Source organism: Parasteatoda tepidariorum, chromosome 1, assembly GCF_982258835.1.
Source record: "Parasteatoda tepidariorum strain Cologne lab strain chromosome 1, Ptep-v5.0, whole genome shotgun sequence".
Classification (NCBI taxonomy): Eukaryota; Metazoa; Arthropoda; class Arachnida; order Araneae; family Theridiidae; genus Parasteatoda; species Parasteatoda tepidariorum.
In genome coordinates this window covers 136,742,836-136,814,924 of record NC_141755.1, presented here as the reverse complement: position 1 = coordinate 136,814,924, position 72,089 = coordinate 136,742,836, and the positions used below count along the sequence as shown (strand labels likewise).

The 72,089-nt window shown below is 30.7% G+C and overlaps 1 protein-coding gene and 1 long non-coding RNA gene across 2 annotated transcripts; one reads left to right on the top strand and one right to left on the bottom strand.

Moving 5' to 3' along the window:
* Positions 1–32,939: 32,939 nt before the first annotated feature.
* LOC147817062 (zinc metalloproteinase-disintegrin-like brevilysin H2b) lies at positions 32,940–42,607 on the top strand. The gene is made up of 4 exons (XM_087157736.1): positions 32,940–32,960; positions 40,543–40,709; positions 42,088–42,169; positions 42,353–42,607. Exons 1-4 carry the CDS (start codon positions 32,940–32,942, stop codon positions 42,488–42,490), a joined length of 408 nt encoding a protein of 135 aa, XP_087013862.1. The 3' UTR covers positions 42,491–42,607.
* A 6,837-nt stretch (positions 42,608–49,444) lies between these two features.
* LOC147817061 (uncharacterized) lies at positions 49,445–61,648 on the bottom strand. The gene is made up of 4 exons (XR_015430087.1): positions 59,801–61,648; positions 59,407–59,569; positions 55,650–58,527; positions 49,445–54,787 (listed from the first exon to the last, which is right to left on the bottom strand). It is a non-coding gene; the product is annotated as an uncharacterized LOC147817061 (long non-coding RNA).
* Between the last annotated feature and the right edge of the window lie 10,441 nt (positions 61,649–72,089).

The window sequence follows — 72,089 nt, the reverse complement described above, 5'->3', positions numbered from 1 at the left end:
AAAGCTCCCCAATCGGTGCTGGGGGGGGGGTAATTTTGAAGTTGACAGTTAGATCCGGTAGGAGTGTCTTCTAACGTTGAGCTGTCCTTGCATCAGAAAGGTTCTGGGTTCGAATCCCGAGCAAGGCATAGATGTTCTTTCCTTCTCTTTGAACTATCTGTTCTCACTGAGGGAGCGACGTCGGCCCACCTAATATGGTGCCCCTGAAAGAGAGACCAACTAAAATCGCCCTGTATATGCCTGAATTGACGGATGTTAGCACAGCTGGGCATTGGAAAAGGAAAAAAAAATGTTTTTTTTTCTTCCGGTAATTGAAACAAGTTTTGATTTATTCAAACCCACCTACACGATCGTGATCGATAGTGTGTTTGATTTCCCTTTATTCACTGAAATGCTATTTCGTTAATTCGAATCTGTTAACGTTTATCGTTTTTTTAATAAGATCTAAGAATATACAATTCTGAATCTTGAGAAAGTGTGATAATTCATAAGTAGTAAACATGATTAATGAAGTACTTTTTTCGATAATGATAGTAATAGGAAATCTAGTTCACACTCTATTGACACCCTAATGAGACATACTCTGGTAAACCGCATTACAAATGTTTGAAGAAGCATATAACTTTTGTATTAATTAAGGAAACAGCCGGCCGGATACTCGCCGTGTAGTAAATGGTGACTGGTGCACACTGAATATGTAGGGTCACAAAGTCCTCCATGCTCCCATAACAAACCGGTGCCTCTGGGTGTACTGAATTGGAGATGGATCGTTCTCTGTCTTAAGTCAAAATTATTACATTTTGACGAATCAATGGGTCTGCCGAATAAACGGGTGCGACGTATGGGTGTGGCAGAAGTCGAATTCTTAGCCATAGTTCTTACCATTAATTAGGGAAACGAAAACATTTTTTTAAGAGGTAGTAGTGACAGGGACAAAATTGCTGAAATCTTTTTTTTTAAAAATAGTATTTAACCAAAAACTATTTTAACGTAATAAAAAAGTTTTTTTGTTTTGTTTAAATGAACCTTTCGAAGACTGATTAATTATGAAATCTAAACAAATGTATTAAAATAAACTTACTTATAGAAGGTAGAAGTAATTAAGACGTATGAAAATATTTTTTCCCTTAAGCTAGTTTAGATGCAAACAAGTTGAGATTTTATTCTGAAAATTTACCAGATTTCCCAGTAATGTAAAAAAAAAGGAGTAATACTAGTTATTTATTCATATTTTATTCAAACAGTTGCCTTCTTAGTGACCAATTTAATTACACATTTATCATGAGTAACAACTAAGATAACTAAACTAAGGAACAGCTTATTCTGATTGAATGTGAAAATATATATAAAAACAAGCAAAAAATACTATAGTCTTAAAAGTAAAGTTAGTTTGATGACTTCATCGCTACAATCATGTTGTTGGACACGAAATTGAGGATCATTAATCAATATGGACTCTCTCCTTTAGCGCAGAACAGGCTGTTGAGTCATGTTCTACTTTTAAGGGAAAATATGGTGCACATTTTTAACAACTTAAACATTTAACAAAAAAAAACACACACACACACACATATTGAGCATTTGTTATAATATCGATGCCTGTTCGTGGGTTCAATCCCCGCTGGCCGAAGAATCCCCGTGTAGTAAATGGTGACTGATGCACGTTAAATCTGTGGAGTCGCAAAGTCCTCCATGTTCCCATAACAAATCAATGACTCTGGGGGTACTGATTCAGGAGTTTCCTTGTCTTCTGGATAAGTTCAAAATTACAAAGCTACGGAGTTGAACATTAGTAGTCGTCAACTCAAAATTGGGTTGGAATATTGGTTGAAATGTTGGGTTGGCATCAATATATATGGTATATACTATATTGATGCCTTTATGTTGTTTGAAAAATGTTTCTTGAAAGAAAAAATAATTCTGCAAAGTTAAGTAAGAATTAAGAAGATGCCACTTTGTCCAATTATAGATATAATCTAATTTACCATTATAACACCGTAAAAAATTTGGAATTAAATTACGATTAAAAGTACTGAACGTTTGGGTGCATTATATGTAAAACCATGCCCACTGTAAAATCAATTTTTGCCGTAAAATTTTATACCGTAATTTTTAAAGAAATATTTATACTATTTGTCAGATTTTTTTCCCTCTCTTTAATATTAATTTGCAATCCCTTATGGGCAACTACTTTTGTTTATTTCCTATTTAGAAAAATTTCTTCAAATATACAGGATATTTATAAAGTCCCGGACCCATTTTGATGTTCAATAACTCATAAAATAATAAAGATAGATCAAAATTAATAACATAACCCTTGTCAATGAACGTCCACGTGTTCCCCCTTCGTCGCACGGAGAATATCAAGTCGATAGTCAATTACAAGCCAGGTAGCGGCAAGCATGTCGGCATCCACCATTAAATCTGTGCTTTCTCTTGTGGTGTATGAATTCTCCTTAATATCCGCTCGAATAAAACATCACATAGAAAAGTACTACATAGAACAAACACGTCAAAAGTAAACATAACATTGCAATAGTTGCCAAAAACAAAAGAGAGAAAAATGCAATTATTAAGCAGACGATATTTAGAAAAGTACAGATATTTAGACTGGAAAATGAAATTATCTGAAATTAACCACATGCGCAGTCGATATTTACAAAAGTAAAGATACTCAAACCTGAAAAGGAAAATATATGAGTTATTCCATCAATAAATGCCATAAGTTTGTTTATATCTTCATTATTTTATGAGTTATTAAACATCAAAATGGGTCCGGGAATTTATAAACAACCTGTATATTAAAAAGGTAATTTCCAAATACCCTCTATTTAGAAGCTGTTAATAAATATTGAGTTAAATTATTATTTTAAATTGAAGTATAACATTGATTGATAATTATTTTTCATTTTTAAAATAAAACAAAAAAGAAACACTTGTTATCCTGAAATACACCTTCCCCTAAAACAATTATTGTTATTATTAACATTTTTGAAACCCTATTTACATACTTTCCTGCCCTTTTTAAATCCTATTTTTATATAATTTTTATTTTACGTTTAGAACCGTAAACAATAACACTATTAGAATCATTAAAAATGATTTTGAAAGCTTTTAAGCGAAAAAAATATATTACTTCGAAGCGTTGGTTTCGCCAAACTAATTAAAAGAAAGATTCTGTCATAAATAAGGACACCTGAAGGGAAAAAAATCCCATCTGTTAATTTTAAACAAGAGAAGGAAAAATAAAATAAATAAGAAAAAACTTCCTTCCCTCACCTTTTCACAAATTTAAAAGGTTGGCATGCAGCCAAAGAAGTATTAAACTATGAATTTGAAAACGATAACTTGATATTTAAACTCAAATTTTATTCAATCTTTTTTAGACGTTTTCAATTTTATTATTTCTTTCTTTTAGCCATACCGTGTTACAAAATCAATATAACTACTGTTCAAAGCTTAAAGAATAGATATTCCAATTTTGAAGAAAGATAGTACTTTCTTGGTAGAGAGAGATTTAAAAAAAGTCTGGATAAAAAAAGGCTTAAAAGATCATTCACTGCATTTGAAATTAAATATAATTTTTAGTACTTTTCAATCAGTGGGTCAAAAATGCTCTAAAACAGCCATGTTTGGAGAGAAAGGAAGAGGTAATATCAAATAAAACACCACACATTTTGGTTAAAATAAAAATATTTAAAACTATTTAATAGCTTTAAAATTATTTAATATATTTAAAATTATTTAATGTATTTGAAATTATTTAGCATATTTATACTTTTTTTTTTATCTCGTATAACAAAATAAAGGCTCATCTATATTCAGATCACAAATGTAATTTAAAAAAAACGCTTTAAAATTAAAGAGTAAAATTTTAGATGTGATCTATAACATGTATTTTGTTTCCGAACTGTTCTCCGAATTGTGAAATGGGATACTTTGTGACAAAGGGTATGGGGTGACAAAAAATTTTGAAAAAAAAGTGGAAATTAAAGTTATTCATTTATATATATATATGAGTCGTGGTGGCTCAACGGATAGTGCGCCGGTCACCTCCCGATGATGCGATCCGAATTCGAATCCTAACGATGACCCGTCGGAACGATTTCCACACCCGGCTCGAGCCGACAACTGTGCTGACGTAAAACATTCTCAGTGGTGGACTGATCATGGTTAAAAATCAACGTGCAGCCACGCAAGCTGAGGAATATTTTCGTGGTTTTCCTCTCCATGTAACGCAAATGCGGATTAGTTCCATCAAAAAGTCCTCCACAATAGCAAAATTTCTCCGCATACTTGATACAGAAGTTCCCTTGCCTTCTGGATTGTGTTCAAAATTACAAAACAACGGAGTTGAACATTGGTAGTTGTAAACTCCAATTTAGTTCGACTGTTCAACGACGATTATAAAATATGTATAAGTAAATAATAAATATCGGTTACTTTAAAGAAAAGTTTACATTTTTACTCATGGAGTCACATCTCTCCGGTTCTCAACCTTCTCCCTTCATATATGACAAGGCGTATTACTGTTTGTACGCCTAGGTCTATGAGTATCAGTACATATCCAAAAAGTGTCCTTCTCTTTTAAAAATCTTTTCCTCTTCAAGAACAACACCTTCCAGGCCAGAGATCGTTCACACGCATGGGAGTGGAGTCAGAATACTAACATTTCCCGCCGCGACGCTTTCATCTTGTTCAATTTTCTACCGTGGTCGCAAGGACGCATATAGGGGATATCTTTATATCTATGCCTGGTAATATGAATGAAACCAAAAAATAATAACAAGCCTATCCCTATTTCAGAAAAAAGAAAGGGGGGATGGTTAAACTATACAGAATAGTCATAAAATATACCTTTAATATACTTTACCAGGCCGGGATAGCCTGGTTGGTAGGGCACTGGGTTAATGTCCAAGTGATCGTGTGTTCGATCCCTGCCTGCCGAAGACTCCCCGTGTATGGTGACTGATGCATGTTAAATCTGTGGAGTCGCAAAGTCCTCCATTTTCCCATAACAAATCAATACCTCTGGGGGTACTGAATTGGAGATTGATCGTTCTCTGGTTCAGGTCAAAATTACGATCTGTGAATGAATGTATGTGTGTATGGTTCCGTCCTATAAACGTGTTGTGTGTGGCTGAATTCTTGGCATGGATGGCTCCACTACAAAACAAGGAGAGTCGCTTGGTGGACCAATCTGGGTTGCTGATATTTCAAGTGGCATTAGAAACAACCATAACAACAGTTTATAAAAGCAACGTGAAAGAAATTAAAATTAAAAACTTGGCAAGCCCAGAATGAAAAATTAAAATCGAAAGGCACGGAATTTAAATCTGAAAAGAATTAACAAATAAATTTACTCTTTATTCTTATATCTGGTATGAAAAAGTTTAAATTATCATATTCAACTTGAAATGAAATTAAATTTTAAGTAACGTGCATGTTTACAAATTCGAAGCGTAGAGATTTAAATTGAATCTCTAATTTAGCAAACAAATAATAACATCGAAAAAAAGGAGAGAAAATGAGAGTTTGAAATCAAATTATAAGAGCGATACAGGAAAGGTATGTGCGATAGTAGAAGACAGAGAATGAAACGAGGAATTAAATATATTGGTTTATGTAAAGATTAACATCCAACTACTCATTAAAATATTTCTTTTTTTAAATGAGCATCAAGCATTATCTCTGATTCAGGTCAAAAATTAAGATCTGTGGATGAATGAATGGATGTATGAATGGGTCCACCCTATAAACGGGTGTGACGTATGGGTGTGGCAGAAGTCGAATTCTTGGTCATATATGGCGCAACTGGAAAACAAGAACAATCGCTCCCGCTGTGCCTTCATGGCATGCGTCAACAACACAACAACATATATATATATATATATATATATATATATATATATATATATATATATATATATATATATATATATATATATATATATATTAATACATAATTTAAAAGCGCTCATACCAAAGCATTTAAGCCTCTTTCAACAGGTATAAATAATAATAAAAAAAGTTGTTTTTTTTTTTTGCATTCATCTTATGTTTAATTAGTGGACTGTTGTACAATGCATCGGTATCCTTATGGTGCCCTCCCGGATTATGCTTTACTATCACCTGAAAACGAGCTAAAGCTCAACGCTATAGCATAGCATTCCGAGGTGCGTAATTTGAAATCTTCATGCGAAAGAAATCCCTTTGGAGATTCCTTGAAGATATGACAAGATTAAGAGGCGATTAAAAACATTTTACGCGTGCTCTCTATTGTTTTAAAGATAGACGCAGAAAAAAAAGCGAGTGCTTTGAGGTGAATTAATTCCATTTTTTTAAGCTGCATAGAATATGCAAGAAAAGTACACCTGAACAGTTGGTGTGGAGGGCGAATCTAAGATGTTGCAAATTTCGAAAAAGAATTTTCAAAAGTTTTTACATCTCACTGGATTGTATGGAATCAAAAGTTAAACCCTCATACATCTATTAGGTTTTTCTTATCGTAATTAATTTTTATGTTTTTCAAATAAAATGTTCTATATCTACAGAAAAAAATACCTAATTTATATGCTTGAAAAGTTCTTCCCATTTGTTTTAATATCAATAACTCCTATTAGAAATATAAACAAATACAACTTCCAAATATAAATAAGGAAGTGTTTTTTCTTTCTTTTTTAATCTGCCAGAATTTATTATTGAATTTTAGTTTCATTTGACTTTCTAACAGATTGTAATCGATGCTGAGAAATCAGCTTTTTGTTGTGTTTAAATGTTAACGATTATGAAATCGTATTATATAGTTAACAAAAAAAATGATGTAATCTTTATTTATATATTGTCGTGCTTTCAAAATATTTATCCAATTAAATTTTGAAAGTAAAACATTTTTTTACAATGTTTAAATCGCCAAGAAGATTGTTTTAATTAAATTTAAAACTACCTTCTACGTCGTGCCTTTGAAAGCTTTTCCCCAGAATTGTAAATTATTTATTATTTTTAATTATTATTTTTCGACCATTATTTTTTTATTCACTAACTCACTAACTTGATTTTATTATGATTGCCAAATAGTAATTTAAATTTTAGGAGTTTGTTATGCACGCTATTGTTCTTTGTTTATTAGAGGGTTTTACACAACAGTCACCCTTAATATTTTTTCTTCTAAAGGCAGGCACTGAACTTTTACGTCCTTCGAATGTGAAGTTGCCGGAAGTATTACTCATTTAACTTCACCCAGTGGGTACCTGTGAACCTAAGTCACGGAGACGATCAACATGCCACACTGTCACAGATACCCGTTTATAGGGTGGGCCACATTCACACAATAGAGAACAACACACACAGATAAACATTCATGTCCTGAGCTGGATTCGAACCCGCAGTCAGGCACGCTAACCGCTCAACCATCTGGCCGGCCCTTTGATATATTTATGCCCTGTTTGTCGAAAATGAAGTTAAATATAAATGAGAGGTCTCAAAATCATATTAAATCGGGTAAATAAAAACGTTATCAAAATTATGCAAACGTTCATGATGAAGGAGGATTGAAAAACATCTAAATTAATTAAAAATCATTGTCTAATGAAAGTTGGAAGTGTATACTATAATAATCACCTTTCAAAAGTTTTCTGTTTTCTTCGAATTACCTAATAAGTTTCGTTGCTTTGAGTCCTGCGTTCCACAATAGTGATTCGACTACAATAGTCGATTTCAAAAACTTTTTTTAGTTTAAATTTTACTTCGAATTTTAAACATTATGCATATTATTTTTTATCCATTTTTTACCCATTTTATCCAAGATTTCTTAAACATTATTTTTTACTCTTTGTGTCAGGCACCACATCTTCTAAAACCAGGATTTATGATCATTCACAGCAGCATAAAAAAGAAATTGAATAAAATATAAATGCTAACTGCAAGGCAAAACTGAGCATTTTTATCTAGAAAATTGCGAAAACAACGTAAGCAAATTTTTAAAATTTGCTATCCCATTGCCGGGGTAAATGAAAAATTAAATTCTCAATTCAGATCATACATCAACTGCAGAGTTTTTAAAAAAGCGAAGAGTAAATGATAATCTCACATTTTTCAATAATGATTTGTCATACTTTGATAAAGTTTTTTATTTATTTATTCATTTTTTCTTTACTGGATTAATTTTTTCTTTATTGGATTATTGATTTTCTGCTTTTAAAGTTGTTTACTGGGTTTCTTTAATTCTGAAAAAAAGATAAAGAAAATGATGGTGGAACATTTTTTATTGAATCAACTATTTTAGATTGTGCACGATTTTAATTATTGATAATAATAAAGTTAATTTAGTGTTAAGTAAGGTTAAATAAATGGAAGGTAAACAAAATATCAGTTAGAGTTTTTGATTGATCAGAATTCAAAAAGTAATAAGAGATAAAAAGAAACACTATTTTGTGCGTTGGAAATTTTCGTAATTAAAATTTCGTTGGATTGTCTGAATTCCATGATTTTTTTTAAGAAAAGAAAAAAAGATCTAAATCAAAAGTAAAAATAGCAAAACGTAGGCACATCAACCTATCTCTAGTCAAAATACATTGATTAGAGTGTGCATTTTTGAATCCAACAGCTTTCAAAGGAAAACATAATTTGACCTCCTGGCCATAATTTATTTTAAATGAAAGTTGGAATCATAATCTTTAAAGTTTTCTTTTTACTGCTTATTTTTAAAGTGAAGAATTCTGAAAAAGAAAAATACAATACCTACATTGAATAAAATAAATTGTTTGAGTGTAACATTAATTTTAAAGTATTCAATAAAAAGACTTACTACCAATTACTCAAAACAGTGTAAATATAAGATTAACTTAATGTATAGTATGTGTAAATATAAGATTAACTTAAATTTATATTTTTATTTATGTAGCTATAGGTACGATTTACGTAAAGAAAATGTTAAATTTCATATTTCTAAAAAAAGACAAAAAGCAAAATAATTTAAAATTAAAAGTTTAAAAACGCTTACATATTAAAAACGGGTCAGTATTTCTGTAAGACAATTCATTTCTTCAATGTTAACAACTTTTTTGCTCTATGTTACGGCTTTCGAAATATCGTAACACGCTCAGTTTTCCATCTATGTAACTTAATTGCGCCAAGTTGCCAATAGGTTTGTTTTCATGATAATTTCAAATTACTTTACCCCGGCAGATAGTCGTTCCCTTTCCCCGTATAATTGGGAATACCATGGCTTCATATCACCTCCAACGATAATACTCGCTATAAATTCTGTCCCATGTCAACAAAATCATCAACACACGCAAATTCCATCAGGCAAAACTCCTCAGAAAGTATTACCATCCTGTAAATCAGTCTATCCTGCAACATTGTGTAAAGCTTTGGCGGGTTGTTTGGTTAGACACAAAAATTCCAAGGGCTTAAATCACATATATTTATTACCTGTTCTTGATCATTATATTAAATGTAATAGTAACATATATACAGAAGAAAGCAATGCTTAAAACCGAAAAAAAGAAAAAGCTACATTAAATGTTGCTGAAAAGAATTTTTTTAACTAGTGTCCTATCATATTTGCTTCAATTGCGATTATAACGAAACCTGTGGAGACTATATTAAGTCGCAAAGACAGAAAAAAAAACATTTTTTTGAAAAGAGCTTACACCTATCTCACACCTAGCCTTTTCACTAGGTATTAATATCAAAGTACTCTCTTTCAAACAAATGAATATAAAAAATTAGTCAGTTGTCCGCCAAATGACCCCCTAAAATGCAGCAATTGATGATAATAAGTAAATAAAAGAAAACAATGCATGAAACAGTAAATGTCAGTCCTTTAAACATGGCTATACAACAAAAAATTATCCCAGCTATCCAGAATAATTTACAGAATCTCAGATTTAAGCGACAACAGCAGGAGGAGAATTGAAGGAGGAGACTATTTTTAAAAAATGCTTTATACATATTTCTCAGCATATGTATATATTTTTCGTAATTTTGACACCTCTCCTTTGATCTGGTATTAGCATCAAAGTTGTCATTTGAACCCAATAATTATAAAAAATTACTAAAGTGTCCACCAAATTATCCCCTTATAACCAGCTATTAATAATAATTTGAATGCAAATGAGAGGAATGCCACCAGGCGAAGTAGAAGATAGTATACTTTAAATGTATACTATACAGAAATTGTTTTTCTCCTCATATCGTATTTTAGACCATCATCGATCCTAGCGACACCTGTGCTAATTATTGTAAATCGAGTGACATATATAGAATAAAATATTTTTAAAAAATGCTTTATACATATTTCTCAGCATATGTATATATTTTTCGAAATTTTGACACCTCTCCTTTGATCTGGTATTAGTATCAAAGTTGTCATTTGAACCCAAAAATTATAAAAAATTACTAAAGTGTCCACCAAATTATCCCCTTATAACCGGCTATTAATAATAATTTGAATGCAAATGAGAGGAATGCCACCAGGCGAAGTAGAAGATAGTATACTTTAAATGTATACTATACAGAAATTGTTTTTCTCCTCATATCGTATTTTAGACCATCATCGATCCTAGCGACACCTGTGCTAATTATTGTAAATCGAGTGACATGGATAGAATGAAATATTTTTAAAAAATGCTTTGTACTGAGTTCTTAGCATAGGAATATATTTTTCAAATTTCGACACCTCTCCTTTGATTTGGTATTAGCATCAAAGTTGTCATTTGAACCCAATAATTATAAAAAATTACTAAAGAGTCCACCAAATTATCCCCTTATAACCAGCTATTAATAATAATTTGAATGCAAATGAGAGGAATGCCACCAGGCGAAGTAGAAGATAGTATACTTTAAATGTATACTATATAGAAATTGTTTTTCTCCTCATATCGTATTTTAGACCATCATCGATCCTAGCGACACCTGTGCTAATTATTGAAAATCGAGTGACATGGATAGAATGAAATATTTTTAAAAAATGCTTTATACAGATTTCTCATTATATGTATATATTTTTCGAAACTTTGACACCTCTCCTTTGATCTGGTATTAGTATCAAGGTTGTCATTTCAACCCAAAAATTATAAAAAATTACTAAAGTGTCCACCAAATTATCCCCTTAAAACCAGCTATTAATAATATTTAGAAAGCAATGGAGAGAAATGCCTATAAGTGAAGTAGACAATAGTATACATTAATTGTAGGCCAAACAGAATTTTTTTTCTTTCTTATATCATAACTTACACCATCATCGAGCTTAGCGACACCTGTGCTAACTATTTTAAATCGAGTAACATGGACAGAATAAAATAGTTTTAAAAAATGCTTTATACAGATTTCTCAGCATATGTATATATTTTTCGAAATTGTGACACCTCTCCTTTGATCTGGTATTAGTATCAAGGTTGTCATTTGAATCCAAAAATTATAAAAAATTACTAAAGTGTCCACCAAATTATCCCTTTATAACCGGCTATTAATAATAATTTGAATGCAATTGAGAGGAATGCCTGCAGTCGAAGTAGACGATAGTATACCTTAAATGTATACTATACAGAAATTGTTTTTCTCCTCATATCGTATTTTAGACCATCATCGATCCTAGCGACACCTGTGCTAACTATTATAAATCGAGTGACATGGACAGAATAAAATATTTTTAAAAAATGCTTTATACAGATTTCTCAGCATATGTATACATTTTTCGAAATTTTGACACCTCTCCTTTGATCTGGTATTAGTATCAAGGTTGTCATTTGAACCCAAAAATTATAAAAAATTACTAAAGTGTCCATGAAATTATCCCCTTATAATTGGCTATTAATAATAATTTGAATGCAATGGAGAGGAATGCCTGCGGTTGAAGTAGACGATAGTATACCTTAAATGTATACTATATAGAAATTGTTTTTCTCTTCATATCGTAACTTAGACCATCATCGATCCTAGCGACACCTGTGCTAATTATTGTAAATCGAGTGACATATATAGAATAAAATATTTTTAAAAAATGCTTTATACATATTTCTCAGCATATGTATATATTTTTCGTAATTTTGACACCTCTCCTTTGATCTGGTATTAGTATCAAAGTTGTCATTTGAACCCAAAAATTATAAAAAATTACTAAAGTGTCCACCAAATTATCCCCTTATAACCGGCTATTAATAATAATTTGAATGCAATTGAGAGGAATGCCTGCAGTCGAAGTAGACGATAGTATACCTTCAATGTATACTATACAGAAATTGTTTTTCTCCTCATATCGTATTTTAGACCATCATCGATCCTAGCGACACCTGTGCTAATTATTGTAAATCGAGTGACATATATAGAATAAAATATTTTTAAAAAATGCTTTATACATATTTCTCAGCATATGTATGTATTTTTCGAAACTTTGACACCTCTCCTTTGATCTGGTATTAGTATCAAGGTTGTCATTTCAACCCAAAAATTATAAAAAATTACTAAAGTGTCCACCAAATTATCCCCTTAAAACCAGCTATTAATAATATTTAGAAAGCAATGGAGAGAAATGCCTATAAGTGAAGTAGTCAATAGTATACATTAATTGTAGGCCAAACAGAATTTTTTTTCTTTCTTATATCGTAACTTACACCATCATCGAGCTTAGCGACACCTGTGCTAACTATTTTAAATCGAGTAACATGGACAGAATAAAATAGTTTTAAAAAATGCTTTATACAGATTTCTCAGCATATGTATATATTTTTCGAAATTGCGACACCTCTCCTTTGATCTGGTATTAGTATCAAGGTTGTCATTTGAATCCAAAAATTATAAAAAATTACTAAAGTGTCCACCAAATTATCCCTTTATAACCGGCTATTAATAATAATTTGAATGCAATTGAGAGGAATGCCTGCAGTCGAAGTAGACGATAGTATACCTTAAATGTATACTATACAGAAATTGTTTTTCTCCTCATATCGTATTTTAGACCATCATCGATCCTAGCGACACCTGTGCTAACTATTATAAATCGAGTGACATGGACAGAATAAAATATTTTTAAAAAATGCTTTATACAGATTTCTCAGCATATGTATACATTTTTCGAAATTTTGACACCTCTCCTTTGATCTGGTATTAGTATCAAGGTTGTCATTTGAACCCAAAAATTATAAAAAATTACTAAAGTGTCCATGAAATTATCCCCTTATAATTGGCTATTAATAATAATTTGAATGCAATGGAGAGGAATGCCTGCGGTTGAAGTAGACGATAGTATACCTTAAATGTATACTATATAGAAATTGTTTTTCTCTTCATATCGTAACTTAGACCATCATCGATCCTAGCGACACCTGTGCTAATTATTGTAAATCGAGTGACATATATAGAATAAAATATTTTTAAAAAATGCTTTATACATATTTCTCAGCATATGTATATATTTTTCGTAATTTTGACACCTCTCCTTTGATCTGGTATTAGTATCAAAGTTGTCATTTGAACCCAAAAATTATAAAAAATTACTAAAGTGTCCACCAAATTATCCCCTTATAACCGGCTATTAATAATAATTTGAATGCAATTGAGAGGAATGCCTGCAGTCGAAGTAGACGATAGTATACCTTAAATGTATACTGTACAGAAATTGTTTTTCTCCTCATATCGTATTTTAGACCATCATCGATCCTAGCGACACCTGTGCTAATTATTGTAAATCGAGTGACATATATAGAATGAAATATTTGAAAAAAATGCTTTATACAGAGTTCTTAGCATAGGAATATATTTTTCGAAATTTTGACACCTCTCCTTTGATCTGGTATTAGCATCAAAGTTGTCATTTGAACCCAATAATTATAAAAAATTACTAAAGTGTCCACCAAATTATCCCCTTATAACCAGCTATTAATAATAATTTGAATGCAAATGAGAGGAATGCCACCAGGCGAAGTAGAAGATAGTATACTTTAAATGTATACTATATAGAAATTGTTTTTCTCCTCATATCGTATTTTAGACCATCATCGATCCTAGCGACACCTGTGCTAATTATTGAAAATCGAGTGACATGGATAGAATGAAATATTTTTAAAAAATGCTTTATACAGATTTCTCATTATATGTATATATTTTTCGAAACTTTGACACCTCTCCTTTGATCTGGTATTAGTATCAAGGTTGTCATTTCAACCCAAAAATTATAAAAAATTACTAAAGTGTCCACCAAATTATCCCCTTAAAACCAGCTATTAATAATATTTAGAAAGCAATGGAGAGAAATGCCTATAAGTGAAGTAGACAATAGTATACATTAATTGTAGGCCAAACAGAATTTTTTTTCTTTCTTATATCATAACTTACACCATCATCGAGCTTAGCGACACCTGTGCTAACTATTTTAAATCGAGTAACATGGACAGAATAAAATAGTTTTAAAAAATGCTTTATACAGATTTCTCAGCATATGTATATATTTTTCGAAATTGTGACACCTCTCCTTTGATCTGGTATTAGTATCAAGGTTGTCATTTGAATCCAAAAATTATAAAAAATTACTAAAGTGTCCACCAAATTATCCCTTTATAACCGGCTATTAATAATAATTTGAATGCAATTGAGAGGAATGCCTGCAGTAGAAGTAGACGATAGTATACCTTAAATGTATACTATACAGAAATTGTTTTTCTCCTCATATCGTATTTTAGACCATCATCGATCCTAGCGACACCTGTGCTAACTATTATAAATCGAGTGACATGGACAGAATAAAATATTTTTAAAAAATGCTTTATACAGATTTCTCAGCATATGTATACATTTTTCGAAATTTTGACACCTCTCCTTTGATCTGGTATTAGTATCAAGGTTGTCATTTGAACCCAAAAATTATAAAAAATTACTAAAGTGTCCATGAAATTATCCCCTTATAATTGGCTATTAATAATAATTTGAATGCAATGGAGAGGAATGCCTGCGGTTGAAGTAGACGATAGTATACCTTAAATGTATACTATATAGAAATTGTTTTTCTCTTCATATCGTAACTTAGACCATCATCGATCCTAGCGACACCTGTGCTAATTATTGTAAATCGAGTGACATATATAGAATAAAATATTTTTAAAAAATGCTTTATACATATTTCTCAGCATATGTATATATTTTTCGTAATTTTGACACCTCTCCTTTGATCTGGTATTAGTATCAAAGTTGTCATTTGAACCCAAAAATTATAAAAAATTACTAAAGTGTCCACCAAATTATCCCCTTATAACCGGCTATTAATAATAATTTGAATGCAATTGAGAGGAATGCCTGCAGTCGAAGTAGACGATAGTATACCTTCAATGTATACTATACAGAAATTGTTTTTCTCCTCATATCGTATTTTAGACCATCATCGATCCTAGCGACACCTGTGCTAATTATTGTAAATCGAGTGACATATATAGAATAAAATATTTTTAAAAAATGCTTTATACATATTTCTCAGCATATGTATGTATTTTTCGAAACTTTGACACCTCTCCTTTGATCTGGTATTAGTATCAAGGTTGTCATTTCAACCCAAAAATTATAAAAAATTACTAAAGTGTCCACCAAATTATCCCCTTAAAACCAGCTATTAATAATATTTAGAAAGCAATGGAGAGAAATGCCTATAAGTGAAGTAGACAATAGTATACATTAATTGTAGGCCAAACAGAATTTTTTTTCTTTCTTATATCGTAACTTACACCATCATCGAGCTTAGCGACACCTGTGCTAACTATTTTAAATCGAGTAACATGGACAGAATAAAATAGTTTTAAAAAATGCTTTATACAGATTTCTCAGCATATGTATATATTTTTCGAAATTGCGACACCTCTCCTTTGATCTGGTATTAGTATCAAGGTTGTCATTTGAATCCAAAAATTATAAAAAATTACTAAAGTGTCCACCAAATTATCCCTTTATAACCGGCTATTAATAATAATTTGAATGCAATTGAGAGGAATGCCTGCAGTCGAAGTAGACGATAGTATACCTTAAATGTATACTATACAGAAATTGTTTTTCTCCTCATATCGTATTTTAGACCATCATCGATCCTAGCGACACCTGTGCTAACTATTATAAATCGAGTGACATGGACAGAATAAAATATTTTTAAAAAATGCTTTATACAGATTTCTCAGCATATGTATACATTTTTCGAAATTTTGACACCTCTCCTTTGATCTGGTATTAGTATCAAGGTTGTCATTTGAACCCAAAAATTATAAAAAATTACTAAAGTGTCCATGAAATTATCCCCTTATAATTGGCTATTAATAATAATTTGAATGCAATGGAGAGGAATGCCTGCGGTTGAAGTAGACGATAGTATACCTTAAATGTATACTATATAGAAATTGTTTTTCTCTTCATATCGTAACTTAGACCATCATCGATCCTAGCGACACCTGTGCTAATTATTGTAAATCGAGTGACATATATAGAATAAAATATTTTTAAAAAATGCTTTATACATATTTCTCAGCATATGTATATATTTTTCGTAATTTTGACACCTCTCCTTTGATCTGGTATTAGTATCAAAGTTGTCATTTGAACCCAAAAATTATAAAAAATTACTAAAGTGTCCACCAAATTATCCCCTTATAACCGGCTATTAATAATAATTTGAATGCAATTGAGAGGAATGCCTGCAGTCGAAGTAGACGATAGTATACCTTCAATGTATACTATACAGAAATTGTTTTTCTCCTCATATCGTATTTTAGACCATCATCGATCCTAGCGACACCTGTGCTAATTATTGTAAATCGAGTGACATATATAGAATAAAATATTTTTAAAAAATGCTTTATACATATTTCTCAGCATATGTATATATTTTTCGAAATTTTGACACCTCTCCTTTGATCTGGTATTAGTATCAAAGTTGTCATTTGAACCCAAAAATTATAAAAAATTACTAAAGTGTCCACCAAATTATCCCCTTGTAACCGGCTATTAATAATAATTTGAATGCAATTGAGAGGAATGCCTGCAGTCGAAGTAGACGATAGTATACCTTCAATGTATACTATACAGAAATTGTTTTTCTCCTCATATCGTATTTTAGACCATCATCGATCCTAGCGACACCTGTGTCAACTATTATAAATCGAGTGACATGGACAGAATAAAATAGTTTTAAAAAATGCTTTATACAGATTTCTCAGCATATGTATATATTTTTCGAAATTTTGACACCTCTCCTTTGATCTGGTATTAGCATCAAAGTTGTCATTTGAACCCAATAATTATAAAAAATTACTAAAGTGTCCACCAAATTATCCCCTTATAACCAGCTATTAATAATAATTTGAATGCAAATGAGAGGAATGCCACCAGGCGAAGTAGAAGATAGTATACTTTAAATGTATACTATATAGAAATTGTTTTTCTCCTCATATCGTATTTTAGACCATCATCGATCCTAGCGACACCTGTGCTAATTATTGAAAATCGAGTGACATGGATAGAATGAAATATTTTTAAAAAATGCTTTATACAGATTTCTCATTATATGTATATATTTTTCGAAACTTTGACACCTCTCCTTTGATCTGGTATTAGTATCAAGGTTGTCATTTCAACCCAAAAATTATAAAAAATTACTAAAGTGTCCACCAAATTATCCCCTTAAAACCAGCTATTAATAATATTTAGAAAGCAATGGAGAGAAATGCCTATAAGTGAAGTAGACAATAGTATACATTAATTGTAGGCCAAACAGAATTTTTTTTCTTTCTTATATCATAACTTACACCATCATCGAGCTTAGCGACACCTGTGCTAACTATTTTAAATCGTATAACATGGACAGAATAAAATAGTTTTAAAAAATGCTTTATACAGATTTCTCAGCATATGTATATATTTTTCGAAATTGTGACACCTCTCCTTTGATCTGGTATTAGTATCAAGGTTGTCATTTGAATCCAAAAATTATAAAAAATTACTAAAGTGTCCACCAAATTATCCCTTTATAACCGGCTATTAATAATAATTTGAATGCAATTGAGAGGAATGCCTGCAGTCGAAGTAGACGATAGTATACCTTAAATGTATACTATACAGAAATTGTTTTTCTCCTCATATCGTATTTTAGACCATCATCGATCCTAGCGACACCTGTGCTAACTATTATAAATCGAGTGACATGGACAGAATAAAATATTTTTAAAAAATGCTTTATACAGATTTCTCAGCATATGTATACATTTTTCGAAATTTTGACACCTCTCCTTTGATCTGGTATTAGTATCAAGGTTGTCATTTGAACCCAAAAATTATAAAAAATTACTAAAGTGTCCATGAAATTATCCCCTTATAATTGGCTATTAATAATAATTTGAATGCAATGGAGAGGAATGCCTGCGGTTGAAGTAGACGATAGTATACCTTAAATGTATACTATATAGAAATTGTTTTTCTCTTCATATCGTAACTTAGACCATCATCGATCCTAGCGACACCTGTGCTAATTATTGTAAATCGAGTGACATATATAGAATAAAATATTTTTAAAAAATGCTTTATACATATTTCTCAGCATATGTATATATTTTTCGTAATTTTGACACCTCTCCTTTGATCTGGTATTAGTATCAAAGTTGTCATTTGAACCCAAAAATTATAAAAAATTACTAAAGTGTCCACCAAATTATCCCCTTATAACCGGCTATTAATAATAATTTGAATGCAATTGAGAGGAATGCCTGCAGTCGAAGTAGACGATAGTATACCTTCAATGTATACTATACAGAAATTGTTTTTCTCCTCATATCGTATTTTAGACCATCATCGATCCTAGCGACACCTGTGCTAATTATTGTAAATCGAGTGACATATATAGAATAAAATATTTTTAAAAAATGCTTTATACATATTTCTCAGCATATGTATGTATTTTTCGAAACTTTGACACCTCTCCTTTGATCTGGTATTAGTATCAAGGTTGTCATTTCAACCCAAAAATTATAAAAAATTACTAAAGTGTCCACCAAATTATCCCCTTAAAACCAGCTATTAATAATATTTAGAAAGCAATGGAGAGAAATGCCTATAAGTGAAGTAGACAATAGTATACATTAATTGTAGGCCAAACAGAATTTTTTTTCTTTCTTATATCGTAACTTACACCATCATCGAGCTTAGCGACACCTGTGCTAACTATTTTAAATCGAGTAACATGGACAGAATAAAATAGTTTTAAAAAATGCTTTATACAGATTTCTCAGCATATGTATATATTTTTCGAAATTGCGACACCTCTCCTTTGATCTGGTATTAGTATCAAGGTTGTCATTTGAATCCAAAAATTATAAAAAATTACTAAAGTGTCCACCAAATTATCCCTTTATAACCGGCTATTAATAATAATTTGAATGCAATTGAGAGGAATGCCTGCAGTCGAAGTAGACGATAGTATACCTTAAATGTATACTATACAGAAATTGTTTTTCTCCTCATATCGTATTTTAGACCATCATCGATCCTAGCGACACCTGTGCTAACTATTATAAATCGAGTGACATGGACAGAATAAAATATTTTTAAAAAATGCTTTATACAGATTTCTCAGCATATGTATACATTTTTCGAAATTTTGACACCTCTCCTTTGATCTGGTATTAGTATCAAGGTTGTCATTTGAACCCAAAAATTATAAAAAATTACTAAAGTGTCCATGAAATTATCCCCTTATAATTGGCTATTAATAATAATTTGAATGCAATGGAGAGGAATGCCTGCGGTTGAAGTAGACGATAGTATACCTTAAATGTATACTATATAGAAATTGTTTTTCTCTTCATATCGTAACTTAGACCATCATCGATCCTAGCGACACCTGTGCTAATTATTGTAAATCGAGTGACATATATAGAATAAAATATTTTTAAAAAATGCTTTATACATATTTCTCAGCATATGTATATATTTTTCGTAATTTTGACACCTCTCCTTTGATCTGGTATTAGTATCAAAGTTGTCATTTGAACCTAAAAATTATAAAAAATTACTAAAGTGTCCACCAAATTATCCCCTTATAACCGGCTATTAATAATAATTTGAATGCAATTGAGAGGAATGCCTGCAGTCGAAGTAGACGATAGTATACCTTCAATGTATACTATACAGAAATTGTTTTTCTCCTCATATCGTATTTTAGACCATCATCGATCCTAGCGACACCTGTGCTAATTATTGTAAATCGAGTGACATATATAGAATAAAATATTTTTAAAAAATGCTTTATACATATTTCTCAGCATATGTATATATTTTTCGAAATTTTGACACCTCTCCTTTGATCTGGTATTAGTATCAAAGTTGTCATTTGAACCCAAAAATTATAAAAAATTACTAAAGTGTCCACCAAATTATCCCCTTGTAACCGGCTATTAATAATAATTTGAATGCAATTGAGAGGAATGCCTGCAGTCGAAGTAGACGATAGTATACCTTCAATGTATACTATACAGAAATTGTTTTTCTCCTCATATCGTATTTTAGACCATCATCGATCCTAGCGACACCTGTGTCAACTATTATAAATCGAGTGACATGGACAGAATAAAATAGTTTTAAAAAATGCTTTATACAGATTTCTCAGCATATGTATATATTTTTCGAAATTTTGACACCTCTCCTTTGATCTGGTATTAGTATCAAAGTTGTCATTTGAACCCAAAAATTATAAAAAATTACTAAAGTGTCCACCAAATTATCCCCTTATAACCGGCTATTAATAATAATTTGAATGCAAATGAGAGGAATGCCACCAGGCGAAGTAGAAGATAGTATACTTTAAATGTATACTATACAGAAATTGTTTTTCTCCTCATATCGTATTTTAGACCATCATCGATCCTAGCGACACCTGTGCTAATTATTGTAAATCGAGTGACATGGATAGAATGAAATATTTTTAAAAAATGCTTTATACTGAGTTCTTAGCATAGGAATATATTTTTCAAATTTCGACACCTCTCCTTTGATTTGGTATTAGCATCAAAGTTGTCATTTGAACCCAAAAATTATAAAAAATTACTAAAGTGTCCACCAAATTATCCCCTTATAACCGGCTATTAATAATAATTTGAATGCAAATGAGAGGAATGCCACCAGGCGAAGTAGAAGATAGTATACTTTAAATGTATACTATACAGAAATTGTTTTTCTCCTCATATCGTATTTTAAACCATCATCGATCCTGGCGACACCTGTGCTAATTATTATAAATCGAGTGACATGGACGGAATAAAATATTCTTAAAAAATGCTTTGTATAGATTTCATTGCATTCCAGCATTGACTGTTTTGTATAGTTAAAAAATTTAATCGAACTTCAAAATGTCATTTTCCAAGCATGTCCCAAACAATGTTTCCAATAATAACTAGCTACAAAACTTCCCATAACATTTTCAATATCTAATTTTTTGTACCTCAACCGATGTAAGCATTTATAGAATATACGCAGAGGGTATTATTTACAAAAACTTCGTTTAAAATAATTTTTTCTGTCAGTAATTTGTTTGTCCCAAGAAAATCTGTCATTTTCCTGGCTACTCTTATTTAGTGGTTTATAACCAAAATAGATAGAGTCAGCAATCAATATCTTAAGTTAATAGATTTATTAGGTACCCTCCTCTATGAACATGTCTTGTTGCAGGAATAAAGAATCAATTTTCTTGTTCAAAATCTATTTCAAAATTTTTTTCAAGATGAGTAGATTTTTGTGTTGTCATTTTCCTGGCTTCTTGAAATCATTACTAACATAAACTATATAGATTTATCTGAGTTATTTCAAGAAATCCTGTTGTTTTCTGCAGAATGTAAACGTCTTAGGCCAAAATATTAAATTAAAGTAAAGTTATATGCTATAAAATGACGAATTTGTCATTATCCTGGCTGTCATTTTCCTGGCTTATGAAATCCAGGACATTGAAGTGTTACAAATTTTTTTTTAACTGCTAATACTGTAAGGCGGAAAAGCAAATATTAACCTAATACCAAGTTTATGTATGATTGTTATATGGTTGGTAATAAGAAATCCAGGACATTGAAGTGTTACCAATTTTTTTTTAACTGCTAATACTGTAAGGCGGAAAAGGAAATATTAACCTAATACCAAGTTTATGTATGATTGCTATATGGTTGGTAATATGAAATCCAGGACATTGAAGTGTTACCAAATTTTTTTTTAACTGCTAATACTGTAAGGCGGAAAAGCAAATATTAACCTAATACCAAGTTTATGTGTGATTGTTATATGGTTGGTAATATGAAATCCAGGACATTGAAGTGTTACCAATTTTTTTTTTAACTGCTAATACTGTAAGGCGGAAAAGCAAATATTAACCTAATACCAAGTTTATGTATGATTGTAATATGGTTTGATGTTATTTATTTATTTAATGATTGATTATTATACACAAATTTATTCTGTACATATTAGCAACAAAAAAAAAATTGATTCTTTCTACAGCGGATAAAAATAACTAATTTAAGTAATTTTTGGTCCATCTAACATAAGGCTCAAGTTGAGTTACTTACTATTAACTTAAAATGACCATTTTTTAAACTTCTAAGCTATGCTTATGTCATTTTCCTGGCATTCAAGATTTGGCGAATTTCTATTTTTTTTTTCCTCGAGTAAATGTCAATAAACTACACTGCTGTCGGTAAGATATTAATAAATGTAACTAAAGAAGTATACAAAAATTTTTTTAGATTATTTCGAAGACTTTAAATTTGAAGAAATTTTTTGGTTCGAATTGTCATTTTTAAAAAGAATCACCCATACATGTTTTTGCATATGTGTTTGGAAGGGGGCTACAATCCTGTTGCAGGTGCTTTTTGCCCAGTTTAACAGATTTTTGCGATACACATTATTAGAATTATTGTGTTAATTTAGTTAAATAAAAAATTAATATGCCTAGTAATTGAATATTTTAGATGAATATTATCACTTTTGTTGATTCTATGTGAAAATTTTGTAAACCAAGTAAAATAGGAACCTATTAAATATATAGGATAAACTTTAAAAATTAATTTGAATTTTAAGGCCACTTATTTCGCATACAAATTTGAATTAGTTTGTTTTGAACGGGATTCAATGTCATCTTAAAGGGTTACCAAAATCTAAAAAAATTACGCCAATTTCAGGAAAATTAGAGCCTGATCAAGTTTTCCTCTTATTTAATATTTAAAAAAATAATGCATAGATTTTGTTGTAAATTTACACGTAACAAAGGTGATAGAATTCTGTTTATTTCCCCCTGGATTCAATTAAACTTACACTTTAAAAAAAATAATAATAAAGTTTTTATTTATTAAAATATAGAACATTTCAATGATTATTATTGTTAGAATTTAACTGAACTGTATGTAAAAATGCTATGTTTATTTTATCATCGGCGTTGACCATAAATTCGTGGCAACCAATGTTTAACTCTTTCTGATTTTGATTACAACGAAGAAAAGAAAAGTTACTGTTTGTTTCCATTGGAAAACTTGCAATGGCAGCATAATAATGAGGAAAACCCTCTATGGTTCGACCGATCTCATAATCCATATACAACATTTGCAATGAATTTTGTAGCCGAACATTAGATATAATTCTATTCCTGGGTTAGGGAGAAACTATAAATCTACAATAATTTACTGCTGAAAATAAATATTAAATACAATAAAGAATGAAATGTGTGAATAAAATTTTATTTCTCTTAAAAAAAATATTCTGCTAAAGCAAAAAGTAAGGAAAAAGAAGAAGGAATATTTTTTGGGATTCATCAATTTTATCTTTTTTTTTTAAAAAATAGAGCACTAAAAATGAAATTTTTAAGAGAATCACCGGATAAACTAAAATTCTGGAGTTAAAGAAATTTTAAATCTAACATGAAATAAATTTAACGTGAAATAAAATAAATTGTCATTTAAAACGATATTCTAAAAATTAAAAAGTAAAATTGATTGTTTTTTGTAATACCAACGTTGAATAGAAAACTAAAAAGAAGATTTTCGATTTTAATGTAAAATTAGGAACCTTTCTGATGGTGCAATTTTTTATCAATGAGAAACTATTTCAGTAAAACCACCTTGTACCTTGTTACAAAGAGAAGAAAATCACGAAAACTTTCTCAGTTAGACCAACGATTTAGGAAATATATAACCTGACAGGTTGAAAATTGAATTTATGTAACTTAAGGGTAAAAAAACACACACACACACATTTTACACAAAACATTCAATTTATACTTACCGCTTACTTATTACATTCATACGAGCTTCAGTTTAATTGTAAGCGTGAATGAATTTAAAATATATTTAAATGTTCTCAAATGAGCTTCTTTTTAAGTAATGAAACCTTTACACTGGTTTTAACAACTTTATAGGTGTGTGTTCTTTCGTAAAAATAGTAAGATTTTTAGAACTTGATGAGAGTGTGTTTCTTATTTGTGGAATCCAATGAATTATTTAATGTATTAAGTGTTTCAAAAAGTTTTTTTGAGTTTGCAACTAGCACTTTGTAAAAAATTGCTATAATTTTTGCAGAAAATTTCCATGCATTTTTTTTACAGTAACGGTGTTGTAACGGTAAATGAACCTGGTTGGCAGGATGTTGGACCCACATTCATGAGAACGGGAGTTCGAATGTAGCCATCCGAAAACTCCCTTTGTTGTAAATGGTGGCGTGTGCATGTTAAATCTATCGAGTCGTGAAGTCCTCCGTGTTCCCATAAAAAATTATACCTCTGAGGGTACTGAATTGGGGATTGATCGTTCTCTGGCTCAGGTGAAAATTACGATGTGTGGAAGAATGAATGAATTCACCCTGTAAACGGGTGGGACGTATGGGTGTGGATGAAGTCAAATTCTTGGATATAGATGGCGCCACTGAAAAACAATAACAATCGCACCATTTGCCTACGACAACAGCATCAACGAAATAAAAATGCTTTTTGCTGCAAAATCGATTGTTTTCATCACATATGCCAGATAATCAGTGCCGACTGAAATCATTTGACGCCATTTTCAGGTGGCTGAAGAACATTCGATGTGCACTTGTCTTTCTTTTCATACTATTAATTAAATTTTATTTTATTTTCTTAAAACGTTTTAGGATGAAATACGCAAAATTAGCAATAAGGAGATCCCCATACCAAACTTTGGGACTCTATTTTCCAGCAATCCCCTTTATTTTGGGAGGCAATAATCATAATCGGTAGAAAAATTGTTATTCAGAGAAAATACGTGTTTGTATCTGATTTCGTAACTCATCTGCACTAACTAATTAACAGATTTAAGATCGCCCCAGCCCCTTGAACTATTAAGTACAAGAACTTAAAAATGCTGTCATTAGATTAAAAGTTATTCTAGGTGTTTTGCTTACTTTTTTTTCGCACTGTTCATTACTTTAGTTCTACTATAATCTATCACAAGATGTTCAAAAATAACAGTGAAAACGTGTAAAACCGAAAAACGTAACAGCAACTTGTTTCTTCTGCATGAAAAAAGCTTCCTAGTCTTTTCCGCTAGAGCGTTTTTGTTTAAAATACTTCGATAGAAAAGTTCGATCTGGGAGCGGTCGTCAACTTTATCTCAATGCAGCTATTATGAAAATATTTATCTATTAGAATTGATAGATAAATATTTTATGTATTGTTGCAGTAGTCAGCCATATAGGCAGAGGGGGTAGGATCGTTCTTCTTTTCTAGTGGCGCCAACTATGGCCAAGAATTTGACTTCTGCCACACCCGTTTATAGGACGGACCCATTCATACAAACACAGATCATAATTTTGACCTGAACCGGAGAACCATCAATCTCCAATTGAGTACCCCCAGAGGTTTTGATTTTTTATGAGAACATGGTGTATTTCGTGATCCAACAGATTTAACGTGCAACAGTCACCATTTTACTTCACCGGCCGGCTGGATTCGAACTCTCGTTTTCATAAAACTGAGTCCAGCACCTAACATACCAAGCTATACCGGCCTTATCTAATATATATCTACTATTGCTATAAAAAGCTTTCCAATCGGTGCTCGGGGGTAATTTTAAAGTTGACAGTTTGGTCCGGCGGGAATGTCTCCTAACGTTTGAACAGATTTGAAGTGGATTAGTTCATAACAGCAAAAATTGGTGCAAATTATCAGAATTCTCCTAACACTGTTTTGAGCCGTGATGGCTCACCGGCTAAGGCAGTCATTGAGAAGTGCTAAGGTTCGAATCCCAAAGGCGGTTTGAAGCCCCCTCAGCTTCAGATCGATAGATATCAGAAGGTGTGTAAAGTAAAGGGGGCATGTGCGCAGTGTCTACCACAATCATGACGTTGGTCGCGAAATTGTGCAGTCTTATGACCCATGACCCACTACGGGCTGTAGCGGGAATTCTTTACTTGACCACTGATTTATTTTTATATCGCATTGCGACCATCGATCTTAGGAATTTTAATTGAACGATGCACTTAAAATATAATATAAAACATTGCGTAAAATTAAAAAAAATAAGCACTGTAAAACTATTAATATTTGAACTTTCGGTAGTTTTAAGCAATGCAGATGCGGAAATAATTACATTTTCCACACAAGGCAATGAAAAAAAAATCCAATTCGAATGTGCTTAAAATTTCAAAAGTAATTGAAAAATAGTAAAATATTTTTCTGAAATTATTTAAAAAGGCTTTGAACAAAGAAAGAATCATCTTCCAATATAAAACGATACGTGAAAATTGTAATATATATATTTTATCTGACAAGACAAAAATGTTAAAATTAATATTAAATTTAGTAAATAACCAAAACTATTTTTTAATTCTTCGAAAATATATTCCGATTCGATGCAATGAAAAAGGGATGCAAAGAATAAAATTAACAATTCGCAGCTCAAGGTCTCAAATTAACAAACTTGTTGGACCGTATTTTTAAAATTGTGGTTATTCCTTATAATTTGAGTCAAAAATTCGTCGGAAAAAAGACGTGTTCCGTGGAAGGTCGAGAGTTAAGACAATTCGATTAAATTGAGTCGTGATTCGTCAGGGGATAGAGCCTTCCAATGAGAGAACCGGGATCGAATCCCATCAATGGCCGGTCGATACGAATTCAACATTCTGCTTGCTGCCGTAAAATAACCTCAATGGTAGACGGGTCATGGGTTAGACTCCCCTTGCAGTCAGGCTAACTGTGGGAGGTTTTCCTCTCCATGTAACGCAAATGTGGTTTAGTTCCATAGAAAAGTCCTCTATGAAGGCAAATTTCTCCCAATACTTGATCCAGGAGTTCACTTGTCTTCTGGATTGGGTTCAAAATGACAAGGCTACGGAACATTAGAAGTGAGGTACAAATAGGTCGGCTATTCAACGACGGTTATAAAATAAAATTCAATTAAAGTAGTAACAATTTTAGAAACCTAATATTATATTTACATCAAATCATTATTTATTTCATATTTTAATTATTTCCACTGAATTATTCAAGCAAAATGTCACTGAAAAAATCGCAGTTTTAAAAAATAACTCGAAATTAAAAAATAGCTTTCAGTTTTGTTTCCCCTCTTTATTATTCCATTTTACGTTGAACCCGTAACGTTTCATAATTCAAATTGCCTTTGTCTCGTATCATTTACGTCTGGCAAGTCTTGAAAATGAGCGCCAATTTTGAGTGCGTGAAACATGCCTACTGTTATTTCAAATCAGTATAATTTTGTTGTTGTTGTTGCTAATTCCCATCTGGTCTGACGGGGTCAGACCAGATCAATAAATCCGTTGACATTAAGAAAATTCGAAACCAGAATGGGAGAGGAATGAATGTCGTTCCAGTCTAGCCCTAAACAGTTCAAGATGTGCTCAGGTGATGCCTGGTTTTGTTGGCATTTAGGGCAAAGAAGAAAGATCTCATGATTAGCAGAAAATGTGAGACTTTTCAGGTGTCCACTGGCCAGTCGGGATAAGAGTATAATTTTAAAGCAATGAAGTGTTTTTAATCAAATAATAATCATACCACCTCAGTCTCTTGGAATCGTTTTTTTTTCTTCTTTTTTTTATAATAAACACAATAATATTTTCCAATAAACCTTTAAAATCAAAAAAATATTTGTTTATTTGTAAAGAAAAGTGTTTCTCTAATAGCCATTTTCAATGTTTGTATTATTTGTTTGTTTTTTCCTGAAATCAGCTTATTTTATTCATTTTTAGTTTATGCATAATTTTAAAACTATTATTGTTTGAACGATAACAAAAATCAATTCTTCACTTCAAAACTATTTTTTCGTTTTTTAAATCGGTGTTCCGCCACATCAATCACTTAAAAGTTCTGTAGCCGGAAAAAATTGGGAAACGCAGCTCTAGGGAAAATATGTTTTCTTATGATTTTATATCCTTTACGGCATCTGCAGCGTTTAATAAAAATATATAGTAATTCAATCTTCAATATAATGCCAATCTTTTTATCAAAAAAGTTTTTGTTTATTCTATATGTACACATATTTTTAAATTTATCTTTGGAATTTTTATTGGGCTCCATATACCCTTTAAAAAACCGCGGTTTCCATGATGAAAAGCCGAAAACAACTGTTTTCTTATAATATTAATAGACTCTTAGCAATTTTCTTAAGTTACGAAATTAGACAAGAAAGCGTATTTTCTCAGAATAAACAGTCCACTTTTTCACATTCGGATTAATATCGTTCAAATATAGGGAGTAGCTTCAATCTAGGAATTATGGTCCGAATATATTGGTCAGGAGGGCAGTCTAAATGTTGGAATCTTTTTGAACGAAATTCATCGAATAATTCTTCTAATTTTAAAAATACGAATTTTTCTAAAATTTGATATTTTGGAAAACATTTGACCCCTTTTGCTCAAATTCTTAAGTATTAAAAATAATTAACTTTTGATAAAAACTACTTCCTGATAAAGGTATTTCCTGAACGAGAAATTTTAGCCAAATAACGCCTACATTTTTTGGCTTATCGCCACCCTCCCTCTAAATGCTGACTGCCATCTTTCTTCCCTCTCTAATATATTTATTCTTAATTCTATATTATATTATTAATTCTATATTATATTATTCTTAATTCTTCTTATTATCTTATATTTATTTTTTTAAAAGTAATAGATATATTTATTTTAATTGAATGCGTTCATAATTAAAATTTGAAAACTATTATTTGTTTTAACAATGAATTCTTTGTGCTTTTAGTTTAATATGAATTTTCGTCTGAGATCCGCATTCAAGAAAATTCTTTGTTCTGAGAGAATCTGGCTGACAGATCTTCTTTTAACCCAAAATATGCGAGTAAGTTCAGACATTTTAATTTATTTTATATAATTCATAATTCTTTATCTGAATGATTGGTTTCGCATAAATTTTCTATTTCTATATTCGCTTACTTTTTATCCTTATTTTAATTTATTTCCTTTTTAATACTCATTGCCCTATTGAGGTTAGAAATCGCCTCCAGTTTGTGAACCACTGCCTTAATGCATGCGCTGGGCATCATTATTATTCGGAGAATAAAGGCTTTATTGTTCGGTTTATACTTGTCTGCTATGATCAACACTTCATGAAGTGATAACCCGGGGGTTAGGGCAGAGGGAACAGTCTGAAAATTAAGTGAGGGAATGAAGAACATATTTCGCTCCTCCTGAAATTTGAACATTAGCTGCTAAAATAGTCTCCTAAAATTGGTAATTTTAAAAAATAATTTTAAAAAATAATTTTTTTTTTGCAATTTTGAAGTTATTTTCAAAAAAATAACTTTATTTTCCTTTGAAACTTAATTAAAGGGTCAATATTGAGTTTGGCCCCGTCTGAAATTAGAAATACAGAAAAAAAAATGCTTTTTTTTTCTAACTATAAAACGATTTTTTTTTCCAATGCCCACCCGTGTTAACATACGTCAATTCAGGCATATACAGAGCGATTTTGTTGGCCTCTCTTTCAGGGGCACCATATTAGGTGGGCCAACGTCGCTCCCACAGTGAAGACAGATAGTACAGTGAAGGAAAGAACATTCATGCCTTGCCCGGGATTCGAACCCAGAACCTTTCTGATGCAAGGACAGTTCCCTGCCCTCTACACAGGCCGGTCGGCGCGTTTTTTTATGTAAAAAAACTTTATTTTCCTCTGAAATTAGCGAATGACGTGCTTCGCCATTTCTGAAATTTAGACATTCATGGAAATAATGTAAAGTTAAATTGATCAAAAGAATATGAATCATATTAAATAGGGTAAATAAAAAGATTATCAAAATTGTCTAATCGTTCATGATGAAGGTGGATTTAAAAACATCAAAATTAATTGAAAATCACTGTCTAATGAAACTTAAAAGTGTATATTATAATCGCCTTTCAAAAGTTTTCTGTTTTCTTCGAATTGCCTGACAAGTTATGTTGCTTTGAGTCCTGCGTTACACAATAGGGATTCGCTCGATTTCAATAGCTTTTTTTAGTTCAAATTTTATCTTGAATTTTTTACATTACGTGTGTGTTTTTTTTAATCCATTTTTAACAAGATTTTTTAAACATTATTTTTTACTCTTTATGTCAGACACATATTTTATGAAACCTGGATTTATTATCATTCACAACGACATAACAAAAATTGAATGAAATATAAATGCTAATTGCAAAGCAAAACTGAACATTTTTACTAAGAAAATTGCGAAAACAACGTTAAAAAATTTTTAAAATCTGCTAACCTATTGCCGGGGTAAATTAAAAAATCAATTCTCAATTCAGATCATACATCAACTGCAGAATCTTTAAAAATGCGAAGAGTAAATGATAATCTCACATTTTTCAATAATGATTTTGATAAAGGTTTTTCTTTCTTTCTTTATTTTTTCTTTATTGGATTATTATTTTTCTGCTTCTAAAGTTGTTTACTTGGTTTCTTCAATTCTGAAAAAGATAAAAGATGGTGGAACATTATTTATTAAATCAACTATTTTAGATTGTATGCGATTATTAATAATAATAATAAAGTTAATTTGGAGTGAAGTAAGGTTAAATAAATGGAAGGTAAACAAAATCTCAGAGTTTCAGATTGATCGGAATTCAAAAAGTAATAAGCGATAAAAGAAACAGTATTTTTTGCATTAGAAGTTTTCGTGATTACAATTTCTTTAAAAAAAATCGTAATTTAAATTGAATGAATTCCATGATTTTTTTAAGAAAAGAAAAAAGATCTAAATCAAAAGTAAAAATAGCAAAACATGTGTATATATTTTCATATGTGTATTCTCAGCATGTGTAGATATTTTTCGAAATTTCGACACCTATCCTTTAATTTGGTATTAGTATCAAAATTGTCATTTGAACTCAAAAATTATAAAAAATTATTAAAGTGTCCACCAAATGATTCCCCCTTAAAAACCAGTTATTAATAATAATTAGAAAGCAATGTAGAGGAATGCCTATAAGCAAAGTAGACAATACTATACATTAAATTTAGGCCATACAGAAATTTCTTTCCGTCCTCATATCGTATTTTACACCATCATCGATCTTAGCGACACCTGTGCTATCTATATATAGAGAGTAACAAGGACAGAATAAAATATTTTTTACGTATTTCTTATCATATGTATATGTTTTTCGAATATGTGTTTGGAAGGGGGCTACAATCCTGTTGCCGGTGCTTTTGGGCCTGTTTAACAGATTTTTGCGATACACATTGTTAGAATTATTATTCCAGAAGGTGTGTTTGGCATCTCCTGCGAGGATGACATTTGCTGAGAGTGAGAATAATTTAGAAAAATCTCTGGCCGGAAAAGGTATCATAGCCTTTTAAGTTCGGAACGCCTTATACTTTTGCGTTTCTAGATTGGAGTACTCTTTTCAGAAGAGTATAGAATTTTATAAACCTCCCTATGATTTTTAATTTCTTCTACTTCGCGCTCGAATGGGTTTTCAATAGAATTACAATTAATGGAGTACGTATCCATACAGACACCCCCTGCATACCTGCCAAGTTTCCTGTTTTTTAACGAAGATTCCTGCATTTTACGACCATCTCCTGTTTACGTGTTTTTTCTCAAACCACAGTGCTGACGTGAAATATCCTCAATGGAAGACGGATCACAGGTTAAAATCCCCTTATCGTCAGGCTAACCGTGAGAAGTTTTCCTCTCCATGCAACTCAAATGCGGTTTAGTTCAATGTAGGCAGTTATGCACACCCTGTTCATGTTGTGGCTGTGAGGGCAAGAGGGGCTTCTTCCCAGTGCCCCTGTTGATGCAACACCCTCTGGAGGGTAGTACGGACGTCCTGAAAAAGACGACCCAGCTGGAGGGGGGGAAAACAGATCCGTGTGTGGTTTATGTTCCTCCCTGATGCGCTCCCTCTTCTCCTTCCCTGGATGTCGGAAGTTTTGGGGAGGATGTAGTCTCTCTCTCTCTCTCTCATCATCCTCTTCGAAGAAGGGCGTCTTCTTGACCTGCCGGCTCCTCTTCATAATCATTGCATAATTATCATCTCTATCAGCCTAGGCTCTCTGTGAGTCGATTTGAGCAGAGATCTTCTTTCGGATTGGCTATAACGTCCTCTTAATAAGGTCCTCTTCACCCTTTTTTATCTCAATTTTTATTTAATCTGAAACTTCTCTTTAAATTTTATGTAAATTGTACTATTGTTCTGCTAGACTAGTCCTGTTAGCCATGCCCAGCGCATCAATTATTCTGAAAGAGGGTCAGGAGACCCAGGTACCTCAACTATTCTAGGCGATGACGCCTCAATGACTTTAGTGGGCCGGAATAGCCTGGTTGGCAGTGGGTTGGACACCTATGTCCGAGGGGTAGTGAATTCGATCCCTTCCGGCCAAAGAATTTCTATGTTGTAATGGTGACTGGTGAACGTTAAATGAAGCGGGTCATGAAGTCCTTCAATGAACTGAATTGGAGAATTGGACTGAATTGGAGATGGGTCTTTCTCTGCTTCAGGTAAAAATAACGATCTGTGGATGAATACATGGATGGATTAATGGTTTCTCCCTATTAACAGGCTGTGACGCGGGTGTGTGACTGATGTATTCTTGATTATAGATGCCGCTACCGGAAAACAAGAAACGCACCTTCTGCCTTAAGTTCGCTTGACTTCCAGCAGGTTTGGATACTGGCAAGTGGCATTAGAGACAACAACAAGAAGACTTCTGTAGTTTCATTAAAATCGGAAGTATCTTTTTTAAAATAAAATTATATTTATTATTCAATTCATAATTTTATTTTTAAAAAGCATATGGTTGCTAATTTCAATCTTGAAGATAAGTGGAATCTATCAATTTAGGAGAGGAGGACATCACTCTCGGCGACCGAAATTCTCTCTGGATCCGCAGAGGGAACGGTTAAAGGCGCTTTTCAAAATAGTTCAAACCAATCTTCCTTGATGATGGAAATATGACTGCGTAACCTACATTTAAAGTATCCTGCTCTCAGTTTCGGTTTTAGGCATTGGTTTCTTAGGTTTACATTTGGCTGTTTTTCGTAGGGTCATATGAAATGATGCCTTTTTTGCGAATAATATACTATTTTCATAGCTGATGAGTTTTCAGCAGTTACTCGTCACTGTTAGGTCAAGTTTAGCCTATCTAAAGCAACCGCTGTATTTGCTTATTTTCTGAAAATGCCGCAAAACGTTAATCCCAGTTGATACGAATTCCGCATCCGGCTTGCACCGATCACAGTGCTGACATGAAATATCCTCAGTGGTCGACGGATCATGGGTTCATGGAGGTCATGGGATCATGGGAGGTTCACGAGATCTTCCTCTCCGTGTGACGCAAATTCGGGTGAGCTTCATCAAAAAGTCCTCCACGAAGACAAAATTTCTCCCAATACTCGATCCAGGAGTTCTCTTGTATTCTGAATGGGTTTAAAATTACAATTCCACGGAGTTGAACATTAGTAGTCGTAAACCCTAAATTGGGTCGTCTGTTCAACGACGGTTGTATTAAATAAAATAGTTCCTTGTTCAGCCCCGATGGCTCAGGGGATCGAGCGTTCGCCTTCCAATGAGGTGAACCGGGTTCGAACTCCGAGATGGCTTGCACCGACCACAGTACTGACGCGAAATATCCTCAGTGGTAGACAGATCATGGGTTAGAGGGCTAACCGTGAGAGGTTCTCGTGGTCTTCCTCGCCATGTAAAGCAAACGCGTGTTAATTCCATCAAAAAGCCCTTCACGAAGGCAAAATTTAAGCAAATACTCGATCTAGCAGTTTCCTTGTCTTTGGGATTGTGTTTAAAATTACAAGGCTACGGATATGAACATTAGTAGGGTCGGCTTTCAACGACGGTTATAAAATAAAAATAAAAAAAATAGTTTCCTGTGCACCGCTGAAGTTAAATATCCTCAGTTGTAGATGGATCATGGATTAGAGTCTCTTTGCCCACAGGCTAACCGTGGTAGGTTTTCGTGGCTTTCCTCTCCATATAACGCAAATGCTGGTTAGCTTCATCAAAAAGTCCTCCACGAAGGCAAATTTCTCCTGATACTTGATCCAGGAGTTCCCTTGTCTTCTGTATTGGGTTGGTTCAAAATAACAAGGCTACGGAGTTAAACATTAGTAGACATAAACCCAAATTTGGTTCGGCTGTTCAACGACGGTTATAAAATAAAATAAAATTATAGCCAACAGTTAATTTTTAAAGTACTACAAATTGTAACTACAACCTGAAACTTTATTTAAAAGTGCATCACACAGAAATTCGAATTTAGCTTAACTATGACGGAAAAAAAATTTCTTACATTTATTTGACACAGTTAAAGATGTTGGTGAGAATGACGTCGATCATAGTATCGATTGCATTCTGAAATATCATTCGTAAAATTCATTATTTTCTTCAAAAAGCACTTAGTATTCAATTTATTGGAGGTAATAATTTTATGAATCATAACAATCTATCTCGTATCTAACACAATTTTTTGCAACTCACGTTAAATATATTTATCATTTTAAAATAAAGTTGACAATATAATGTAAATAGCTTGAAAGTTAACTTTAACGCTTAGTAACATAATCATACACCGATTAAACTTAAAGAGAAAAATATTCTTTTTAAAAAACTCAATTCTCATTTTTAATTCTCGAACAAAACTTTTCTTACAAGCTCGAGTAGGGGTTTTGAGAACGCACCTCGAATACCCTCCTGTAAACCAGTTCCTGTTAACAAATAATAATAAAACAAATGGATTTTAATAACCACTTTATTTAGGTTGACTAAAAATGTGATAGTTTTAAATATTTATCACACTATAAATTGAAATTGTGGAGTGAATCACACTAAAAAAAAAGAAAGAAAAACAACGACGAGGTGATAGAAGCTTAATGCAAAAAAGAATTTATATATCACGGTGATCGAAATTATTTTAAATCAAATTTAAATCATTATTTGCGGTGCAACTGAAACACATTTTACAAACCACATTCTCATCTGTGCGACTATTTTTATTGAAGCATCTAGTTTTGTTCCATTTCAAAACGGGGTCTTCATTTCTTTCAATACGATATGCCTCTTTTGCTAGCAGATGCTTAACTTACTCATCAAATTTTACTGTGTCTGTCAACTGTGTCTTTCAAAAACTGTGGCTTTTAAAATATCGTTTTCATTCTCAAGCAAAATTTTTCTTTTAATTTTTATTTCTATGACACAATTTTAAAACTATTTTATAACTCTAATAAAAAAACATGTAACATGTAACTTTCTTAAAAATAATGATATTAAAATCACAGTTTTTTTTAAAGTGCTTGCTTAAAAAAATAATAAAAGTAATGAGAATAGTAATGATATTCCTCCCTTTTAAAGTATAATTTCATTTATTTAATACCCACATACACTCGAAAGTGCTTCGAATTCAGAGGAGAAGGTAAAAAAATTTTGAATTATCCAAAAATTCAAATTTAGAAAGAATACTTGAAAAACACTGATTTCACAAAGTTATTTATCAAAAAAATAAACGTACTTCAAAATTGCTTATTTTTAATGATTGCCTACGAGTTGTGTCAGATTGAATTGATTGCTAATCTGATAAATAAGCTACACTAAATCAGAAACGAATCGACGATTTTGTGGTCAACGGATTATTACTTTTCTCTGGGGCCATCTCTCTAAAAACAATATTATACACACACTGTGGAAATTTTTACTCTTTAAATTATAAATTAGGAGTTGATTTATACATACTTTAAGTATTAATTCTTAGTTTAAATTAATAGGGTTTTGAATCGGAACTTAATATGTTAATGAATTAGTGTTAACTACTGAGTCACGAAATCAGACAACAACAAAAAAACGCACTTTCTTCTAATTAATGAAATTTTTTTTTGTTAACGGATATAGATTTTTGACCACCAAAGTAGCCATAATTGTGAAAAATAGGGTTCCAATAATTTAGACTTACGTTTGGGTCCCTTAATATTAATTTTTCTTTATACGTATTTCGCGGACTTATCAAGCAAGCCAAAGCATGTTTTCACACAATTATAAAATTTGATATTTTCCAAAAAAAAAAAAAATTCTTTTCATTATTTTGTTTAATAATTGTCAATTTTTTAAAAATTGTATGATGTGTAAATTTTTACATCTTTTTAAAGCATGTAACTTTAAATGAGACAAAATTTGAACGAAATCGGTTAAACGGTTTCTGAGTTATCCAATTTAAAAAAACCGTATGCTTAAAATTTGATTTCTTATGAACTACTCCGTAGATTTTATTCTAATTTTGCCATTTAAAATAATTTATTTTGTAATTTAAATTTTGCCATAAATAATAGAAATAAAAAATAATTATTAAGAAGTATTTTCTTCTCAAATTATCTTAAATTTAACGAGCTTCATTGATAAGTGTAAGAATTGTTTTTAAATTACTTAATTAAAATAAAGCATTTTATATTTTGCTAATTTTCAATCTTTAAAATGAAAACGAGGTTCTCAAAGGGGTTTGTGGTTTGCTTTCGATGATAAACAAAGTCTGATAGTTTAAAAAAAAATTATCGAGTGGAAAAAATACGTTTACGAGTTCGTATTAAAAGTTCTTAAAATGGATCACAATATTTTTGAATTTACTATACTCAATTCCTCGTTTAATTTATGTCACAAGCCTTTGGAGGCAAACTGTTATTATTTTTTTTTTTTTATACTTTTTATCATGTTCTTTCCTTTACCGTTCTGCTCTTTTTAATACCTCACACCTCAAAGAAAGAAACGATTACTTTGTTTATAAAATAAAAGTGCAAATAACAAAACTTATAATAGTTTCTTTTCATGAATACTGCAATTTTGTCCTTCTTTGAAAAGTATTAACTTAATATTTTATTTTATATTATAACCGTCGTTGAACAGCCGACCCAATTTTTGGGTTTACGACTACTAATGTTCAACTCCGTAGTCTTGTAATTTTGAACCCTTTCCAGAACACAAGGAAACCCCTGGATCAATACTCCCAGTGATATGATTTGTTATGGGAACATGGAGGACTTTGTGACTCGGCAGATTTAGTGTGCACCAGTCACCATTTACTACACGGGGAGTCTTCGGCCGGCAGGGATCGAACCCACGACCTCTTGGACATGGGCCCAGTGCCCTACCAAACAGGCTATCCCGGCCCCTTCACTTAATATTTTGGAATATTAATTGCTAATTCCATATAGTAGACGGAGTAAAAAAAAGTTCTGATTTTTATAGTCTTAATAAATAAGCCAAAAATGTCATTTTTTTCGACTTTAAAGGGGCTTCTGGATTTGCACGAGTATAGGCCAAACGGATTTCTGGTTAGTATAAGATACGATCAGAATAAATAATTACAAATAAAACGAATATCATTATCATTTACAATTATAATTAAATCAAATGATCAAAGGTTAGAATTCCTTTGCCATTAAGGCTCCTTTAGAGATTCTCATGGTTTTCCACTCCATATAAAATTCTATCAAAAAATTTTTCTAGTTTATCCCAATTCTCGATCTAGAACTTTCTTTGTCTTCTAGGCTGGGTTCGAAATTAAAAAAACTAGGAATAGAACATTGATAGACGTAAGCCCAAACATAGATTGGCTTTTCAATACCAGACATAAATCAAAATCATATTCGTGACTTTAAGACACAATTATAATTATAATTACTTGCACTCGTTAAATTTTTAGTAGCGAAACAGGTACTAACACTGCTCCTGAATGCAAAGTGCAATTAATATATGAACTTTCTTAATAGGTTGCAATCATAGTTTAAATCCTTTGAACTCAGTGGTCGAATTAGAGCACTACAAGTTGTGAAACTACTGTAGTCACTACATTTATTCGTAGTTTGAAGTGTAGAGTGCTACTTTTTTTGTTAAAAAAAGTAGTATAGTAGTTTGTTACCTATAGTGAGGAGAAAAATTTAAATACCTCCATAAAGTTCGGTTCTTCATTACTGAAGTAGTAAAGCAAAGGGGGTCCCAATTAGGCTAAGTCGGGCCCTGGAGACACCTGCACTACTCTCCCACGGTCACCATGGCGCCCGTCGGTCGGTTTTAGTGTGCCCCCTGTTTGTGCCCAACGATAAAATATTTCAGTTTTCTCATAAAATGCTATGCAAATTTTTTTGCTTTTTTAATATTGATGATAAACACAACCATAATAGAATTCGCAGGAAAAACACCTGCATCCCCACAGATATATTGATAGATTTATAAATTTAATTGAAGAAATAAAAATTATCTTGATGCCAAAAATCAAATATTTTTAGAACTTAGAGATCCTCTTCGGCTAGCAGATTTGTCTTTCGTAACAGACATAATGGAAAAACTAAATAATTTAGCTGCAGGGAAGGACAAACCTATATCAAGAATGATTATGATCTCGTTCAGAGCTAAGCTGGTTTTGTGGATATCACATTTGAAAATGAAGTCTCTTGTGCATTTTTCAAGCATGAAAAAAATGATAGACAGCAATGAAATTGACTAATAAACATTTGTCATCAACCTCCAATTACTTCAAGATCAATTTGAAAAGCGCTTTCAACAATTTAATATCATAAGGAGCTTATAGTCACCTTTTTCTGTAAATCCTTTAGCCAGCCAAATAAACGTAACCGAAATAGCAACATACATTTCAGAATTTCTTCAAGTAAGGAGATAGAAATTTTGGATCTCCAGAATCACATTATCCTCAAAACTATTATATCTGAATCAGAAAAACGAGAAATTCTGGAATACAGAAATAAATTTCCCTTCTTAAAAAGAGCAGCATATAAAAAAAGTCGTTTTTTAGTTCCACATATACTTGTGCGAATCATTACTTTTGACAATGAATATCATAAAATCAAAATATGGATCATGACTTACAGATGAACACCTTGCCGATTGCTTGCAAGCAGGAATTTCATCATATTCTCCCGATTCTGAAGCGCTGGCCAGTGAAATGTAATGCCAAAGATCACATTGACTGTATTTTATATATTTTATAAGTAATTTTCATATATTGCTTTGCAAATTATTTAGTGATCATTTATTTTACACAATATTAATATTAATTATTCATAAATTAAATTAATTTTTAAAATTAAATCTTTTGTGCATTACGTGTAGTGTGTATTATTACCTATGTCTACCAACTACAAATTTATCTTAAAAAAATAAATGGTGCCCGCCATTCGACCGATATTCTGGTATTTGCTCTTAGGTATAAAAAGGTTGAGGACCCCTGACTCAGAGTATTAAGTATTACCAATTTCATTTTTATTAATTTCAAAATTTTTCCTTTTTCACATGACAATACACAGTAATTTCATGGAAGTTTTGTATGCAACAAATCAAAAAATAAGCTTAACTATTTTCAAAAAACAATTTTATTAAAAAAATATTTACATGTTCGTTAATACAAAAAACGCAAGTATAATTAAAATAAAGTATTCAAAAATATATATGTTTTTAACATTAAATGTCAACACGACAGATCAAATTAAAAAATTTACAGATAAAACAATGAACTCATATATTTACAGGATGGTGAACATACTTTTTTAATGGAGTTTAGCTTACTAAAACTTCAATATAAAAAGTATTTTACGAATTCGGAACGTCTTGCAGCCTTCCTTTAAAAAAAATTATAAAACTGCGCTCCATTTTTCAAGATATTCTCAAATTCGGACTTCATTTTCCACCCCCTGATATCAAACCGTTTCGCTTTGATTGTTGTCTACTGTTGTGTGTGTGAATGTGGCCCATCTTATTAACGGGTATGCGTGGCGTAGGTAATCTTGCTCGCCTCCGTGACTTTTTTTCACATGTGCCCACTGGGTAATGTTAAATGAGAAAAAATTCCGGCATCCTCTGAGGCAAAGAATGAAAGTTCAGTACCTGCCGTTGAAAGAAGAAGTGTGAGATTGCGTTAGAAATGCCCAATTCACTTTCCCCGGTATTATTTGAAATAAAACACGATGAAAGATAAAATATAACCTTTCTAACTTAACGACTGTCTTATTATTAGATTTCATTAACTTTGTCAAAGCTCTGAATTCAAATAAAAATAAATTGTTCTTTTCACAGTATTTCAAGCATGTGAATACAAGAGTATCAGTGGTATATGTAGAAACATGGGCCCATGGTGATCAAATTGACGTCATAGCAGATGTACGACAAACTTTACTCAACCTCTTAGACTACACATCGCGAAAATTATACAAAGTAGCCAAAGATGCAACACATCTCATTACGTAAGTATCCATTCTATTAACCCTTGAAACCATGGTTTTTTTTATCATCATTTTGGGTTTTTTTATCAACGCATCTCATTACGTTAGCACATTAATATCTGCCCACTTCATCAGCTTTTGCAACCATGAAATTAGGGTTTTTTTATCATTATTTTGGGGGCTTTCTTATCAACACATCTCATTATGTACGTAGATTAATATCGCATTTAAAGTACCCATTCCAACAGTCTTTGCAATCATGAATTTAGTTTTTTTCAATCAACACATCACATTACGTGAGTAGATTGATATTACACTTAAAGAACCCATTCCATCAGTCATTGCAACCATGAATTTGGATTTTTTTTCAACACATCTCGTTAAGTAGATTAATATCATATTTAAAGTTCCCATTCCATCAGTCATTGCAACCATAAATTTGGTTTTTTTAATCAACACATCTCGTTAAGTAGATTAATATCACATTTAAATTACCCATTCCATCAGTTATTGCAACCATGAATTTGGTTCTTTCTTTTATCAACCCATCTTGTTAAGTAGATTAATATCACATTTAAAGTACTCATTCCATCAGTCATTGCAACCATGAATTTGGTTCTTTCTTTTATCAACCCATCTCGTTAAGTAGATTAATATCACATTTAAATTACCCATTCCATCAGTTATTGCAACCATGAATTTGTTTCTTTTTTTTTATCAACCCATCTCGTTAAGTAGATTAATATCACATATAAAGCACTCATTCCATCAGTCATTGCAACCATGAATTTGGTTCTTTCTTTTATCAACCCATCTTGTTAAGTAGATTAATATCACATTTAAAGTACTCATTCCATCAGTCATTGCAACCATGAATTTGGTTCTTTCTTTTATCAACCCATCTCGTTAAGTAGATTAATATCACATTTAAATTACCCATTCCATCAGTTATTGCAACCATAAATTTGTTTCTTTTTTTTTATCAACCCATCTCGTTAAGTAGATTAATATCACATATAAAGCACTCATTCCATCAGTCATTGCAACCATGAATTTGGTTCTTTCTTTTATCAACCCATCTTGTTAAGTAGATTAATATCACATTTAAAGTACTCATTCCATCAGTCATTGCAACCATGAATTTGGTTCTTTCTTTTATCAACCCATCTCGTTAAGTAGATTAATATCACATTTAAAGTACCCATTCCATCAGTCATTGCAACCATGAATTTGGTTCTTTTTTTATCAACCCATCTCGTTAAGTAGATTAATATCACATTTAAAGTACTCATTCCATCAGTCATTGCAACCATGAATTTTTAATCGTAATTTTGGGATTTTCTTACATTTTTTTATCAACCCATCTCAGTACTCTGAATCTATGATTCCATTTTCTTAGGGGGAAACGATTCAGAGGAAGTGAAGTTGGAATGGCTGTTCCAGATAGTATTTGTACAGCTAAAGCTGTGGGCATTAGTGAGGTAAGAACTAATTATATCATTTAATAAAATATATATAATATGTATGTATAATATATATTTAATATATATAATATAAATATTTATAGTACAAAATATATATGTAATAACAGTGAAGGAAAAAGATAAACAATAATTATTTCCAATTTATGTATATGTGAAAGATTTTTTTTTCTATTTTTTCAGGACAATAACATCTATGAGCCTCAACTTGTCGCTAGTACCATCACACATATGCTAGGTCATAATTTAGGAGTGGGGCATGACCATACAGACGGTACTGGTCAGGGTCCTGGTAAGTACAGTACAGTATGTATTTTGTAGCAAGCGTATTTGCAGATTCTAAAAGCATATAATTGAGCCAAAGAAATTTTAGAAGTTCTAATATTTTTTTTAAAGAAAAATGAGTTTTTGGTGTCACATTGTGTTCATCAATTGTAGGTCGGCGATTACACTTGGATGACAGATTTTTGTTCAGCCTAATTTTAGAGTTATTTGTATAAATTTTGTCCAAAAAATCACATCCAAAATGTCAGTTTCCACAGTTGAGATGAGGAGAATGATCCGTTTATTCTCCGAAATGTAGCTGATTTATTACGATTTTTTTATATGACTACTGAATGTGAATAAAAATGTGCATGCTCAAAACAAAATCCCTACCTGTCGCCAAGTTTTGGCTGAATCTCACCAATGGTTCGAAAGTTAAGACTTTCATAATACTGTTCAATAACTGTTATTCTTTATGCATTCAAAGCTGGAGCTAAATTCTACATAAAATATTTGTTACTGTGAATGACCAAAATTGGTGTTTTTTTTTATATTTTAACCGTCGTCAAACAGCCTACCCAATTTTGGGTTTACGACCACTAATGTTCAACTCCGTAGTCTTGTAATTTTGAACCAATCCAGAAGACAAGGAGACTCCTGGATCAGTATCCCCAAAGGTATTAATTTGTTATGGGAACATGGAGGGACTATCCATGTGGTTGTTTATTTCCACGGGTGAATGTTGACAATCCCACAGTCGCTTTGGTAAATGTCTGAAATATGTACTAGGTCTAGTTAAATGAAGGGGCGGGCAAGACAGGCGATCGTCCGAAGCACCAGGTTAGAGGACGATCGAACCAGACCCAGATTTTTGTTTTATATATTTTTTTTACTCTTTTAAAATTATTATGTTTGAAAAATATATTTCTAGGTTTTTTTCTAAATCATATTTTCTTAGGTTAAATTTCTCTGTAGTTAAAGTTCGTTACATATAAGTATTACTAAAGAAGAAAAGAAAAATGTGCTGCACAAAATTCATTTTTTGACAATTTAGTTTCCCGTTTGCCAGACATTTCGATATCCACATCTCTTCTCTATACTAATCAACAAGCAGAGGGGATTTGCTTCAAGTTTCGTGTTTAAGATTAACATTGCTTTAAGAACAAGTATATCTGATCAGTACTCGATCCTATGATGTTTTTATAGGTACTCAAACTGACTATCATTTGATTAGTATTCGAATTCACCCTTATTTTTTTAGTCTACTGAAACCACTATTTTTTAAATGGTACTCGAAACCGTCATTATTTTTATTAATTTTAGAGCCCACTCCTTTCTTCAGAACTTTAACTCACTATATTATGATCTATACTCAAGAACCTGTTATCATTTGATCAGTACACTTACTTACTACTTTTTTAACGGTACTCGAACCCAATATCATTTTATCAGAATTAGAAACCATAAATCTTTTTGATAAATACTGAAACTTGCGATGATTTAGTAGGCATACTCGTACCAACTATCATTTAGTCAAATCTCGAACTCACTATCTCTTTATCGGTACTCGATTCAACTCAATTTTAATTTTTACTCAAACCTTCAATCATTTGATCGGTACTCACAATATTTTGAAAGATACTTGAACGAACTATCCTTTATATAGTTCTCAAACCCACTCTCATTTAATCGGTGCATGAACCCACTACATTTGACCAATTACCTTCCTTTTGTTTCAAACTTAAACCCATTCTATTATTATCGGTTCTCAAACCAGTTATTTTATCAGTACTTAAACCGACTCTTTTTTTTTTTAAATCTAAACTCGAACTCACTATCATCTGAACTGATCATCTTTAGAAGCCATGTATTTGTTGATCAGTACTTGATTTTTGTTGTTGTTGTTGTTAATTTACGTCGCACTAGAGCTGCACAATGGGCTATTGGCGACGGTCTGGGAAACATCCCGGTGGATGATCCGAAGACATGCCATCACAATTTTGATCCTCTGCGGAGGGGATGGCACCCCTGCTTCGGTAGCCCGACGACCTGCGCGCGAAGTCTAGCACTTTACGGTAGCACAGTTTAACGAGGACCCATACCGCACACCCTCGGTCCCTACGCAGACGGATCCAAGTGGTCACCCACCCGCACACTGACCGCAGCCAGTGGTGCTTGACTTCTGTGATCTGCTGGGAACCGTGTCTTAACAATCAGTCCACTGCTGGACGATCAGTACTTGAACCACCAATGTTTTTAAAGGTATATTCGATCCAACTATCATTTGGTCAATTCTCGAACCCACTTACTTTTTATCGGTATTAGAAATCAGTATTTTTTAACGGTACTCAAACCGGCTACATTTTGATCAGTATAAGTATAATTTAAATTTATCTAAATTATGATTGTTAAAAATTTTGAAAAAATTTAAGTATAATTTGCATTTAATTTTATAAGCTGACAATTTCAAAGTATATTTAAAAATGTTCTTGGTAAAAAAAAAAGTATATTCACATATAAAATCTGCGTTATCGTTATAAATTTATAAACAGAAAAAAGAAATGTTTTATTGAAATGATAAAATCAATAATTTATATCAGTATGAAAAGCTGATTCATTTGAGAACTGAAAACTTCAGGATTGTTGGTTCTTTTTAACTTTAAATGTAAATTTTGAAACTTTTAAAATATATTTTTGAAAATTTTAAGTTTTTAAATATCGGAGAAAATTTTACTATACTATAATAAGTTCAGGTTGTATCAGGGGTCTGTCCAGACATTTTGTGAAAGGTCCTGTTTTTGCTAAATTGTGAAAAAATTACTCGCAATTTGTGAATATAAAATAAACGTCAAGTCACATTATTTTAACCAGGGTCCTGCTTTTATGAATTTGTGTAAATAGGGTCCGGTTATTGCAAGAACCTTTTTCACGGAGTTTTTAAATTGTAAATAGATACAAGATTATGCTGTTTCTGTTTAGTTAATTGCTGTTTATTTTCAAAAATAAACGGCAATTCCTGCTTCTAAATTAGGGATGCAACATACAAATATTTGATATTTAGCCTATACTGCTGAACGCAGAATATTCATTTCGGACGAATAATGGAAGAATCGTCTGCCGAAGACAAAACTTAATTCGTTTACATCCATCTTATTTCTTGCTTTCCCCACTGGGAAGGGTTTATTCGATTAACAAATTAATAATGAAGATAAACAAATTTGTGAAGGGTCCGATTAAAAGAAAAATCATTTTGTGAAGGGTTCGTTTTTATGAAAGGATATTTCGTGAAGGGTCCGTTAACGGACTCAAATTTCTTCTAAACAGACCCCTGTCTATGCACATAATTTTGAAATACTTATCAAAAACCGCCATTTACATAAAAGGAGGGATATTATTAATATATAAAGGTTTTATGGATTAAGGCTTATATGGAGGGAGATTTCATGGATTGACGAGTTTTATAATAACAAATAATATCCTGTCATCTTTTTCGATGTGCATGCCAGATTTATTTAGAATAGCGTCTGCTGAACTTGAACACTTCAGACTCTTTAGAATGAAATATTTTATTTATTAGCTAAATTCGAAATGAACGACTGTAATATATTCCGATGCGCATCTTAAATATTTATTTAGGATTGCTGATCTTGAAATGCATACACTTTTAAAATATTTTTTATAAGTTAAATTTAAAAGGAATAAATATTATTTTTTAAATTTATAGAGTTATATTTTAAAGATTGTATTCTAAAAGTTATACTAGTGCTTAAATTTCCAAAAAGTCTAACAAACGTTTTTTCTTTAAAAGAAAACTTAAAGTGAAGCCAATATTTTAAATCTACTATAGTAGTGAATGACATTTTAGTAGAGGAAAAAATCTAAATTCCTTTTTACTTTTGATCTACGTCAAATTTCTATAATTTTTTTTATACGAATTACAAATTTCAACTATTCTATCTTGTTAAGGTCTCTAGAAAATTTTATTATAAAAGGGACGATTTAAAGAAATATCGTACTTAATTTAATACTGGTTGAATAGGGTGAGTTTCATTTTCCTTTCTCGAACATAATTAAAAACCTTTAATAATACCTTCATACTTTTGTAATAAGATATTTTCTCTGATATTAAAAAAAAGCATACTTTGTAAATCGCGGAAAAAACTGAAAAAATTCGGAAAAAGAGCCATTTGTATAAACATATTATCAGATTTGATTCATGCCATTGTACCTCAATTCAAAAAGGAATCTATAATTACTCAATCATAGTTATCTCTAAAAAAATGAGTCCTTGTACAATGTTTACTTTAAAATTTTAAAGGAACTTTTAATGATTTATACATATTTAATTTTAAACACAATTACATGATACCAGTATTGTTATACGTGAGGAATTCATTAACAATCGTCTCTCAGGGCCTTGATTATTTTGATAAGTTAAAAATATTAAAACAATTTAATCAATTGGATATCAGTTGAATTTTCTTTACTTTTTATAACTACATTTCATTTTAAACTTTATATTTTATTGAATCACAGTGCAATAAATATAATTATTGAATTTTTAAACAATTTTAGAACTGCAATTTTAGAATTTTTCTTAAAATAATTAAGTTTTCCCAACTTTATAATATCTGAGTCTTGAAAAAATCTTGGAAAAATATGTTTCACTTTCTAGAAGAGTTTTAGAAAAAAATTTGCTCAATTATAAAAAATTTTATTTCAAGAACTACTAAAAGAATGAGAGTTAACGATAAAAGACTGCAATTATTTTAACGCAAAAAGGTATTTCTCACTTCCTTTGTTCAACAACTAACTTTTCGACAATTTTTTTAGTAAGTGACAATTTGATATTAAAACGTTCCGAACAGAAACGAATCTTTTAGAACAATGTGAAAAAAAGAAAGAAAAAGCAGTTTGGAACTTAAATGGTTATGTAATTGTTCGAGTGAAAAATATAATTTGTTTGGAAAAGTTGGGGGAGAAAATGATTTTCAAAAGGGCCATCTATATACAGATCACCCATGTTTCTAACATTGACCATGAAAAGTACTAAATCAGATGCAATTCCTAGATTAGCATGCGAGCTTTACTAATTTACTTTCTTCACAGCTATTTATGGGTTTTCAACTGATCCTGTTCCCTCAGTGATTAGTCCAAGAAGCGGTAGCAGGTATAAATTCTAAAGAAATGCAAGTCCAATTTTATTTCCATCATAATTATTGGGAGCTTTAATTAATACTATTTTATATAGAAGTTCTAATTGCTGCCTGAAACTCTCGATACTTTTATTAGTTTATATTCAAAATATTTTCGATAGCGCTGTCTAACTATTTCTTTTAATTGAGTTGTTTTGAAAAACTTCATTACCAAATTTCGAGATCTAAAGAATATTACATCAAGTCAAATAAAATCATTAGCAAACGATATTTAAATTTGGCTTAAACGTGTATAGATATAGTATTAATGTTTTATTTTTTAAAAAGCAGTTTTATTAAATAAATTTCCTAAATTAAACTAACCAATTTCAAAGCCTATCGATTTTGTATTTATTAGACTTTCGAAAGTAATAAGGTACCTAAACCCCCTTAGTTATGTTTTAATAACTAGAAGTAAATGTCAAACTAATAAAAAGAAATACGGCATGTAAACAATTCCTTATTGAACTTTTCGAAGGAAATTACATATTTAAATTCACGATAGACATCAGTAATTAACACCTATTGAAGGTTTTAAAAAATTCATACGATTTCATGTATTAAATTTACTGCGATTATAACTAAAGATAAATCTCATTAAATACTAAGCAGATTTACAGATTTTCGAAAAACCCCGCAATTTTTTAATTTTTCTTCGAGATTAAGCGTATTTCAGCAGGTTAAACAAATTTAATAAACCCGTTCTTAAAACACTAAGATTAATAGAATATGTCATGAAGTAAATGATATTTTCTTAATAACTATTTAATATTATGCATTCAACATAACAATTCAAAAAAGTATTTGCATTTTATCTAAAAATTAGAATACGAGAGCTGGTGACACACGCACTTTGTATTAGAATCAAGAAATATAAATATTACAAATATTATTCAAAATAAAACAGTAAATTCTACCGGAAAATTTAAAATTCAATGTTTTTATAAGTTAAAAGAAATCAGATACTATAAAACGAAATCGCAAGAAATAATTTCCATTTAATATTTTTAATACTATTTTCATATTCTTTAAAAATTTAAAATATTGTCTATAAATTTAATAAGATTTAACGTTCAAACAAGACTATAAATCTATAAAGGTAGAAATCATTAAAAGTTATTCTTCAAAACTCTACCGCTAAGGCTGCTTGATTTAATTTAGCATATATTAAACTATTCCTTAATTCCAAAAATTATGCTTAATTTGAAGTTGAACTACAAAAAAAAAAACATGTTGCATTTTAAGAAAAATGGCCTTTGGAAGTATGACCCAGAATTCTAAATTCAGTTTCGTAAAATTTCAAAAATTTTCTAGTCTTAACGAGTCAAATTTTCAAAAACCAGAAAAATTAAATCGAAAGTGAAAAATCTAACATATGTTGCTTGTATTTATAACTTAAAATTTTCAAGTAGTTATAGTTTAAAATTCCAAATTTTTTTCGATAGTTTTAAAAGTAATAAAAGTCAAAAATAGTGAAAAAAAAATTTCATTCAATAGTTAAAGATTCAATAGTTTAAAATTTTCTAAGTTTATTAGCATTTTACAAAAGGAAAGTTTCCAACATCTGTTGCTTGCATTTATAACGTTTAAAATAAATATTTATCAAAAAATAGATTTTGCTGTCAAAAAAAAATTGTTGAATCTCCACATTTGAATTAAATAAAATTGCAACGTAAAAAACACAGTGCATTTAAAGTGATTAACTGTTCTACAATATAATGGACGGAAACCGATATGCTGACAATCTAAGAACGTTTTGTACTCTGATGTTCGACTCTTATAAGCTATCAAATTTGTTAATAAAAAGACCAAAAAATAAACTAAACACAAGTTTTATTTCTGTTCAAGACAAAGAACACACTTTTACAAATAGCATTTCTTAAGACTCAAACAATAGTTCATTCATTACAAAATTATTCAATGCAAAATACTAAAAACATTCGCCACTAAATTTGTTTAGGGAAAAATTTTAAACATATTATTATTACTATTTTTTTACTCTTCAGCTGGAGATTTATTAATAGATAATTATATTAACAAAGGGGGTAGTGTTAATCTAGTGATCATTTCTAAAATTATTGTAATAAAAATTTACACATTTTTTAAGTATAAACATTTGAATGTAATATATTTAAGTAACGCAACTTAATATTTATGAAAGTTATTTTTCGGTTATTTTAAAAAATTTAAGATTTTAGCAATGAAGTTTAAAATTTTATTCCACAGATCTGAATTTTTACATAATCTCATTTTTATGAAAGCCAAAATAGAATGAATCATTTTGGAGAATAGGTTTCTTCAATGGATCCAAATTGTCATTTTAAAAATGGGTGAAATTCAATTTCAAGCATAAGCTACAATAAAAATTTAAAAGTTTTGTATCAATTTTAAACAGAAATAAGTATTTATTTATAAAAATATGAAATCAACAGGGTACATTGTTAGTATAATTTTTAAACTAGTTTTCCTATTACCATTAAAAGGTGTTTTTAAATGTAGAAAACTATTACCGAATAAATAAAACTGCATTGCCTTACAAATCATATTTATAATTAAAATATATCAGTAAATTGAGAAATCCAGGGAACAAAACTCTTTAAGCTTTAAGACGAAGAACTGATTAATTTATTTAGAAAATTTTTATTTCGACAAATCATTTCATGTATCTTAGAGAATTTTAAAAAATATTTATACTTCTTCAGCGATCTTTGATTTACTACTAAATAAACTAAAAGTATAAGCCAGTATTCTTTTAAAAAATAAATTTATACTAAGAGCATTTTTAGTGGCGAAATGAGTACACAAAAGGGTCTTAAACTAACATTCACGGCTCGTTACAATCCACATACATCAATATAGCAACGTTGACACAAAACATTAAAGTTTAAATTTCATACTCCATCGTAATATAAAGAAATAAGATACATTTGTTATTAAATACATACTGTGTCAGTATTCTTTTAACATTAAAATTTCAGAACAGTTTCATTCATGTTAATCTGGCTGATACAAGATATTTAAGAACAAACATTTTAGATTTAGGAAAACGCAATTTCAACACTAAAATTAAGTTTAAAATGAAAAAGAAATTTTAAAATCACTGGTCAATTGTACGTTACAGTATTTTATTTCATTTTTTTTGACGGCAAACGTTCCATGCATTAAAAACATTTCATCTAAATTTAGGCGTAGAAAGATTGGTTTAAAATTTATTAAATTTAAAAATTGCCCTTCGTTTATTTAAAATACTTTACCTCTTAGAATTGAAACTTTAGAAAACTATTCAATGCAAATACTGTCAAATCAGTCGAACTTTGGATTAGTTTTACCTTAAGGCAAGTTAGAAGTTTGCTTTTATTATTAACTTTTTCACCACATAACATTAATAACAGTCGGATTCAAAACTTATCTGCACAGTCATAATTGTTTAAAAAATGGCAATTATAAAAGTTCAATTAAGTAGTTTATATATTTTGAGGTTTAGCAAATTAGACCTTCATTTTAAGATTTTGTAAAAAATTTTCTTCTTTAAATTTATTGCAAGCCTAAGGTTCTACAATTAAAAATTAAATTTAGAGCGATACTACATTTTCGCTAATTTTAAGAGCATTCGTCAAATACAACCCTCATCCACACAAGGCTTAGATCACTTTTTGTTGAGATTTTTAAACGATTGCATACTATCGTAATCTAAAGTTCTACGAGTGGTCTAGTTCTACTAAGCAATTTTAAAGTGCCGGAGATTTTCAGGGCACGAACTTGCAATGTAAAATTGCAGTCCAGGACCTTACTACCCAGCCCTTTAAAATTTGATGAACGCTCTATTCCAAAAGTTACTTTTAACAGCTTCTAGGCTATTCGGCAGTAAGTGCTAGAGTTCCTCGGAGACTTCAGGTCACGAACATGCGATGTAGCATCGCAGTCCAGGACCCCCAGAACTCCAAAAGCCACCCCGGCCCTTACTGCAGGGACACTGTTTTACTGCTGCAGCGTACACAAGGAAATCAAAAAGCTTCGAAACTGCTGAACGAGTGTAGAGCTCGAAGAGGGAGCAGAACGGCCGTCTACCGGTACCAATTCGAACTCCAAGCTTGTCGAGCGGTCTCGGAATTTTTCGTTTCACACTAGTTTACCTGTGTTGTAAAACTATGTCCCTATATCGAGTTTTCGATAGATCGCAGATTTATGGGGCGCAAACACTTAAATTACTCAAACAGAGCTTAATTTCTCAAAGAAAGTATAATTACTAAACATTTATCATAGTACATCGGGCTGATCATTTTCTTGCTTCGGACAGGTTAAAGTTCATCTATATTAAAAAAAAAGACTCAATTGCTTAAAGAAAAAAATTTAAAAAAGTCTTTAAACTGTCTCTGCCCAAGTTCATGTTTAAAAGTTATTTCAGAGTAAAAGGATAAAGCTTTATTTTTCCTGCAACGCTACTTAAAACTTATTCTTAATTTTCAATTACCTCAATCATTGTATTATGTACTTGAGAGTCGTACCGTTTAAAAAATAGCAACTGTCTGAGAATTATAGCTATAAAACAATTAAGGCATACAGATTTCCACTAGAGATTGGTTTTAATATGTTTAAGAATTTAATTTGCTGAACTAATAATTTCTTAAGATTTATATGTTCACGATATTTTACTTTAGGAAATTTTAACCAGAGTAGGCAAACCTTCTTATAAAATTAAAAAGCTTGAACTGGAAATTGTACAAGCTTTGAATGATTATGATCGAATTCTACTTATGTTTTGAATTAAAAATATTTCGCATTTCCACTTGGTTTTTATTTTTGTTACAAATAGTTTTGAGTAGCACCAAAGCTCTTTTGAGATGTGCGGGACTCCAAACGCAAGGCGATACGTTAATTCAGCAACTTTTACAATAGTTTAGTTTTAAATTTTAATTCCAGACAAATATAAAACATTGAAATGCAAGACAAGACATTGAAACAACTCTTTATATTTATTTTCTATTTAAATAAAATTTTCAAACATAACAAGTTTCTTCCACACATAAAATTTGATAACTTTAATGTCCAAAACAAAACTAGAAGAAAATCATGTAGGACTAGAATTATATGCCAAATTTGTTTTCTCGGTGAAATGGATTTAAACTTGCTGTTTGAATGAAGTTTGTTATAAGTAATCTCAAATGTAATAAGCGCAGTTTTTAAGTTATTTCAAGTTTATGAGAATTGAGGCTAAAAGATCCTCTTTTCAGCCGTTCGAAAATTAGTTTTTACTTTGAAGTGACCTTTGAAGCAAAATTTCTATAAAACTTTAGTAATTAAAAGTGTGATTTTTATTAAACATAAAATTTCCAGTTGAATTACCAATTTTTAAGGCAGTTACTATTCAGTCCAATTCCAATTATAATTTTACTCAAAAGTACACTGTTGTACTCTTATACTTATTCTACTACTGAAGCAGCGAATTAGTGTTATGGTTAATGTTAAGATATGTTACGTGATTATTGAACAGTTAGTCATTATTTTGCTACTTCAGCAGCGAATAAGCATCATTAAAAGTCATAAATTTGTCATAGACAAAATGCAATTTATCTTTAATTTACCATGAGTAATTTGACTGGACTGAATAGCGTATTACCTCTACAAAATTAGCTACTTGCTAAAATAAACTTATTATTTTGGTTTAAAATAACAGAGACAAGAACGAATTTTGTTGGTAACTTGTCTTATTAATTTTCACTTTAAACTGCAATTACACCACAATACTATAAAATCCTTGGATTTAAGCTAAATCAAAGACTAATTGCTTAGAAGTATTTATTTTAGAATTTTTTTAACTCATCTTAATGTAAGTATGTAGACTATTAAAAATGCTTCATTTTATAATTAAATTTAAAACTGTATTTAGGTTTTTACATTACAAGGCGAGAAATTAACTTAATTGGAAAAAATTAGTTAAATCCATTTCTTTTTAATGACAAAAAATATAGTCCAATTTGAAAGTAAACAAATTTTATTTTTATCAATGCCCTTTTGTAGTTCTATAAATTTTGTATCTAACGATGTGGTTTTAAGTTCAGTTTCTGATATACACAAAATCAGATAGTTCTGAATTAAGTAGAACTTTAAAGGTATTCTTAGTCTGTTTTGTGCATCGAGAAAAATACCAAAATCTTACAACCAAAAATACTTATAAAATTGCTCGAAACTTTATATTTAATTATTCTTTGAATTTTTTTAGAATCGCACACTTTTATCTTGAATTGGAATAGCTTTTAAAAACACGCTAATAAAAAGTTGCATTCAGTGCATTTAGTTTGAAAGCACTGAATTTTAAAAAAATACTTTTACACAATAGAAATGCTAGTTGCTTCTAATTATTGAGTCAATCTAAATTCAGATAAGTTGGGCAAAATTAACGCTTAGGTAAGACTTTCCAAAGACTAAATGATCGCCCGATGTTTCCAATCATACTAGTCTGAATGATAACTTGAAATAGACAGTAAAATATCTAAGAGTTAAAATCTTACTATTTTCCTGATAACTACATAAAAGGATCCCACAACATCTTAATTAGAATTGAAATTTTGGCTAAGGAAGGAATTTTTCACTAGTTTCGATATTCGGTGGTAAGGAAATCAACGAATCTGGAGATTATATCTACATGACCGATATTTTTGTTAAAATTATTTTCGCATCGAACAGTATTTGCTTTAACCAATATTTATTTTAATGTTGTACATATTAAAGAGTTCGCCTTGAAGGTTTAAAGAATCAATAGAAAATTAAAATTCATAAAAATCTGCTCTTTGGCATTCATAATATAGGAATATTACAGCCAAAATTTAAAGTAAATGTTTTTAATTACATCCAAATGTTTTAAAAAAAATTCTCATGATTATTCATTAAAAAAAAAGGAGTAAAAGATCTTAAATATCTGTATCAGTCTAGTACAATGTGTAGGCAATTAATGTGAATTGAACAAACTAAAACAATCCCACAAAATTAAAAAGAGTTCTTGACCTGTATAGAGTCCTTATTCAACTCGTTACATCTGCTACTCATTTTCATGTAGTAAACCATTTTGTGCAGATTCTAGTAGAAGATTTTTCTCTTTGCATCAGAGGCTCAGTTTCACGAAGTAAAGCATAGGTGAAGATTCCAATAGAAGTGGCTAATTCTAAAAAGGAAACAAATTGTCAATTTCATGATTTGAGATAAACACAAATAGAAATTTCTTTTAAAAATTACTTATATATTAGCTGAACAACAGTTTAAACCTGACGTGTACTCTTTTACGAAATGAATCTTAAAAATAAAACTTAAAGCTTCTTAAACAACCGGTCACTAAAATTGATGAGACTTAAATTTATGTCATTGTAAGAAAGACAAAATTAAACACACACGAAATGCAATTAAAGTACAATAATTACTATTTACTCTGAACTCTCCAAGGTACTACTTAGAAAAACCAGTATTTACAGTTAATAAAAGTTCAACAGTTTAAGTTTGAGACCTAACTAGATTAATATATAGTATTTGAATCTGGGGTATCATGGTTTTATATATACAATGGTACTTATATATACTTGTGTCTTCAGCCAGATTTTATTTAACTTTCTTTAAAAAAATTTTGAAGTTCTCTTTGTTATTTACTGAAATTTAACTTCAACTTTTAAATTTAGATTAGTGTCTTAAATTTAATAACTATTAAAGGTAATTTTATTTGAAGATTTGTCTTAACACTGTCGCTGTTTAATTTATCAAAATAATTCAAAAACTACGTAGATTTATTACATAATTTCAAGTATATATATTTTAGAATTATAATATAGAAAAATCTTTTATTCAAGTTTTTTCAAATATAAAATAAGATAAAAAGCTTGCCCGAAATTCTTTCGTTCAATGATTTATTTTATGACAGAAAAAAAACATGCTGTAAATATTCAATTTGCTTAAAAATTCACAGCCAGAAATAGAGTTTGCCCCTCAAGAACTTTACTAAACAAATCTTCCACAGAATATACAGATAACATACACACCTTGATGCGATGTCCTTAAAGTCAGAATTCATTCCTGCTTGAGTCTGTTAATCAAGAAACGGTTGATAGCCCCTTTCATCCTGTGAGATTCTCCGTTCAGCTATAGTCTGGTTTCGAAGGATAGGTTAAAAAGCTCTTCTGAAAAAGATTAGAAAAGACTCAATAGCTTAAGATTGAAATTTAAAAATCTCTAAACTGTCTCTGCCGAAATTAGTGTTTAAAAGTAATAAAGCAAAAAATTAAACCCTTATCTTTTCCCTTAAAACTTGAACTCTTAATTTTGTAAATCAAGCTATGAATTATTGTATTATGTTCTTTAGAGTCTGACCTCTCACAAAATAGCACTGCTGACCTATTATAACTATAAAACACTTCAGATACACAGGTTTACTCTACATTAGTTTTAATATGTTTAATTTAATTTGCTGAACTAATGATTTCTGAAAATGTAAATGTTCGCGATATTTCACTTTAATGCTTTTGATTTTATAAGAAAGTTCGCCTACTCTAGTTAAAATTTCTTAAACTGGAAATTGTATAAACTTTTAATGTTTATGATCGAATTTTATTTAATTTTTTGAATTAAAAATATTTTGCATATGCGCTGGGTCTTTCCTTTAGTTACAAATAGTTTTGTATGGCACAAAAGCTCGTATTATGAGATGTGCAGGATTACAAACGCAAGGCGATACGTTAATTGAGCAACTTTTGCATCACTAAAGTTTTAAAATGTTTCAAGCATATACAAGACATTGAAATACAAGAGATTAAATAGAAAGTAAATATAAAAAATGTTTTCAAAGTAGTTTTTCAAATATAAAAAAAATAATTCCTCTACACATAAAATTTCATTAAACTTAATTTTCTACTAGTTTCGTTTTTAACATTAAAGTAGGGCTAGAACTAAATGCCAATCTGATTTTGTCTAAAATGGATCTTAGGCTTACGGTTTGAATGAAGTTTGTTATAAGTGCTCTCAAATGTAATAAACGCAATTTTTAAGTTATTTTCAATTTACGACAATTGCAACTAAAAGATCCTTTTCATAGACATTAGTAAATTAGCTTTTACTTTGAAGAACTCACTGTGACTTTTGTAACAAAATTACTACAAAAATTTTGTCATTCAGATTTTTTTTAAATAAAATTGCCCGGTTAATTTACTAACTTTTCAACACAGTTTCTATTGAGCCCAATCCCAATTTTACTTTTATTCAAAAAAGGAGTTTACTCTCATACTTATTCTACCACTGAAGCAGCGAATTAGTGTTATGGTTAATGTTAAGGTGTGTTACGTGATGACTGAATAGTTAGTCATTATTCTGTTTGAACTGAACAGTTAGTCATTATTTTGCTACTCCAGCAGCGAATAAGTATCATTAAAACTCATAAATTTGTCATAGACTTAAAATTTATCTTCAATTTACGTTAAGTACTTTGAGTAGACTCAATAGCGCACTACCTTGACAAAATTAGCTACTTGCTAAAATAATTCTTTTATTTATTTTAGTTTAAAATTACGTTTAAAATTCCTGAGCCAAGTGCGCATTTTGTTGGCAATTTGCTTTATTAAATTTTACTTTCAACTGCAATTACACCACAACACTATAAAATCATTGGATTTAAGCTCAATCAAAACACGAAGAACCGTTAAGTGCTTATATTAGAATTGCTTTTATTAACTTATTTTAATGCAAATATAGACTATTAAAAATGTTTAATTATCTAATTAAGTTTGAAGCAAAAATCGTTTTTAGGTTTCTCCATTCGTATAGTCTCCATCCCTTCTGCGCTAGGAGGGACTTAAAAAAATGGTTTACAGCTAAATTAACAAAGTCCATTTATTTTTCATAACTAAAAATCAAGTTTAACATGAAAGTAAACAAATTGTATGTTTTATCAATGCCATATAACTGTTTAGAGATTTTTTCCATAAATTTCGTATCAAACGATGTGATTTTAAGAGCTTAGTTTGAAATACTCAAAATCAGATACTTGCGAATTATTAAATACAATTCTCAAGAGAGATTTTAACCAGTTTTATTCCAGATTTTATTCTTAGAAAATTGTTTGAAACGATAAGTCAGATTACAATCTTAAATTTCGTTAGTTATTAAATAACATTCACTACATTAAGAAAATTTGTTTTCCGTTCAATTTTGTTTATCAGTAAAGAACTACTTTAAATTCTTATATCTTACACAACTTCAAATATTTCTTAACTGTACTGAATTTTGTATACGTTTTGCACAAACGTAATACAAAAAGTTTATAAAATGGAACCAGGCAAAAATTTAGAAATTAGTTTTAAGAATTTCTCCCTTTTATCTTAAAGTTGAATCTCTTTAAAAACACGCGAATAAAGAGTTACAACGAATGTGTTTAGTTTGAAAGAGTTGAATTTTAAACACTTTCTTACAATAAGAATACTAGTTGCTTCTAATTATTGAGTCAATCTAAATTTAGATAAGTTGGGCAAAATTAACAGTTAGGTAAGAATTTCCAAAGACTAAGTGATCGCCCAATGTTTCCAATCAGACTAATCTGAATGATAACTTGAAATAGACAGTAAAATATCTAAGAGTTAAAATCTTACAATTTTCTTGATGACTACATAAAACGTTCAACATCTTACTTAGAGTTAAAAATTCGAGTAAGGAAAGACTTAAAAAAGGAAAGTAACATTAAAGAACTTAAATATCTGGATCAGTCTAATACAATGTGTAGGCAATTAATATGAAGTGTACAAATTAAAACAATCCTACAAAATATAAAGAGCTCATGACCTGTATAGAGTCCTGGTTCAACTTGCTGCACTAGAGGCTCAGTTTCTTGCAAAAAACCATAGGTGAAGGTTCCAGTAAAAGTGATGTATAAATCTGAAAGAAAACAAATTGTCAATTTCAGGATTTGTGTTAAAAAAAAAGAAATTTCACTGAAAACTTAAATTTTACCTGAATAACACCTTAAACCTGACGCAAACTTTCTTGAAATAAATCTTGAAAATAAAACTAATGGCTTCTTAAACAACTTTTCACTAAATTTGATGGGACTTAAAAATTTTCCTTTTAAGAAATACTCTAACCGACATGAAATGCAATTAAATTTCAACAATTAATATTTACTTAGAACTCTCCAAGGTATTACTGAAAAAATCCAATATTTACAATCAATAAAAGCTTATAAGTTCAAATTTGAGACGTAACTAGATTTAATAAATAGTATACATAATAGTAATTTTAAATTCTTTAAAGTATTAACACAAACTCGAAATTCAGACGACATAGTCAAACCGAATTTTTAAAAAATTCGTTTGACCAGATTTTGGTTAACTTTCTTTATAACAACTTTAGAAGTCTAGTTTCTGTAAATAACAGAAAAAACAAAAAGCAATAGCTGTCTTAAATTTAATAAAAACTACCAAAAATAATTTTATTTATCAAAATAAATTCAAAAACTACGTAGTTACATAATTTCTAATATATATTTTATAATTAAAACACACGAAATCTTTTACTAAAGTATTTTTTGGATAGGAAATTAGATAAAAAGCTCTTGGCAGATAAAATTTAAGAATGATTAAAAAAAATTTTTCAAAATCCTTCGTTAAATGATTTATTTCATGAAAAACATACTGTAAATATTCAATTTGCAGAGTAATGAAATTTACTAGAAATTTACAGCCAGAAATAGAGTTTGCGCCTAAAGAATTTTACTAAAAATTGTTTTACGGAATATAATACAGATAACATACACACCTTGATGCGATGACCTTACAATCAGAATTCATTTCTGGTTACGCCTGTTAATCAAGAAAAGGTTGATAGTTCCTTCCAAATTCTCCGTTCAACAATAGTCTGGCTGCTAGTTCCTTCCAAGTGAGACATTTGGAACTAGCATTAAGCCTTAGTACTAAATAATCTAACCAAAAATTTAATAGAATAAAATCAAAATGGCAAATTTCATACATTCATAAATTAATTTATCGAAATCCTAGTTCACGAAATTTAAAAAATTGAATAAAACTTGTTTCATTTGAAATTAAATTTGTTTAAAGTTACGAAGCTGTAGAGACTCGTGGAACAACTTTTTTTTATTTAAAAATCAATTCACGCAAAAATGAATGAAACATAAAAAGAAAAGTAAACTTACCTGTAAACATTGATCAAACAGAAAAAGTGTCGTACAAATTTGAGTCAGTGGCGTATTTAATGCGTGGATCGACCACGAGCGAGTGTTGTTCTTTTTATAAGAGAGGGCGGACTCTTGGGATCGCATCCGTCTGTTTTTGTCACAAAATCAATTTTTGCTTCTTTTGCAGCCTCCATGACCGCAAAGGATTTTTTTCATCTGTGATGGGTTCCGCAGTGGACTGATCTTTAAGACAAGATTCCCAGCAGATCACCGAAGTCAAACATCACCATCTAAGCTACGGTCAGTGTGCGGGTGGGTGACCACTTGGATCAGTCTGGCTGAGCAAGGTCCGAGGGCTCGTTCGTTGGTTCGTTGTAACGGAACTGAGTGTCTGAGACCTTACGGCCCTTTTCCCATTCATCCTGAAATTAGACTAAGAGATATACATGACAAAAATAAAGTTTTGGGAGCAAAATCGAGTTCATGAGATAAGAAAAAAAAAATGGCACTTTGCCATTATTAGGTAATAACAAAATTACAAGTAATAAAAACACACATTAAAGAAGGTAAAATTAAAGTAAAAGGGGAAAATAAAGGAGGCGAGTTAAAGAAAGCAAGGTCCGGGGGTGTGCGGTATTGATTCTCATTAAACTATATCGTAAAATGCTGGACTTCGGACGTAGGTCGTCGAGCTACCAAAACAGGGGAACAATCCCCTCTGCAGAAGATCAAAATTGTGATGGCATGTCTTCGGATAATCTTCCGGGATGTTTCCCAGACTGTCTAGTGTGACGTAAACAAAATACCCACTTACCTACTTATCTCTGATGGTATTTTTATCTAGTAAGTACCTTACCTTCGGAGAACATCACATTTCGTGTTGGTACCGGCACACTTTATGTATTGCTTGCGGCACTGCTCATTGAAAACAAGGCTATAAATCACTTTTTTTTTAATCCTTTATTTGCTGAATTTTCTTTGTTCAGCTATTTTCACGATAATTCTATAATTTCAGCTCATCTTTCTCAAGATACAGAGGATAAAAGCGAGAAGTATATACATCCTCTTCAACTGAATCGCTCGACCGAGCTGGCTCTGTCGCGTAGAGATAGCGGGTTCAAGTCCCATCGTTTAACCTGCTGTCTTTCTGATATCCTGATGCTTACTATCTGTTCTTAAATCTGACAAATGTCTTATAAGCCACTTCTGTTATGAGCAATATAGTAGTAATAGTTTGTCATTTTTGATCGTATCAAATAATCAAAATACTTACGGGTATACGTATGCTGAATCGTATTCAAAATACGATTCAACATACACTCATTTATGAGTCATTTATTAAGAAAAATATGTGAACTGTTTGCAATTTCAAATTAATATTGAAATGCACAGGTTTAAAATTTTCTACAGTGAAAAGTTTTCGGAACTTCAGTATTCAAAAAAGTATACAAAAACTGGACGGATTTTTAATCTGTTTTATTCCTCTGTAGAAATACCAAAATTTGCCTAGAAAAATCTAGAAAATTGTTTGAAACGAAAAGTCAGAATTTAATTTTAAATTTAATTCCTTATTTAATAACATTCACTACAATATTAAGAACATCTGTTTTTCCATTCAATTTTGTTTATCAGTATAGAACTATTTTAAATGTTCATATCTTACACAATTTTATAAATTGATCCAAAAATTATTTAACTATATTGAATATTTTAGAAGTTTGGCAAAACGTAAGACGAAAAGTTTATAAAAATGGAACCAGACAAAAATTTAGAAATTAGTTTTCAGAATTTCTCCCCTTTATCTTAAAAAGTTGAATCTCTTTAAAAACACGCAAATATAGAATTACAATGAATATGTTTAATTTGAAAGCTCAGAAAGCTTTGATAATCAGACAAAATTTTAATCTGGGCTGTCATGGTTTCAGAAACACGAACATTTTAAAATCATTTGATAAACTTCCTAGAACACCTGAAGTTTCTTCTAAGGAATTTTGTCAACCGGTTAACAATATACCAACATATTAAACGAACTTTTGACCGGTTCTAGTTAGCGCATGTTTAGTGTTAAGGTCAACTAATGAGATCTGGCTTGTATTATCGTATCAAATCTATTGCAGTGCGCGTGAACTCTTGTAAAAATAAAAAAAACTACCGTTGACTATCAAGGCTTTAAAATTAAATAAAATACATTTGGTGTATGTTCTATATTACCAATAGGAATTTTGGACTGCGAGGAGGTAAAGGTCTCATGGCCAGAAACTAATATTAAATTAGAGACTTATTTGACGTTTTAATTTGCATAAAAGTTTAAGAAGCCGAGATAAAGATTTCTTTAATTGAATACAAAAATACGAAGCATTCTGCCAGAAAACTCTTCCACTTCGTATTGTTCTTGCATCTTATTTTTGGCAATTTAGAATGCTAATTGCAGTATCTGTTTAGATGTTTATTATTAATTTACTGAAAATTTAATTCCTCCTTGCCTTTCGTAAAGTTTGTAAAAAGACCATTTATCATGCTACATAATTTAACTTTAAATTACACGTCTTCAAAAATTAAATTTCGCATTTAACTGGTAAATTGCGTATTTAAAAGTCCCAAAATTTCTAGTGCTGAGTGTCTAAGAATAGAGAAGTTAATTAGCATGGAAATTTCTAACCAGGAGACAAGATAACATTTGCTGTCTCATGCCCTGCTGTTATCATCCAATGAAAACTGATTATAATAGATGTAAGATTAGTGTGAAATATCCCCCCCCCCTCCCCAATAATCACTCATTTCGGTATAAAGTTAAGTTTTTACCTTTAAGTTGTGGTATTTCAAAACTTATTTAACTCCAATTATAGAAAATGTTTCATATACTAATTTTAGGCAAATATTAATTTAAAGAGTCAAACAATATTTAATCTTCACTTAAAAGCCAGAAATAGAGTTTGCGCCTAATGAATTTTACTAAACAAATATTTCACAGAATATGATACAGCTGACATACACACACACAATGATGCGATGTCTTTAAAGACAGAATTCACTTCTCGTTACTTCTGGTAATCAAAAAAATGTTGATAGTCCCTTCCATACTAGCAAATTCTCCGTTCAACAATATCCAGGCAGCAAGTTCCTTCCAAACTGTGAAATTATCATTATCCAGGCTGCTAGTTAGATCAATCACTCGACCAAACGGACGTCACGGAGATATTTTAGTTATTTATTGCGTTAGGAGTAGTGGTTTCTTAACGCTTAAAAGCAATTTTTACATTAAAAACGGTTTGAAAAATTTGTTTTGAAAATAGTGTTACCATACGCCAGAAAAGGTTACAATACACTAGAAAAGGTTAACCAAACGAATATTACATTAAATTTTTTTTAAATAGCCTCTAGATGCTTCAATCATCTAGAAATTTAAGAATACTTTTCCACTATTTTTCAAAAAATAAGTAATATAAAATTTAAATAGAACTATCACTTGATAATATACTTAAACTGCAGCAATAGACAAGTTATATCACTGTATTTAAAGTGTAATTATTTTAAAGAAATTTAGTGTTTTGATGAAAGTCCAAAAGTAGCTTACAAGAAATGGATTAAAATTATTTAAATTAACTTATCAAAATCCCAGTTCGTGAGACTTAAAAATTTCGGGAAACTTTTCATTTGAAATTAAATTATTTATTTTAAAGTTAACAAGACATTCAACGGCCACGAAGCTAAAGATTCAAATATAAACTTTTTATTTTATAATCACATCATACAAAAATATGGCTGAATATATAAGAACGAAAGCAAACTTACCTACTAATATTGAATAACCAACAGAAGTTCAGTACCACAATTTTGACTTGGCACAATCTTAAATGCGTGGGTCAAGAACTACAAACCAACTGATCAAGTTTCTCAGAGTAACTATCCAGGAACGGATATCTGCTCTTTCATCTAAATTGAAGAAATGGAAGGGAGTTAACATTAAGTTAAATCTCAGAATGAACAATTGACAATCAAGTTTGGGTTATACCTAAAGATAAATCGCAAGTTGATACATAAAAGGGAACAAATTGAAGATATCGAAAAAAATATTTACACTATTTACAAAAGATTGAGCGACTTTTATATAAGAGGTTGGGTACTTGGGATCGCATTAGTTTGCTCATTTTTGTCACAAAAACTTTTCTTTTGCAGCCTCCTTGAGGTGGCTGATTCGAATCCCGCCGTAACCCAGGATGTGATGTCCTTTAAAATGTTCTATATGTCCTACTAGACCAGAGGTCGCCAAAGTGGTCTATATAGACCCCCAGGGGTCTATTTAACATAAGCGGGGGTCGATTGGGGGTCGATCCGAACCGAAAGGGCCGATTGGTCGAAGGATTATCAGTATTTTTCAGATATGTGACAATTAGAAATAAAAGACTTGAAAATATATACTGGTAATCTTCAAACATTGAACGACGATTTTAAACTGCGTTTTGTTGATTTGGAAAACATTGACGTCCCTGATTGGATTATTGTGCCATTCTCTGCTCGAATTGAAAACGTGGACATCAACCTGCAAGATGAGCTTGCTGAATTATTATGGAGATTTGAAGCAAATACGCTTTTTAAAAATTTAACACTAAGCAAATTTTAAACAAATATAAACATAATGCAAAAATATGTAAGACTTTACGACTTAGCTCAGCCATTTATGATAGCATTTCCAAGTTCCTATATGGTTGAAGCCGGTTTCAGTCACGTAAATTCAATCTCATCTAAGAACAGAAATAAATTAAATGTGGAATTTCGAGGGGATTTAAGATTAAAATTGACCAATTTTGAACCCAATAAAACGAACCTTGCAAAAAAAAAAAAAAAAAAAAAAAACACCAGGCACACCCATGTCATTGATTAAGAAGCAATAAATCCGTAGTTACTTTACTTATTATTTCTACTTACTTATAATTACTTATTATTTCATAAATATTAAGGTATTTATATTTCAACATTAATATATTTTTCATAAAACTATTGTTACACTATGTACTATTACTTTAATAAATATTCAAAATCATAAAATAAATGTACAAACACAGTATCTAATAGAGTTTTATTTTAATTAACAGAAAATTACTTTTATGGGGGGTCGATGGAGATTTCGAAAAATTATGTAGGGGTCGATGATCAAAAAAGTTTGGCAACCCCTGTACTAGACAAAGGTTTCTAAGCCTGAATTGAGCAATCAAACCTGCAAATGTAATTTCATTAAATCCTCCTCGACCGGAAAGAATTTTTCCATCTCTGATGGATCCCGCAGAGGATTGATCGTTAAGACACGATTCTCAGGAGATCATCGAAGTCAAGCATCACTGGCAGGGGGTCAGTGTGCGAGTGGATGACCACTTAGATCAGTCTGTGCAAGATCAGAGGGTGTGCATTGGGTCCGCATTAAACTGTTCTGCCTTAAAGTGTTAGACTTCACGCTTAGGTAGTCGGATGCTCTCCAAAAGTGTCGGTATTGGTACACCCTATTTGTTGTTTATAGTTCTGCCCATCGAAAACCATGCAATAAATCATTTTTTTTTAAAAATCCTTAATAGCTGAGTATTTCGTTGCTCAGCTATATTCGCTATAATTTCAGCTCATCTCTCTCAAGAGGATAAAAGCGAGAGATCCTCTTCATCAAATGAACTCTGTGATCGAGCGGGTAGAGATAGCGGGTCCCATCGTTCAACCTGGTGTCTTTGTGATGTCCTGATACTTACTATCTGTTCTTAAATCTGACAAATGACTTATGAGCATATATGGCAGTACTTTTACTTTCGTTACTTGTACCGCCGGAACAAGTAAAAAGTACGTACTTTTACTTGTACTTCGTTACTTTTTAAATTTAGTACTTTTACTTGTACTTTCGTTACTTTTTTAGGGAAAAAGTACAAGTATTTGTAACGGAAATATCGAACGAAATCGTTACTTTTTTTCTAAAACTCGGTAAGCTTTCTAAAAAAAAAATATTAAATTGAAAAAAAATGCTTATGTTTTTTCTTAATTAATAAAATTAATGTGCAATATACATGCATTCACAGCTAACTTCGTGTTTAAATACCTTCTGTTTCAACTTATACTGCACATTCAATTATTTTTTAATAGCTCAAAGATCACAAAGCTATCTGAAACCCTGTGTTTGCTTTGTTTATGTTTGTGCTTTTAAAACGCGTCTCTAAAGAGTAAAACAATCTTAAATCAATGGTAATTTAAATAAAAATAATAAACTAAAAATTAAAATCAATAGATAAAATTTCTTTTTCGTGCAAATCCATAAAAAGTTTGAAATTAAAACTATATTTGATTTTAAAATTATATTATACGATTATATTATAAAATTATATTATAATATTCTTTCGAATTTAAAAATAAATTTAAATCCATAACTTTCAAAATTAAAAATAATTAAATAAATGACAACAATTTGGCAAAAACTTTAAAGAGCGTAAGAATATTATTCAATAAAATTTTAGGTTACTTTGAATTTTCGATTTCCTAGAAATGTACTTTTAAATCGTTACTTTTTTTGCTTAGTACTTGTACTTTTACTTGTACTTATTACTCGTTACTTTTTAAAATATGCACTTTTTACTTTTTACTCGTTACTTTTTTAAAAAATACTTGTACTTTTACTAGTTACTTTTTAAAAGTAACGTTGCCATATATGCTTATGAGCCACTTCTGTTATGAGCAATATACTAGTAATATTTTGATCATATCAATTACTCAAAATATTTATCAAACAAAGTACTTAACAAACTTAGTCGAATAATATTATTACAATAATTGATAATAATTATATAAATAAATATATTATTTTTTAAATAAGGGTAGAGGAAACTTTGAATTGTATATTGCTTCCAATTATTGGGTCAATCTAAGTTTGGCAAAATTAAAGCTTAGGTAAGAATTTCCGAAGTCATCGCCCAATGTTTCCAATTATACTAGCCTAAACGATAACTTGAAATAGACAGTAAAATATCTTAGAGTTAAAAATCTTAAAAAATTTTCTCAATGACTACATAAAAAGATCCCACAACATCTTACTTAGAATTAAAATTTCGAAAAAGGAAAGACTTTCTTCATATTCGGTGAGGAAATCGGAATGTTGCATAGGAAGACAGTGAACATGGAGATGTTATCTATATGCCCGATATTTTAAAATTTTACTTTTGAATCTAACAGTATTTGCTTTAACCAATATTTACTGGAATTCTGTAAATTTGACATTAAAAAGTTGGCGGTGAAGGCTTAAAGAATAAATAGAAAGTTATAAGTCACAAAATTCTGCTCTTCTGCATTCATTGTATAGGAATATTACAATCAAAATTTAAATGACATGTTTTTAATTATATCCTAATGTTTTAAGAAAATTCATAAGACTATTCACTAAAAAAAGGAAAGTAACATCAAAGATCTTAAATATCTGGATCAGTCTAGATCATTCACAATGTGCAGACAATTAATGTGAAGTGTACAAACTAAATAAATTCCTCAAAATATGAAGAGTTCTCGACCTGTATAGAGTCGTCCAGATTCAACTCATCCAATTTTTAGTGACTTATAATTCGGAAAGAAAGCAAATTGTCAATTTCACGATTTGAGATTAAACAAAAAGAAGTTTCATTTAAAAACTACTTAAACGTTACCTGAATAACAGTTTAAACCTGACGAACTCTTTACGAAATGAAACTAATGACTTTTAAACAACTTTTCACTAAAATTGATGGGACTTAAAATTTTTTTAAAAGTAATTAAGAAAATTTCTAAAACTGACATGAAATGCAATTCAAGTTCAACAATTAATACACTCCAAGGTGTTACTTAGAAAAACCAATATTTACAATTAAGAAAAGTTTAACAGTTTAAGTTTGAGACGTAACTAGACTTAATATATAGTACACATTATAATACTTTAAGACATCACAATTATTAACAGAAGTTCAAAAGACATAGTCTAACGGAACTTGAACAGTTCCAGAATCTGACAATCATGGTTTTATGGTATCATGGTTTTATATACACAATGGTTGAGTACAAGGTAAAGCCCAAGGTTTTGCTTGCCCAAAATAGTTGTGAAAACTTTTGTCTTTAGCCAGATTTCTTTTAACTTTCTTTAAAAAAATTTTGAAAGACTTTATTATTTACAGAAATCTAACTTTAACTATTAAATGTAGATCAATGTCTTAAATTTAATAAAAACGATCAAAAATAAATTTTAGAGTTTGTCTTAACGCTCACGCTGCCTAATTTATCAAAATAAATTAAAACATTACGCAGTTTTATTTCATACTTTCAAGTATATATATTTTAGAATTGACGCATACATAAATTTTTTACCAAAGTATTTTCTAGATTAAAAATTAGATAAAAAGCTTGACAGAGGAAATCTAAGAATCATAAAAACAGAATTTTAAAAATCCTTCGTTAAATGATTTATTTTATGAAAAACATACTGTAAATATTCAATTTGCAGAATAATAGGAGTAATGAAATTTACAACCAGAAACAGAGTTTGCGCCTGAAGAACTTTACTAAACAAATATTTTACAGAATATAATACAAATAATCATACAATTACTAAGACGAAAATTACGATATTTACTTTAGCTAGATGTTCAAAACATGTTGTTAAATAATGACAAAAGTGAGACATTTGGGACTAGCATTATGCCTTAGCACTAAATAATCTAACCAAAAATTTAATACAATAAAATCAAAATGAGGACAAATTTCGGACATTCATAAATTACTTTAGCAAAATCCTAGTTCTAGAGATTTAAAAAATTGAGTGAAACTCGTTTAATTTGAAATTAAATAATTTATTTTGAGTTATGAAGCTGAAGAGAATCGTACATTAACTTTTCTTTTAAATGTGAAAATAAATTCACGTAAAAATTGCTGAAACATAAAAATGAAAGTAAACTTATCTTTAAACATTCAACAAACAATCGAAGATGTGTCCCACAAATTTGAGTCAGTGGCGTATTCAATGCGTGGGTGAAGAACGAGCGAATGTTGCTCTATTTATATGAGAGGACGGGTTCTTGGGATCGCATCCGTCAGTTTGTTTTTGTCACAAAACAATTTTTTTTTCTTTTGCAGCTTCCTTGACCGCAAAGGATTTTTTTTTAAATCTGTGACGGGTTCAGCAGTGGACTGATCGTTAAGACACGGATCCCAGCAGATTACCGAAGTCAAACATCACCAGCTTAGCCACGGTCAGTGTGCGGGTGGGTGACCACTTGGAGCAGTGCCGGATTAAGCGTCCTAGGCCATTCAAATTTTTGGGGCCCTTAGATTAAATTTGTTTGTAATTATTTATTGACCAAATAGAATTACGAACACTAAATAATTATAAAACACTAAAACAATTATGAGACACTTCAATTGAGGCACTAAATAACTTCTTTTTCATTTAAAACGTCTCATTAATATTACCAACACTTAAGTCTTTGCTTCTTGTTTAAACAAGTCACAGCTGGCTATAGTACTGCCTTCAATTTTTCTGAACGCAAATCAAAATGGCAAATTTGAACTTAAAAAATATTGATAAATCTTATAGTACATAAACTATAATAATACTTATAAATAATAACTAAAATAAAAAACTAAACTCAGCTGCACGACAGCCCATAGAGGGCCAAGGCCTACTGTGCCCATCTCAGTTATCTTGACTTTGGGCTCTGGGGTGCAGGAGCAGATGTTCCGGTCTGGTGGACAGCCGAACTCGAAACCCCCAGTGTTTAGTTCCCAAGCATGCTTGGTACTCATATATCGACCCACTGAAGGAATGAAAGGCTGAGTTAGCCTTGCCCGGCCCGAGGATCGAACCAGGGACCTGTGGCACGACAGCGCTTTTTTTTAATCATTAATTGCTAAATTTTTCGTTGCTTAGCTATTTTCACTATAATTCTATTATTTCAGCTCATGTCTCTCAAGAAACAGAGGATAAAAGGGAGAAGTTTATAGATCCTCTTCATCAACTGAATTCTGTGATCGAGCGGGTAGAGATAGCGGGTCCCATCGTTCAACCTGGTGTGTCTGTGATGTCCTGATGCCTACTATCTGCTCTTAAATGTGACGAATGACTTATAAGCCACCTTTGTTATGAGCAATATAGTAGTAATATTTTATTTGTCATTTTTGATCGCAACAATTACTCAAAATTCTTATCAAACAAAATACTAAACAAACTCGGTCGAGTAATATTATTATTGTAATAATTGATAATAATTATATAAATAAATTAATCTATTTTTTGATAAGGGTAGAGAAAACTTTGAATTGTATAGTATAAAAGTTTTTAGATAATTTTGAAGGATGTAACTTTAGATGGCAAAATTCACAATTTAGAACAAAATCATTCGAATATTTTTTAAAAAATTAAAATTTTAAACTTAGGTTTTTAAATTTTTTTAAAATTTCAATTCGACTATTTGAATATTGTTCGAACACACTCTCATTTAAATATTTTTCTTACAGACTTCCTTTTTTTTTCAATATTAAACCACGCCATCTTTTTTTTCAGTACTCTAACCAAATGTGACTGGAAGAGTTTTCTAGCAATTGTCTTATCTCCCTTTTGATCAATTATCCAACCAGTATCTTTTTATTGGTACTTGGACCTGCTATCATTTAATCAGTACTCAAACTAATTTTTTTATCGGTACTAGAATCCACTCATTTTTACCGGTTCCCGAACTCGCTATCATTTGTTCAATGCTGGATTCCTTTATCATTTGATCGTTATACTTAAATCCACTCTCTTTTATCGGTTTTCGAACTTGTTATCACTTGTTCCTTACTGAATTCTACTATAATTTAATCATTACTTGAAGAATCCACTATCTGTCATCGGTTCCCGAACTCGCTATCATTTGTTCAATGCTGGATTCTATTATAATTTGATCATCACTTAAATCCACTCTCTATTATCGGTTCTCGAACTCGCTATCATTTGTTTCTTACTGGATTCTACTATAATTTAATTATTACTTGAAGAATCCACTATCTGTTATCGGTACCACGGAGGAAGTAGCATACCGTCTGGAGATCAGTGGACCCAACTTCCAGAAGATGTCGATGGTGTTTATAAGAATAAAAATGTATTTAAATAAATAATAAATAAGAAAAATGAAATTTTAAAATGCCAGATTATTTGTTAGATTGTAAGTCATTTCAAAGCATTTACAATACTTAAATTTTTTTAATGCTTTATTACAATTCATTGCGTTTTTTTTTTCAAAGGATCGATCGCAAGTTAACAGGTTACGTCCCGGTGGGCGAGTTCATCTCTGCATGTTTTATTTGTCCCACAGTGGTAATGATTGTAAGACACGGTTCCCAGTAGGTCACCGAAATCTTGCATTTCTGGCAGCTTTGATCAGCCCGTGGAGGGACCGAGGGTGTGCTGAATCATTCCTCGTTGAACTGTTCTACAGTATAGTACTCGACTGCAACAAGTTGAAAGGTATTTTTCTAAACTTTTAGATAATTCATGAATTATGTTAACAATCTCACTACATGTATTGCACGTTCTTTAAGCAAAATAAAAGCTATGAAAACCTAATTAAGATCTATAAAGACACAAGTGAGTTCTTTAGCAATAATTTCTATCGAAAGTGAAACCGCGGAAGCAATTGATTTTGAAAGAGTCTGTTGCATCTGTTAAAGCACGAAAAAATACATTTTAATGTTTATATGTTTCTTTATCATAAAATATTACATTGATTAAAAATATTATGTTTAATAGATATTAGAATACTTGAGGTAATATCCTCATTCAATAAACTGACGGCTTTCTTTTTTTAAACCTTGAAATCGTTAAATGTTATTTATCTTGTGTTTCTTCACCGCTTTCCTGATTATACCGAGTTAAATCTGGTGTGTATACACTGCAAATATTTATCATCCCGAGTTGAATCTGGTGTGTATACATTGCAAATATTTATCATCCCGAGTTAAATCTGGTGTGTATACATTGCAAATATTTATCATCCCGAGTTAAATCTGGTGTGTATACATTGCAAATATTTATCATCCCGAGTTAAATCTGGTGTGTATACATTGCAAATATTTATCATCCCGAGTTAAATCTGGTGTGTATACATTGCAAATATTTATCATCCCGAGTTAAATCTGGTGTGTATACATTGCAAATATTTATCATCCCGAGTTAAATCTGGTGTGTATACATTGCAAATATTTATCATCCCGAGTAAACTCGGGCATAACAGAATTCGTCACGTTTTCACTCGGCCGGAAGCAAAGCAAAAAGTAATTATAATCTGGT

What these genes read in the sequence shown, in the direction of transcription:
- LOC147817062 (XM_087157736.1), top strand. Translation starts at nt 32,940, where the DNA reads ATGGGTCTTTCTCTGCTTCAG. An exon ending in TGGGTCTTTCTCTGCTTCAG is followed by an intron (nt 32,961 to 40,542) that starts GTAAAAATAACG and finishes TTCTTTTCACAG; the next exon opens with TATTTCAAGCATGTGAATAC. An exon ending in AAGCTGTGGGCATTAGTGAG is followed by an intron (nt 42,170 to 42,352) that starts GTAAGAACTAAT and finishes CTATTTTTTCAG; the next exon opens with GACAATAACATCTATGAGCC.